Raw genomic sequence first — 60948 nt, forward strand, 5'->3', positions numbered from 1 at the left:
ACCCACAATATGTGAGTGAGGAATGGACAATGCCAATACCCACTGGGGTCAAGGCCATGCCAGAGGAAAGCAGGTGGCATTGTGGGAAACTCGAGGTGAGACACACTGCCCAGTCTCAAGAAGCCTCCTGGATGGAGGAGCTGACATCTGAGACAAGTGTTGACAGACATGGACTGGCAGGATTGGGTGAGGAGAAGTGCAAGAGGCCTCTCCAGCACCATGGAAGACTAAGTTTGAGAAAACATCACCCATTCAACAAAGTGCAGATGATTTAGTACAATAGCCAAGAGGTAAGCAGGTTAAGCAGCTGGTGTTGAGGCTGGAAAATTGAGCTGTGTGCCGTTATAAGCCTCCATCACATCGCACCACCTGGAGAGCTTTTAGAAATATCTTAAATCAAATTAATGAAATCAAAATCTCTGGAGGTAGGGCCTGGGCATTGGCATATTTTTTAATCACTCTAGGTGACTCCAAGGTGTTGTCTGCATGAAAACTGTTGGACTCAATTATGCAAGGGCCTTGTAGACTGTGCTAAGAAGTTTGCATTTACAAAAATTCAGGGAGGTTTAAAGTAGGGAAGTGACTTGATGACATTTGTATTTTAGAACTATCATTCTACTCATATAGTCTGGAAGATGGAATAGAAAAGAAGAAACCTGAAAACAAGATTCAGGCAAAGAGATTACTGCAGTAATCCAGATTAGAGATGAAGATTAGCAATGGTAAACCAAAGCCATATCAGTGAAGATTTAGGAATCAAGACAGATGAATATTAATTGAAAATATTAAGGCAATAAGTTGATTGCATGCAGGGTGTAAGGCAGAAGGAAGAACAATTAGTGACTGGAGGTTTCTGGCTTGACACAATGGGGAGATGTGGTATGGATTCCTCAAGAAATGGAATGCAGAAAGAGCAGTGGGAATGAGTGAGGAAATGATACAAATAAGAGTTGAGTTGGACAGGACACCCATGTGGGCATATCCAGTAGGATGCTGGAATGACAGCTAGAAGCTGAAAAGAGAGGTATGAGCTGGAGATAATTATTAAAGAGTCACTAAGCCCAGGGAGTAGCTGAGATCAATAAGAGAGAAGAAAACAAAGGATGGACCTCTGATAGAGAATCATATTCAAAGGACAGATAAAGAAAGGGAAGCTGCCGTCCAAAGCAGAGAAACAGCAACCTAAGATTTGAGAAGAAAAGCAGAAGGCAGTGGTCTCTAATGGAATAGGGGAGAAACTTTCATTAAAAGGAGGTGATCAGCAGATCCAAAAGCTACAGAAAAGTAAAGAATAATGGAGATTTATGAATAATCCCTTTTTTGAGTAGCAGTTAGGTATCAAGAACTTCAAAACTTTTTCAATGAAGAATTTGTGGGCAATAAATACAAGAAAAATTCTGATATTAATCATAAGAACTTCAATTGTTTCATATATCAAGAAGTCTGTGGAGCAAAGGCTCCCATGGTAGTACACTAGGGTTGATTCGGATTTACTCCTAAGCTGGCCTAGGGTTGCCATCCAGATGGATATCCAGACAACTATAAAAATTTTAAGTTTTTCCTAACCAGTAGAAAGAAGGAAATGGATGTGGGACAGGCAACAAATAGTATCTGCTACAAATGATTTTCTTCAGATATATCCTTGCAACAGTTGTGCAAGGTAGAGATTATTACCTCCTTTTTTACAGATGAGAAAACCAGGGGAAGCATAGGTAAGATCCTGTTCAAGAAGGCACATCTCAGATGTGGAAGAACCATGATTCAACTCAAGTCTGTCTGCTTCCCAAGACTGTGATATTTAAACAGCTTATAATGAAAGTTCCTTCTATAGCTCCCCATAAAAGGTACACAGTTCTTTCTTAATGTATTATTTCACGTATTCATTCACCATTCACATATTTGTGAAGGTGTTCTCTCTAAATAAACTATTGGTACCTTATTTGACTGTGACTTCATCAGTTTATGACTAATTACTTCTCTAACTTGTCAAGATTATTCAGAATTCTAATTTTATTCTGCAAGATTTTAGTCATTTCTTATATGAAGGATTAATCAGAGAGCGACAAGTTTCAAACCATTTGACTGCAGATACCTGTGAGCTGGGTGGTCGGGACTACTCCCTGAGCATGATTCATGATGCATCCACCTCACAATACAATGGCTTCTGGGGCTGTGTTTTCCTAGCTTACTAGCAAGTTTGCTGCAGTACAGCCATATGTCTTAATGATGATAAGATAGGCAATATTTATTACTTATTTTATCTGTAGAGCAGCCATCAATCTGCCACAGAAGAATATTAAATTGGTTTACATGAAATAGTTTTGAAACTGGTTTATCCTAAACATCTGTGATCACCCACATGTTAGTAAATTCATCATTTGACTTTCCCTAGGGTCTTTCCAGAAAACCAGGACACACTGATCAACCACGTCCAAGACATTTTTCTTTACTTTCCCTTGTTTCCCTACATTTTCTTTCTTTCCCTGACATATCTTGCCTTTTGTTTATTCACCTGAATCTTTTTTCCATAAGTAGTTTAGCTAATTTAGCCCTGGAGCCATGCTCAGCAATGAAATAGGTACAGGCTTAGAGAATACTGGATTATTGATTGATTATTAACCTTCCAGCTTCTGCAACCATCGTCATCCATGCGTATGTCTGTTCCACATTCCATAAGGGAATAATGGGCAAACAAAATGAATGGGCATCAAATCTAGCGCAGTTTTAAGGTAGTATAATTTGTTTTAAGTTCCCAAGGCCTACACTGACAGGTGATTTGCTACTTCCTACTCAACTGTCAGTCCCCCAGTCCATGAACGACAACTGTGGTATATACCCAATACAAACATACAACGAGAAGATGTTGATATCAGGAGAGTTAATAATTATAACAGCTACATTGAGCAAGTGCTTCCTATGTGCTGGTCACTGTTCTCAGCACTTTATATCTCTTTTAATCTTTGACTTTGCAAAGTAGCTACTATAAATAGACTCTCCCATAACAGGAAAAACTGAGGCTTTGAGAAGTTAAGCAGCTTGTCCAAGGTTATGCAGTTAGGTAATGACAACCTGATATTCCAGTCCAAGTTTTTGTTTTCCTCTTATTGTTTTAGCTCCAGAGATGGAAATTCTTAACCATTCTGATATGGTTTGCCTGTGTCCCCACCCAGATCTCATCTTGAATTATCACTCCCATAATTCCCACATGTTGTGAGAGAAACCTGGTAGGAGATAAATGAAACATGAGGGTTGGTCTTTCCTGTGCTGTTCTCGTGATAGTGAATACGTCTCACAAGATCTGATGTTTTTATAAAGGGAATTTCCCCTGCACACAGTCTCTTGCCTGCCACCACAGAAGAGTCCCTTTACTCTTCCTTCGTCTTCCGTCATGATTGTGAGGCCTCCCCAGCCATGTGAAATTGAGAGTCAATTAAACCTCTTTCCTTAATAAATTACCCAGTCTCAGGTGTGTCTTTATTAGTAGCATGAGAACAGACTAATACACGGTCTATCTTTCAAATGCTTAGACAAGCAATGGCAGTCTCCTCTTGATTTATCCATTTAACTCACAGGCAAATTTCTAAATCTCGCTGCTTTATACCCAGAACTTGGGTTTAAAAAAGAAATAACATTTCCCTATTCTTCAAAGTAAGTTCTTTCTTAAGCACCACCCCCCCACACACAAGTTTTTTTCCATAGAGAGGTTTTTCTCCACCTTGCTTAACAAAGGTAAGAGGTTTTGAGAAGGCTTTTTGAGGGAGAGGCTGGCTCATTTTTTCAAGTGGGAGCCTCGTCCAACTTGAGTTGGGACAAGAGCCCTGAATCACCTGGGCAGAGCACAGAAGGAATGCGGGCTGCCTAACTTGTATGTAAGAAGGCAGGTTTGTTTTGTTTGTTTGTTGTTTTTGTTTTTATTTTTGAGACAGTTTCATTCTTTTTGCCCAGTGCAATAGTGCAATCTTGGCTCACTGAAACCTCCACCTCCCAAGTTTAATGGATTCTCTGCCTCAGCCTCCCGAGTAGCTGGGATTACAGGTGCTCGCCACCATGCCCAGCTAATTTTTTGTGGTTTTAGTAGAGACAGGGTTTCACCATGTTGATCAGGCTGGTCTCAAACTCCTGACCTCAAGTGATCCACCCCCCTCAGCCTCCCAAAGTGCTGGGATTACAGGCATCAGCTACCGCACCCAGGTTTTTCCTTTTTGAAACAACTCTAAAGGTCAAGTGAACCCCTGGGAGCCACAGACACAAAAAGAATTTTCACCCACTCTGAGGGTTCTTCATTATGCGCATCCATTAGGTGCTTGGATGAAGAACTGGAGGCAGGGCCAGGGACCAGAAAGAACATCCCTTGATGAGCAGGCCAGCTGCAGGTAAGGCCTGAAACATCATCCAGACCTTCTTTCCTAAGGAAAAGAAGTCACTTGTAGAAGCGCAGCTAGCCCTGTCACCCAAGATAAAAAAAAAAAAATGAAGACCCAGGTGGGCTAGGGATAAAACAAAAAATATGCAAGCAAACGAAAACTAACCCTAGAGGAAGGGGAAGGAAATCGCCCTGGAGCAGATTATTAGATGTCTTCCACTGTTGGGAGTGGGGCAGGTTCCAAGAGAAAGGCTCATCCTAACAACAGGATGCATAGGGCATGCCTAAAACCAGCCTAGTGGCACCAGGTAACTAGTAACAGCAATCTAATGAGAGAAACAGGGAACGGGCAAGGAGAGAGCCTTTCAGACGTTCAAGTACACAGGAAGGCAAGAGGCATGGGTGGCATAGGGACATTGAGGAAGACTTTCAGGCAGCAAGCCCTCATCAAAGGTAATGCTAGAGGACTCTGAAGCTGGTGTTGCACTTAAGAATCCTGCCTGGATTTCATTTGGACTTTCTAAAACTGAGGGGTTTGTCAGCCCCCAGTTCTTAAAACTATTGTGACCTTTTCTTCATTTGAATTCTAAACCTCTGATCGTTCTCTGTGCTGCATTCTGGGTAATTTCTTGAAATATGTCTTCCATTTTATGTATCCTTTCAGCTGGGTCTAATCTTCTGCTTAGTCTACTCAATGAGTTTTTAAATTGCAAATATGCTTTTTTAAAAATAGAAGTTCTACTTGATCTTTAAAACTGCCCTGTCATTTTATATCCTCTTCTCTTTGCTCATGCTTTTGGCACCTTTTATACCTTTAAACATATTAAATATACTCACTTTGTATGCTGTGTCTGATAATTCCAGTGTCTGAAATCCTGTGGGTCTGATTCTCCAAGCTGTTTCTTTCTGCTCTCAATCACAATGCTTTGTTTCTTTCATGCTTTTTCAGGGAACTCTTGTTTGATTTAATTTTGTGTGGAATAGGTCCCTAGTGATGGTACATTCTTCTGTAAAGAATTTGTGTTCGTTTTCGCCAGATGATAGGAGGCCAGCAATCTAATGTCACCTAAAAATAAAATTTCAACTTGTCCTTTTTTGAATTAAATTTACAATGTGAATTTTTATGAAAATCAGAAAATCCCCAAAAGGGCTAAATTTTATTGAAAAAAACTCTGGGAATATTATTTTTCTCTATCTATGGCTACATTTAAGTAAACTGTTTTCCTTGTTGACCTTCTTTGTGGTGGTGTTTTTTGTTTTTGTTTTAATGTAATCTTTTATGAAGGATAAACGGTTCTTTAGCATTCTGACTTTGTTTACCCTCCCTAATTTGAATGGGCTCTTATAACAGGGTTAGTCACTAAAGCCACCAGAAATTAACTGATTTCTCCAGGATGGCCGGTGGTTTTGGATTCCTGCTTTTACTTCACTTCGCAAGTTGAAATCACTTATAAAAAATAAAGGAGCAAAATGTCCTGGCAGTGTCTATTAGTCTAGCCCTGGATTTCAATCCCAGTTCTGCTATTTTAATTATTGCGCAGTCTTGGGCAATCTATTTGCTTTTTTGAATTTGTTTGATCACTTGTAAAACATGAATAATAATACTTATCCACAGATCTGGCTCTCAGGAAGACTCTAGATAATGAATATAAATTGCTTAAAACAAAGAAGGAAACTTGCCTGGCACTTATTCACAGGCAGTTTTTGCAAGTTTTGTTGATGGACTCCCTCAGCATAAATGTCCTGAAATCTTTAAAAACACAGTTGGTCATTTTCCATGCAGGCCTTCTGCCCACTCAACCCCGAGTGGTAGTAACAGAGAAGAGACCGGGTTTGGAGGCAGCTAGGCTGTTACTGCGTGAGTGAAGGTAGTGGTCAACGGGATCTGTTTCCCCATCTTCTGTTGTGTTGTTTGTGTCCCAATCAACAATGATCCAGTGTCATAAATGACATATCTCTGATGTTCAGGGGAAAAAATAAACTGGGTGGGGAGAATGTCAACTGAGAGTTGACTTCCATTATTAAGTGCTGTTGTACAGAATCTCAAAGAGTAATGAGGAATATGAGCTCAGTGGTGTTTGGGCAGAATCTCCATCTGCCAGGGTGATGGCCTTAATTATTACATTCATAACATCCAAAGGTTAAACCTAATTCACATGTTCCTGATCCACTTACACTAATGTAATTTAAACTTGACCTGATAGACACCGACTGATAGACAGACTGTCCTCTCTCCTTTTGGTTAATTTGGCCAGATGAAAATTAATGAGAACTTAATGTTCATTTGAAAATAATTAGTTCTGTTGAATTTTACATGTTGCAAACCATCTTTATTTTTAAAGGATTTTAAGAATTTGTTGACTGATGGTTATGTGACTTTGGTCACTTTGGACTTTTTCATTTATTATGCCCTGTATCAATCAGTTAAAAGTCTTCCAAAGAAATAATAAATTATGACAGGATCATTAACTGAAGGCTCTCCTATATCTTATGGAATTTTTGTCTATAAAACTGTGGAAAGAATCCATGGTTTATATTCCTTCTCATTTCTTGAAGGATGTTTATATCAAATTGAATTGATTTTGTTGGCAACTTTATCTCTTCCAATGTTCATCCAACCTTCATCAAATATTATTGAACCCTACAATGAGTGTCTTGGTTGGGTTCCTGGGAGATAGATCGCGAATTACAGACTTGCTTGCAGGTTTATTGAGAAGTGCTGGTGAGTACATCATCTCTGAGTGAGGGAAATTGGACTGGGCAGAAGAAGTTAAACTGTGCTGCAGTTTTGATCAAGGCCTCAGCTGACCCTTCAGGGAGTTCTGGAGCTAGGGGTAGCCTTTCAGAGTTGTCCTGAATTAAGGTAAGGGGCCCAGGCCTTTGTACCAGGGTATTGACCAGTCACTGGGCTACAACTGTAGAGGGAAGAGAACATTGGCAAAGAACATTCTTTCACCAAGGGCAGTTTCTAGGAAGGCAATCAGCTGTGAACCATTGGCAGCTGATGCTCCCAGCAGTTAGGGGCAAGCATGCCTCCATCCTGAAGGCAGGCCCTGAGCAATGCACTGCAGCCTCTCCTAGCCCAGGGATACATTAATGAGCAAAACCTAACACATTTTTCTGCTTCATGGAGTTCACGGTCTAGTGGATAGTCATAGTGAAAAAAAAAAGTTGTAAAATTACATATTGGCTATGGGATTGGGTTGCTGAAATCTGCTCCTGTATACTGTCCCTAGGGAACTCAATGTTTCACAGCTATCAGGTGTATCTTGTAAAGCTTCTGTGAGAATGCATAAGACAGGCAGGAGACACAGATTATTTCCATTCTACAGAGAGGAAAACTAAGGCACTGCATAGGCAGAGACCTCCTAAGCCATATTCCAACAAAAGGGTGGAACTGGTAAAAATGGCTGTAGGTTATCAAGAATCCTCTCACTCTCAGGCCTCTTGAAAACATTACGAGACAATTTTCCTTGTTGACTTTCTTTGTGGAGGTGTTTTTTGGTTTTGTTTCTTTTTTGTTTTTCGTTTTTTCTTTTAATTTAGTTTATTCTTTTTTGGAGAATGAATAGCTCTTTAGGGTTCTGGCTTCATTTACTCTCCTTAATTTGAGTGGGCTTCTATAGGTAATACCTACCTGAAAGGTAAACATGAACAAACTGAGGCCCAGAGAACCTTATTTGCCTGTGGTCACAGTCATTAAGTGTCAGAGTTTGGGATGAGCCTATCTGGTCTTTCCTTACACTTTTATTACCCCATACCCAGGCATTCTGATACATGGCCTGGAAGATCACATGGTAAAGGTGGGGATAAAGTGAATTTTTGTGTTTCTGTGTCTTCTATTGAGCATTCTGTGTCACAGTCAGAAACAGCATTGGCTTTCAAACAATTTGCAAGTAAATTTTCTGGGTTTTAGAGAATAGTGCATGGGACACAGTCAAAGATGAATTTAATCTCAGGTGAAGGCCACTACAAAACCAGATGTCCTAGCTTACCAAATGTAATGAAGTTGCAATAGGAAGTGGACAAGAGAGGGAAGAGTTTGAGTCTTTCTCTGGCTCAGAAGAATGAATGGTGCAAGAATCTAGCCCTCAGTTGGAAAGATGAGCCTCTCATGGGGAGTGGACACCAATATCTCATGTTTGAGCATCCTGCAGAGGGGATCATGAGGGAGGGGCTATAAAATAGTATAGAATAGGGGAAAGCATCAGCTTCACTGCCAGTCAGATTGGGTCTAAAGCTCAGTCTTGACATTCTCTAGGGTTTGCCTTGGGTATGTTACTTCACCTCGCTGAGCCACAGCTTCCCAGTTGGGGAAGCAGGGATATTCTGATCATCTTCACAGCAATATGGTGACAATTAAACAAGAATATATGTTAAAATGCCAATAGCATAGCAGGCCCTGGATAATTAGTAGCCCTACCTCTTAGCAAGGTTTGAGCTCCCACTTTTGGTCTTCTTGCTCCAAAGAGGCTGGAACTCAGAAAGTGTTGAGAAAACCAGTCTGCTTCCCTGAGGGTGACTTATGACCCAGGTCAGCCACAGCTGACATAAACCAGACTTTACTTTTATTGCTCTACAGAAAGGAACAGGGACATGGTTCTGGTTCACTGACTGGGGACAGGCAGTTTCCACCAGGCTAGCTTAGAAGAATGAGGCAGTTAGTACAGGAACTGCTAGAAGCAAGAATACCTCTCCAATGCCATTTCCCTGGGGAGCCCTATGCCTCTCAGAAAGCTATAGCAAGCAGGAAGGTTTTGTAGAGTTCCTTAGGACCTGGGAAGGGGTAGGAGAGAAACAGCCTACTTTTCAAGGTCACTTGCAGGCTGTATGTCACCCACACCTTTGAGCAGAGCGTGAAGGCAGCACCACCCTCTGCCAAATCAACTCCTTGTATTTTGCCTGATGAGCAGCAGGCTCTCGTGGGCAGAGATTTAGAAGAGTGGGAACTTCATATTCCAGAAAAAAAAATGGAGCCTACCTGGCACCAGGACCTCGACATTTATTATTCTTTTGGATCCTTTAGCTTTATTTCAATGTTGAATTAACATGGTGAACTGTTTTTCACTTGTCAGCAACCTTTACTAGGTGCCCTTTCACTGCAAAGCACAGGCTGCACAGCACAGGGCTTGAGAGCCATGACTTCACTCAATGAGGGATAGAAATCTGTTCCACTGCTTACTGAATGTATGACTTTTAACTCCTAGACTTTCAATTGGTAAAATTGGAATAACGTTAATACACACCAGATGCAAATAAGCTAATGCACTGTAAGGTGATACTCTAATGCCTTACACCTGTTAGATGTTCAGTACATGTCACTAGTGTAACACAGTGTTTCTGTTAAGCAGTAAATCCTGTGGTAATAAGAGTTGTATTATCAACATGGCCACAAGGAAAAACAAAGGAAATATAGTAGAACAAAATGCACAGATTCCATGACTTAGAAGAAATACGGGATGCAGAATTTTGAAAAATGACCTTAAAGGCATTTATTCAGGACAGATGGCCATACTGCTTCTGATAAAAGTCAGTCCGCTCTAAGGGGGCCTCAGCTTTAGAACTGCATTTTAATGAGGATTCTTAACTTAGTCATCATATGGCATAGGGGTGTTGGTGATAATTTCATTCATTCCACAAATATTTTTACTGCCTACCATGTGCAAAAGTTTTCAAAATAAAATAACTGACACATTCAGAGTAGTGTGGTACATATAATTTCTTGTCAACTGGATTGGAATTATTCGAAGTGAAAGTGAAGAAGGCCAAGTTTGCCTTTGTATTTTCTGTTCGTTCTTCTAACATTCTGTACCAGGTACCTCCATCCTCCTCCCACCTCCCACCACATCTCATCTCAGCTCATGTCCTTAGCTGTTTCCTAGGCTCTTCCCTCTTCTCAGTGCAATCAAAATCCATCTGTCTTTGCCCATTGTGTCTTTGGTTTCCTCAATGCCCCAGATTCAGGTATCTGTGTGAAATTAAACTGGGAGACCATATTTTACATTACATTAATGAGTTAACATCTCATTCAAGTGTTATACATTCCAGAAATATTTACACTAGAAAGGAAGATAGCTGAGGACTCAACACCTTTGCTCAAGGAACTGAATCTAACAGGATTTCTGGCTCTACAACGGGAAGATGAAAAGCATACAGATCCTTCTGTTTCATACTGTGACATTTTCCAAAAAAATGGGAAGAAGTAAGAGAAGATGGTGCAGTAAGAACAGTGTGCCAAATACTGATCTGGACTTGGGAATTACGTAAATAAAAAGATGATCTAAGTCAGTTTTTAGGTTAAAAAAAAATGTAGGTAATTTGGAGGGTGTTAAGATACCCAGTACTTTTCATCCCAAATGGAGATTTTAGCCATGTTATGATTATGACATGATCTTGACATTTTCTGCATATGTTGAAATTGCCTATGTTTGCTCTCACCTGACTTGTTTCCTGTTTGACCTGTTGCAGCAATTTTTAAAATGCTCCAGTTCAGTAAGCAGATTTTTAAAAGGGAGTCTCTGAGTGTATCAATACGGTGCTTCTGTTAAGTCATCAATCCTTTAGTCTGTTTTCCTAATATTCTGAAACAGTGGTCACATGAAAAGCGGTGGAGGGGGCATTTCTTAAGCTAAAATAGGCCAATGAGGTTTCACAGATAAATATTAGTTCGTACCAAAATGTGATAATTTTGTTTATGTATATTCACAGTTGGAGCCAAATATTTTTCCCTAGGGAAATATCTTTCAAATCACAGTGCAAGTAGAAAGTTTAACTCACTAGGAAAATTCAGTTTATTTTAAAATATACAAAAGAAACCTAAGGCTTATGATTTAAAGTCATTTGATGTATGGATTAAAAGTCAGAAGATATCAGATCTTTCATTTTTAACTTGATATTCTCAGGAATATTAAATTTTAACTTGGTGTATTTGAAGGCAAAAGCAGTGCCTTTGTGCTTTACACCCTCTTGGTATTCATTCTTAGTATTCAAACTATCCAAAACACTATGCAACAATCCTTTAGAACAGGGACCTGCAGTCCATCAATAAATTCAAGGTGTTCATAAAGTTTCTGAAAATAAATGTTAAAAGTCAAATAGACGTACTTTCTTCTGGAAAGGTTTACAGTTTTCATCAGATTCTCCAAGTTATCTATGATCTTCAAAATATTTAAGCCCAGTTGTCTTGGAGATAAGCTAATCAACCATCTCATTGTACCAATTGGGAAACGGCCCACCTGCTCCCAAACTTATATGGTTAAGCAACTTGCCTGATGTCCTCCATGAGTGTAGCAGATCCTAGGCATCAACAGAAATCTGTGGACTTCTAGAACATAAGAATTAGAACCATTTCCACCAATACCAATATCCCCTGGACCTTTTGGGCAAATAATAGTTACTAAATTTAGTCTTTAAAAATATTCTTTTCATCTTAACTTATAAGTGACCCTTTAACATTGAGGAGAAGCTGGGATTGTATAAGTGAGACACTGTATTTCTTAGGTTTGCCATCACCCAATTTGGCACTGATTTAGGACAAGGGCTACATATGTGTTTGAATAAACACTCCCTCCCTCCCTGTCTCCCATACTTCATCCTATACACAAACCTGATGCCCATAGCAAGGGTTTGATCTCCTTTGATGAAGCCCTGGAGTAGGGGGGTGAGGGCTGTTATCTGCTTTTGTATAATGGAAAAGTACTCCCATATCTAGCCCTGATACCTGAATCCTCATACCACAGTTCTATTCCCAGGACTTTCAGGTGTGAAGGGTTTGCACAACAGTGTCTCAGACAATAACAGAGAAGATAGAATTTCACAGATAAGGAGGAAGTGGTGTGAGTGGGAACTTGCTGGGGTTTAATTCCCCTCCCCTTCTCCCACACCTCTTCTTCATCCCTCTGCCAGTCTCTCAGTGGGATGCTTGTCTGCATGTGTAACTACAAATTAGAGAGGGTTCATAAAAATGAATTGTGAGTAATCACCCAGTTAATATTTATTCTATGTACACAGCATGTAAACTCCTTTGTCTTTAGCTGGTGACAGTAAATAATGTTGAATCTGAAAGGTTAAAGTCACTTGTCAGCAGCTGAGTGATCTTGATTCCTTTTTTTGGAAAGCTTAGGAAAAAATTGCCCAATTCATCCATATATCAATACTTTTCAAGCAACTTGTTTAATATTATTAACTCTAGTAATTGATTCACACTTTTCTTTCTGGCATGTAAATATTTTTCTCAATTATTTCAATCTCTTTTTCTCACAACCAATTTCCCGATTATCTATGTTAGAGTGACGGTTAAACATGGTATGCCTCTTGCTGGTTTTATTGTTGTTTAGAGGCTGTGATAACTGTCTTCCTAGTTATCACCTTAGTAGAAAACCTTTCTATTTTAATTTATCACTTTAGTTAAGATCAACAATGTCTTCTGAGCCTTTACTATGTAACCCCACTGATTGTAAGGAACTTATGACTGAAAGTCTTTGTTCTCAAGGAGCACATGAGCTTGAATAGACATTTTATATATACTGCTAATTTTAACACATGGCAATATGACAATTTTCATGTTGAAAATAAATGCACTGTAGACAATGTGTTATGGCAGCACAGAGAGCAATTACAGAAAAATCCTCAGAGAAGAGGATGCTACTGAGTTGAGCTCTTATTGCCTAACAGAGTTAACAGGTGTCCTTTATTGACTGCTTGCTACCAACCATTGTGCTCAGTCTTTCATGCATTTTCTCATGTCATACAAGAATCCTATGAGGGAGACAATGTTATTATTCCTACTTTACAATTGGGTGAACACAGTCTTTGAGTTCAAATAACTTCAACAGCCAAAAGAGTTCTTGCTGACTCCACAGCCCCTCCCCTCGCCACTTCACCACACACATGCTAATTTGAGTAGGTTTTTTAACAGGCAAAAGATGGAAAGCATTCCAGGCTGCACTTCTATGTTTACTGGATAAGGAAGGAATATTCCTTCATATGAAGTCTGGTGTCAGGACTGTGACAGGCTAGAAAAAAATAGAATGATTCTCAACTACCAAGAGGTTACTATTTGCCAGGCAGTGCCCGAGTATTCACAGACACAATTATCATTTAATCATTATAATAATCATGAGAACTGGATATTATAATCTCAATTTTTACAGTTGTAGAGACTTAGAGAGTTTAAGTGTACTTGCTTGAGACATCAAAGAATGTTGAAGAGCAGGGATTTGATCTTTAGTCTGGCTGGGATCTTTAGGACCTCTCTAATCCATTACAGGGAAAGGAGCTTTCACAACCCTGGTCAAAAACTTCCTGGGTCTTTAACCATTACTATACCTTTACTTCCTTTCTTCCTTCAGCCCAGGACCTGAAAGCAAATTAAGTATTAAATGCAATTCCCATCAAAATGTCATCATCCTTCACAGAATAAGAAAAAACAACCCTAAAATTCATATAGAACCAAAAAAGTACCTTCATAGCCAAAGGAAGACTAAGCAAAAAGGCAAATCTGGAGGCATCACATTACCCAATTTCAAACTATATAAGAAGGCTATAGTCACCAAAACAGCAGAGGCACATAGATGAATGGAACAGAATGGAGAACCCAGAAATAAAGTCAAATACTTACAGCCAACTAGTATTTGGCAAAGCAAACAAAAACATAAGATGAGGAAAGGACACTCTGTTCAACAGCTGGTGCTGGGATAATTGGCAGGCCACATGTAGAAGAATGAAACTGGATCCTTATCTCTCACCTTACACAAAAATCAACTCAAGATGGATCAAAGACTTACATCTAAGACCTGAAACCATAAACGTTCTAGAAGATAACATTGGAAAAATCTTCTAGACATTGACTTGGGTAAAACTTCATAACTAAGAACCCAAAAGCAAATGCAATGAAAACAAAAATAAATAAATGGGACCTAGCTAAACTAAAAACCTTATCTGCAGCAAAAGAAATAATCAGCAGAGTAAACAGACAACCCACAGAGTGGGAAAAATTCTGCATATCTGACAGAGGACTAATATCCAGAATCTACAAGGAACTCAAACAAATCAGCAAGAAAAAATAATAATTCCATTAAAAAACGGTTTAAGGACATGAATAGAGAATTCTCAAAAGAAGATATACAAATGGCCAACAAAAACGAAAAAAATGTTCAACATCAGTGATGATCAGGGGAATGCAAGTGAAAACCATGGTGTGATACCACATTATTCCTGCAAGAATGGCCGTAATCAAAAAAATTTTTTAAAAATAGATGTTGGTATGACTGTGGTGGCAAGCAAACACTTTTACACTGCTGGTGGTGGGCATGTAAACTAGTACAACCACTGTGGAAAACAGTGTGGAGATTTCTTAAATAACTAAAAGTAGAACTATCATCCAGCAATCCCACTGCTGGGTATCTACCCAGAGGAAAAGAAGTCATTACATGAAAAAGACAGTTGCACACACATATTTATAGAAGCACAATTTGCAATTGCAAAAAATATGGAACTAGCTCAAATGCCCATCAATCAATGAATGAATAAAGAAAATGTGATGTATATATACTATGAAATACTACTCAGGCATAAAAAGGAATGAAATAATGACATTTGCACCAATCTAGATGGAGCTGGAGACCACTATTCTAAGTGAAGTAACTTGGGAATGGAAAACCCCATCTCTACTAAAAGTACAACAATTAGCCAACTGTGCCTGTAGTCCAAGCTGCTCAGGAGGCTGAGGCAGGAGAATGGGAGGCCAAGATCATGCCACTGCACTCCAACCTGGGCAACAGAGTGAGACTCAGTCTCAAAAAAAAAAGATACAATGGACTTTGGGGAGTCAGGAGAAGACACGTTGAATACAGTGTACACGGCTCTGGTGATGGGTGATGGGTGCACCAAAATCTCAGAAATTGCTACTAAAAAACATATCCATGTAACCAAACACCACCTCTTCTCCAAAAACTATTAAAATAAAAAATAAATAAGTAAAAATCTGTTCACCGACCAAAAGAAAACAAATAATAACCATTAAAAAGTTCTAGGTCCCTGCCATCAAATTGCCTTCCTTTTGTCAGCGGGAATGTTAATAGTTGGATGGTAAACCAGCGATTAGGAAGAAATGGGAGTAGAGAAAATCTCATCATGACCCCTTAAGATGAGTAGTCCTTTCTACATTTCCACTTTTGCAAACAAAGGAACTCACACAAAGAAAGTGAATAACCTTAGCTAAAAATCAGCAATTTAGAGGCAGAAGTGATTAATGTATCATTGGATATTTATGGAGCTTACCAATATATAAGACACACTATATTCACATATTTACTCAAAAAGGTATTTTCCAAAGCAATTTTTCTAGGCTTCCAGTCAAAATTTGTAGAGGAGTCTCCTTATTTAAAGTTTCAATTTGGGGTTTTCTATTCTTTGTGAAGTTTTTGGAGCTTTGTATTGGACTTGCCATAAATGACAACAAATGCTTCTTTACCATTCTTTCATGAAATATCCTTGGAAGTGAAAACCACAATGTGATACCACTTTACTCCTTAGTCCTTCCAGCTGCAATGATAATTAATGCTCCTATAATGTCTTTTATCCAGGGAGGTCTAAGGGATTGACTAGCGTTACAACCCCATCAGAGGCCACTCTCACAGATCTGCATTATCTCCACCAAGAATGTAGAGGAGAGTCCCATGAGTCCAGTGCCCTGGGGAAACTGCAAAATGTACTTCCTTCTCCATCCCAGAAAAGTGAAATGGAGTGTTTCTCGCCTGGCCATAAGGTAAATGCCCAAATATCTGTTGGGTGGTTAACTGCACTGTTAATTGATGGAGCAGCTCTCCATAACGCTCAGAAGCATTCAGAAGAACCAACTGACAGTCGTGCGTGTCAAAGGGCTGCTTGGAGGTGAAGTGCTGTCACTAAACTATGTGGATGTCCTAACGCTGCTCAGGGTTTAAAATTATATAATTGCAACAATGAATATTTATTGAGCATCTGTGGCTAGATACTCTGCTAGAAATGGGATTTAAGAGTGAATAATATAATGTTTCCACCACGAGGGATCTTATAATCTGTTAGGTTGGTGCAAACGTAATTACGGTTTTTGTCATTACTTTTAACGGCAAAAACCACAATTACTTTTTTACCAACCTAATAGAAGACACTTCTAGAAAGTGAACAGGCAAGCACAGTAAAGTTTGGGAAGTGGTATAATAGAAACACTCGAAACAAGAATGCTCCAGAGGGGCACTGTGCAGCTGGGAGGGCCTGGTGAGGCTTCTGGGGACGGGGGGCGGTGCACCTAAGCTGAAGTCTGCAGCGTGAATTGGGGTGAGTCTGGTGAATGGAGAAGAGGACAGAGCATTCCATACCATGTGAAGACCAGACAAAAGCTGGAAGTAAGAGTGATCATGACGTTTTCAGGTACCTAGAAGTAATTCATATGACTGAATCATACGATTCCTGGGAAGAAGCAGGGGCAGACTGTGAGAGGACAGCTCCTCATCTTTCTCAGTAACTGATTCTGTCTCATAACTAATAATTTAATGGTGACGTTGAAGTTTCAGAGACAGAAGCATTGCCAATGCTACAAACTGGTATTTATCTTCACAAGAACATATTTTAAATATAGAATCAGTGAATGTTAGAGTTGGAAAAGGCCTCTAATCTAATCCAATCCATTCGTTTAACAAATGTGGAGACTGAAGCTCAGAGAGATTTGGTGACTTATCCAAGGTCTCCAGCAAGCTTTTAATAAATGCATTTGCTTTAATCAGTGCACAAGTGTATTACATTCCCAGATGGGAAGAGTGTGCATTGTCAAAGAGAGTGCTTTCTTAGATCTAGGTATAGCATTCACGTAACTCTAATTACAGTGGCAAAAGGATTAGTTATAAACAATTCACCTAATCATTCCAGAAATCAGTGACACTTAAGTTTTCAACTTATACAGGGTAACTGTCTATTTCATAGTGAATTCTAAACAGAAAGGTAGAGTGGAAGAGGAATCAGCCATTTCCCCTAATACACAAGGTGCTTTCATAGGTTATAGCTCACTTCTCATGAGTATGAGTATGTTTTAAGAACACACTTTCTGAGGAAATATTCTTGTCCTTAATACCGTTCATCAGTCTAACCGGTGGCCAGTAAGCTAACTAAAGGTAAGCCTGTGACACCACAATGAAAGGAAACTTGCAAAGGCACTGTCAGTTATCCCTGACTCAGCCTTCCCTTCCATCCCGTAAAAGCACTTCATGTGTTTGCTCTTCTTCCTTCCAGCTGCGATGATAATTGATGCTCCTATAATGTCTTTTATCCAGGGAGCTCTAAGGGATTGACTAGCATTATAGTGTTGGTTCCTCTCTGATTAACCATGGGAAAACGTCAGTGCTGGTCGCTCAGGAAAATTACTGCCCTTTCCAATTTAAGGCACCACACACGTTCTAATTCATCATTCCCAGGCCAGCAGAGGGAAGTGCCTGTTTCAGAGGGGAAACTGAAAGCTAAACAGGGGAGAGACTTTGTCAGGGACCTAGCATTCTGTTACTCAGATGGCAGTGTTTCAGGAGGCTCTGACTCTGGGGCAGTTGGTGCTGGGGAAGTGCTGCGTGTTCCAGGAGCCTCACCCCTCAGGCTGCTGTGTCTGGCTTGCTGCAGAGTACTTTAAGTATCATAATTTGAAGGCATGAACAGCCTGTAACCCACTTTTTGATGTTTCATGAGTCTGTTTCAGATGCTAAGGGGCGTGTGTGTGTGTGTGTGTGTGTGTGTGTGTGTGTGTGTGTGTACTCCTAATTAACAGGACAAGTCTGGGGACAAAAATTGTAGAGTCTGGGACACCTCATTCAGTACTACCCAATATCACTTGTAGTGTGTCCAAGTAGTTAGAGACAACGATTGCTTCAATGGGAAAATTAGCATTTTATATTCTACTCCTTTAGGACTCTTGCAGCATTGTAATGAGGGACTAGCTTTAGAGCTAGACTCAGACTGCCTCACACTCTAGGGAAGGACGAGATGGGGAAACTGCAAGTCAGAATTCTTGGGTTCAAAGCCCAGGTGCTCCACTGTTTGGCAGTGTGACCTTGGCAGTTAGTTAACCTTTTCCTATCAAACAGTTTTCTCACTTCTAAATGTGTATAATCCCATCTCAAAAGACTGTTGTGGGATTAAATGTGACAATGAACATATAGAGCTTAGCATGGCGTCCAGCGTATCCCATGCAGATGGTGGCTCTTATGCCACACAGGGCTTGCTGCTGCTGCACTTGCTAATTGAGTTAAGCCAAGCACTTCTTTGCCTTTGTAAAAAAGAATGAAATTTTTTTCCCTGTTTTCTCAGTAATTTTTTTTTTAACTTCTGAACTAAGACCTGGGAAAAAACAATATTTACTCTCTCAGACCTTTTTCCACCTAATAATCCTTCCCCCTACAAGTTGCTTTCGTATTTCTTTTTGTTCTTCTGATCTCATTAAAGTAAGATACTTATAGGATTATCATATTGTTCCTAGAGGATTAGGGTTTGATGAAGAATTCTTACTAACATTTGGTATCAAAACCTAAACCTACATAAGCCAGGTAACAGTACATATCATTTACCACTTACTTGATGGCTGGCATCTTTCAACTGTTTTACATATGTTGATTTATTTAATTTCTCACAGTTGTATGAGGTAGAAACTGCTAATTTTCCCATTTTTCAGAGGGAAAAACAAAAGCACAGAGACATTAATTAATTTGCCGAAGTTATACCACCTTGTCTTCCCGGAGTCTGTGACAAGAACTAAATGTGAAGGCTGTATTTGTGATCTGAAAATCCCAGTGAGGGTGAGGTAAGGAAAGAGGAGACTTGTGAAGTGATATTCAGCAGACGTGGTCACTGGGCACCTGGACTTCTCTAGAATATTTGCAAGGAGAAAGTGTGCCTCAGAGCAGACTGTGGACGGAAGAAAGGAAGAGAGATGTTTTTCCATGCATTTCCCTCCATCTCTCATTCCCCTTGGCTCCAGGTGCCCCCTTTTCTTCCCCGAGAGCTCCCTGCCCCTCACTGCCAGGGTTTGTCGTGCAGTCCCTCAGCTTAGTGGCTGCTCAGGAAGCAAACATTGTGATGTTCCATCCAAGTTAAAATGTGGAGGGACAAACTGGTGCAGGTGGAGTCTGTCAGAGAGAGGAGGAAGGTGGCTTAGAGAAGCTGAGAAGGCCTGCCAGGATTGTGTGATAGTCACTCAGGTGTAACTAGAAGGATGACTGTATCACCCCAATGATGAAACCCCCTTGAGCTCAGATGATTTAATTTCCTAGGGATACCATCACAAATACCACAAACCTGATAGTTTAAAACAAGAGAAGTTTACTCTCACCATTCTGGAGGTTAGAAGTCAAAACTTAAGATGTCATCAAGACCATGCTCTCTCCAAAACCTCTAAGCAAGAACTCTTCCTTGCCTCGTCCTAGCTCCTGACAGCTCCCAGCAATCTGTGGAGCCCCTTGGCTTGTGGATGTACCTCTCTAATCTCTGCCCCCGTCATTCCCTCCTCTGTGTCCCTCTATGTCCTCTCATCTTATAAGGACACCCATCATTGGCCCACAGCCTCCCTCTAAATGCAGGATGATTTCATCTTGAGTTTTTAACTAATTACATCTGCAAAGATCTTTGTTCCAAACCAAGTCACATTCTGAGTTTTGGGGTAGGCAGACATTGTGGGAGGATACTGTGTAACCCACTACACCAGGTCTTAGGAAGCCGTAAGTGCTGTTGGCTGTGGTAAAATAAACAGAGCAAGTACGCCTGAGAGAGAACAACGACCATTTAGTGTCTTTGTAAGGCATCAGGTCAAAATTCTTAAAATCAAAATGTCTCAGGAAGTATTGGTAATTGATAAAGTCACTTGATAGCTACTAAGGATTGTGGGCTGTAATGCATTTTCTTTGGGATGGTCAACTGAGATGAGATGTCTGATCTAGCCATGCATTCACAAAAAAATAGATATATTGGTGCAGAAGCCATTTAAGTAGGAATAGACACATCTGTATATACACATACACACATAGGTAAATAGAGAGAAAAGGAGAGAATAAGTTTTACATGACACGACTTATATCATTATGTTCATATAGCTAAAAAAGACTGAAAGTTCTTTCATTTTTGTGCATTTGGAGACTTTTCTTTTAGTTGAAGCTATGGATTACATTGCTATGCAAAACATGACACTTTTTACACTTTTTCCTCTTCATTTATGAATTATATATTTTTCTCTAAAGCCATCTCATTTTGGATATAGCCGTATGATGTGCTTTTCATTATTATTTTCTCTGCAGTATTACTAGTTAGAAGGCCACATTATTTCAAGTCTTGCTTCAGTGACTCCCGAAAGCATTTTTTAGGGTAAAGGGTACAAATTGAGAAAGGAGGAGTGGAGAGTGCCTTTACTTCATTGGTGTGGGTCTATTTCAACTCATCCATGCAAGAAAACACTGATTCAGTATCCACAATCAATGCACCAGTCCCTGAGTTGGGCTCTGGGGATACAGTGGTGAATGCAAGGGCGTCTTTCCTGCTTTCAGATGGCTTGTCTAGTTTATCAAATAGCAGCTGCTCAGATATACTGGGGTCATCTTTCAATCAATGAGAAGTCAGAAAACTGTACTTTCTTTTTTGTTGTTTTTGTTTTTAGAGACCGGGTCTTGCTCTGTCACCTAGATTGGAACACAGTGGTGCAATGATAGCTTGCTCCAGTCTTGGACTCCTGGGCCAAAAAGATCCCTCCCTCAGCCTCTTAAGTAGCTAAGACAAAAGGCACACACCATGCTCAGTTAATTTTTAATAAAAATTTTTTAGAGATAGGATCTTTCTGTGTTATCCAGTCTCCTCTTGAACTCCTGACCTCAAGAGATACTCCTGCCTCAGTTTCCCAAACTGCTGGGATTACAGACATAAGCCACCATGCCTGACCAAAAACTGTACTTTCTGAGTTACTTTCTGATCTAAATTTCTATCTTTGGAGGCATCAGATAAACAGAATTCACCTCTTGATTCTTAAGGTAAATCCTTATGAGGTCTAAAGACTGCATGTGACCTCACCGATCATTTGGTCCAGTCTCCCGATTTCAGTGAGCAGATATTTGACAAATATTTATTGAATGTCCACAATGCAGCAGACACAGCACTAATACCCTGAAGAAACAACAGTATGTAAAATCAGGCACAGGACTGGCCCTCTTGGAACTTACAGTCTAGTATGGGGAATCAGATTTTATCAAATAATTATACAAATAAATGTAAAATTGTGATTGGAATAAGGGCTCTGAAGGGGATTTATGCAGCCCTGTGAGAGTGCAGGGAATTTTCTGAGTCAGGGAGATCAGGAAGACTTCCCCAGGAACTGAGACTAAAGCTGGGATCTAACTGAGGAGAAAGTTTTCAGCGGCGGAGAGCAGGGAAGAGCCCTCCAGGCAAGTTCACTGTGGACTCCCTTTTTCCAGGTCTTCTCTCCAGACCTGTATCAGTCTGTGAATGGGGGCCAGGAGGCTGTATTTTATTTTTTTGCAAGATCTCTGAGTAACTCTGGTGCAACCCTGACAGACTTCTCATTTTGGGAGCATGAGCTTTGTGTTAAAGCAGACTTGAAAATAGTTCTTCTTCACTGGCTGGGTAACCCTGAACAAGTTTCTCTTGTGCCCGCACTTGTAAAATTGGGAAGATGTGTATTTCAAAGAGTATGGAGACGATATTCATCATAATGGATACCAAAGTATGTACCACAGTTAGACCTGCTGATGTAAGCATGCAGGTTGGCGAGATCTCACTTTCCCTTGCCTAGGAAGATCTCCAGGCCCAGGGATGACATGGCCTAGTGGGAAGCCTGGCACACATGTAAGGACAAATTGGAGGGATTCCCAGTGGATTTTCAGAAGATTTACCTTTGACTTCCTGAAGGGAAAAGGTTACAAAGGGGTTTGGATGGAATGATATGAGAATTAACAGTGGGAAAATAGTGGGTGGAAATGGTGCTGGCTTTGCATTGAAGAAGGAAGCACGTGGATGCTTCCCAACATCACACGGCGGGGGAGGACTTTCTTCTCTTCATGAGCAGCTAAGGACTACGACACTGGAGACAGATGCCCAGGGCGGGAGACAGTCACATGGTTTCAGGATCTTCCTTGGATCAAATCCAGACAGTTGTTCCTTATATCAGTCAGGTCCTGGCAGGAAACAGGTGCATATTCAACAGTGGTGACTGGAGAGAATTCATGAAAGAACTATGTACAGAGATGTGAGCAGGGTTAATTGTGAACACCCCAAGGCTAGCTACAGCTATAAACCACAGTGACACCATCCCTATCGTCCTAAAGTTGCAGGATGAGGGAGTGAGGTTACTAGAACCCAGCAGAAGCATTCACCTTGGAAACAGGGCCAGCCAGCAAAAGCTAAGGCTATGGGGAGAGTCACCCTGGCTACTGCCAACCAGGCCTTGGTGGCAGGGAGCCGGGGGAATTCACATTTTGACCCCTCTCCTCTCATCCTCCCATATTCTGCTGGTGCCTCTCATTGGCCAAGCCCAAGCAGGAACCAAAGGGCAGGAGAGCACATTAAGGCAGCACATAAAGCCTCCCAGAACACAGTGCAGGGAAAGGAAAGATCTGAAAGTAAATAGAGAATATTCAGCACATCTCCTTGCAAAATAATATCTCATTGTTTTTAGTACCAGCCGTAGCAGCATCTGTTCCAAGCATGGTACATTCACATGTATTGTCTCATTTAGTTTTCATGATAAAGTATGTGCATGTCTGTCTGAGTGCATGTGTGTGTGCACATAGTCTGCAGGGCTTTGGCCACACAGCAGAAATGCTGTAGCCCCTGTTAGTGGCTTTTTTGGTGAAGCCAGCCGACTGCTGTAGAGAATTGAATTATTTTGATAGTTGTTAATATTGCAGCATTTTAAAAAGCTGGGGTAGAAAATAGTCCTCATTAGTGTGCAGCGTGCTCAGCTCCAGGCTGTTGACAGGCATGAGAGGAAGGCTGAGCTGCTGCCTTTGCTGCAGTTCTCAGTTCTGCTCTGTCACTGCCGGTGTGGGCGGTGTGTGGCAGGAGGCAGGTGGTGGGCTCCCTGAAAGCAGGATTAGGGTGCAAAGCCCTCAGCAGAGCCCACAGGCCACAGAGCCAGGGGAGTATTTCTACTGTGACCCACAGTGGGGTGGTTGGCAGAGGAGCCCTGCCTGGTTCTGCCTCATACTTGGGGAAGCTTACAAAATCAGAAACATTCTCAAGAAATAAATATGCATCTTAGACTGTGGTTTTAGACTTCGGGATGCATAAAAGTCACGTGGGAAGGTTCGTTAAAAAGACAGATTCTGGCCAGGTGCAGTGGCTCATACCTGTAATTCTAGCACTTTGGGAGGCCAAGGCAGGTGGATCACAAGGTCAAGAGCTTGAGACCATCCTGGCCAATGTGATGAAACCCCATCTCTACTAAAAATACAAAAATTAGCTGGGCGTGGTGGCATGCATCTGTAGTCCCAACTACTCAGGAGGCTGAGACAGGAGAATCACTTGAACCCAGGCGGCGGAAGTTGCAGTGAGCTGCGATCATACCACTTCACTCCAGCCTGGTGACAGAGCGAGACTCCATCTAAAAAAAAAAAAAAAAGGCAAATTCCAGGGTCCCACCCCCATCCAGGATTCCACTGAAGCAAGGCTGCCAAAAATTCAAAAACTCAGTAATCTGTCCTTAGTACACACCTCCATGGTCATAATGCAGGTGGCCTGTGGACCTCGTGTATCTATCTGTACTTTGGGGTGGGTGTGTGTTTTTAGAGCTAGGAGAGACGGTATGCTTCTTAGGTAACCAAGTCCATCATCTGAAATTGATGTACAGTGATTGTACAATGCTGAAAAGAGATGCCAATCTGTAGCTTCAGGAATGTGAGCAAGAATGTGAATCTTAAAGAGTGAGCCAAGCTTGATCAGAGGAAGCAGCACACAGAAGCCACGCTGGAGGACGGCACCAGCAGAGATGTCCTATATGAGAGGATGTCACTTTCAGGGAGGCTGCTCCTCCTGCTAAAGCCCTGCCCCCACCACCTGCCTTTAGGATGGTAGGAGGGAAGGGCTTGGACAAACTGTATGAACTGGCGAAGTGCTCTAGAACTGGCCACCTCACTTCCCTAAAGGATGTGTCGCCAGGTCCCTCAATGCCAAGTGTTCAGAGAACTATCAGGGCTCAAACTGGGGAGCATGGGCTTATGCCCAAGCCTTGTCACCCAATATTTCTGTAACTTTGGACGTCACTTTACCTCTCAAAGTCTCTATTTCCAAACTGATAAAATGGAAATAAGAAAGCCGACTTTACTCCTTCATCAATACAAAGATAAACTGAGATCGGTTAAAGCCCTGCAAATGGAAAAGAATAAATGTTTATTGAGTGCTGGAGTATGTGGTTTATATACCTTATGCAAAATGCTACACAAATGAAAGGGGCTGTTATTTATTTTTTAAACCTTAGGTTTACTCACTTAAGAGGCCAATTTCAAATTAGAAAGTTTGGCTTTTAATGACATCACTTAAGTGCTTTCTGATTAAATTGTTTTCTTTCTTTTCCCTCTTTTATAACCAAATCTCTTCAATGGAACCCCCTGCCCCCGCTTTTTTTTACCATGGTCTCTAGCAGGTCATGAGCATAGAGGTTGTAACAGATATCCTGGTCTCTGTTGCTCTACTTATAGCCATATATTTACTAAAGCAATATTTCCAGGACCGACACATACATCTCTATACTCCTACATTCTCACAGATCCCAGAACACTAATTTGGCATTTGGGCCCTCAAGCTTCCTTCTGTGAGTGTCTCAGAGCTAACTTGGCTTAGCACCATCCCATCCCCATCCCTGCTCTCACCCCAAGGCACAGTCCTGGTTCCCAAGCTCATGAGTTCCCAAGCTTTTTCTCTACCACAATAGCTTCTCCATCTGCCTGCTGTTCCCAAGCCTCCTGAATTCTCCACTCTCACTCTTTGCCTTTAGTGCTCAGCCCTGTTATCCTGACACCTGTCCCTGAAAACTCACTCTCAGGAACCTCTGCCATTGACATCCATCCACATGTTAATGGAACTCCAGAGAGTGGTGAAACCACATTCCCCCAGTTTTGCCCATTCCCAAACCCCTCCAGTCATCATCTGCACAAAAATGCTCTTCTGCCCTGCGTAGGCCTGGGGTTGTTCATTACACTAACATGCATGATGGTCCCCTCAACTCCAGTTTCTAGTGTTACCCTTAGATCAGAATAACAACCTATATTTGTTTTAAGCTTTACAATTGGCAAAGTCTTTGCAAGACCACTATTTGATATGACTGTCATAATAATCTTGTAGTGAGTGGCTGGTGCTGTGATTATCCCCCATTTTACAGATGATAAAACAGAGGTTATGGGTTTTGTCTAATTCAGTGGTTCTCAATCAGAGATGAGTTTTCCCTCCAGGGGACATTTAGCAACATCTGGAACATTTTTTGTTGTCGCAGTGGAGGAAGAGAAGATGCTACTGGCATCTAGTGGATAGAGGCCAGGGATGCTGTCCAACGTCCTGTAATACACAGGGCAGCCAGCCTCCGCAACAAAGAACTATCTGACCCAAATCAGAAGGTCATTTTGATTACTTGCAGAACCAGAATTTAAACTTAGAATATGGATTTTATGAGTGTCTGCTTTTCTTAGAACCATCTGCCACTGCTCTGAGGCCCTGCTGTGACCATTTGGCACTTGGCATAGCGCAGTTACGAACAAATTAAGTCCCCTTTCTGTACTAGCTATGAAAATTGGGGTTAGCTAGTAGTAATCTCTGAACCTAATTTTCCTAGAACTGCTGGAAGATCAATTGGTCTATCATATGTAAAGCACATAGTAGAGTATTTCGTGCATAGTAGGTACACCTTATTCTACTCCCAATCTTATCTTCTCTATTTCCTGAACTTGGATTGTCAGTCTATCTTCTGCTTCTTCCAATATGGACATTTTTAACCTCACTTGTAGCCCTCAGGGCTAACCCCAAATGATATGACAGTGGGTTCCACAAAATATCTTAAAAAGCAATGGGTCAGGCAAGGGCGGCAAGTCTGATGAAGGGGAGGACAGTCTGGATGCGCCGAGGTTATCCAATGCCTTCCTCAGCTAAACTGTGAAACTGGCAAAGACTCTTTTTGGAGGCCACAGATAGCTCAGCATACACTTGCTGGGAAGTTCATAATAGTACTTGGGCCACCTAGAGCTGCAGTCAAGTCCTGATTAGACACAGGAGTTAAAAGGGAAAAAAGACAGCAGGCAAAATGGAATCCTCCAATAACTCACAGTCAATATTTCAAGTTAAGCATCCCTTCTTCTGGGGCTACCAGCTTTGCCCAGGCACTAGGGTGAGCCTTGCCCTCTCCTGTCTGAGCAGCCCTCCTCGGGGCCAGAAGATCACACCCAGAATGCTCCAGTGGATCAGGTCTGCTCCAGGGTGACCTCTGTAAGTCTATATCATTACCTCCCAACGTACAATAGCAGCTACCCCGATCCAGAAAGTTAACTCTTGAGGAATGAGTTCTTTCTACGGCCATTCTGGGGGCTCCCGATCAAGATTGGGCAAAGTATTATATTAAGAATCTCTGAAAAAGGGATTATATGTTTGAGAAAGTTGCCAGCTAGGAGTGGATCCAGGTCCCAGAAAGCCTTACTAGAGTGGTTTCTATACCTATGAGTTTCTATACCTTTCAGAAGAACTTAGACTTAATAAGCATTGGTGAGGATATGGAGAAGAAGTTGGAGCCCTCACACACTGCTGATAAGAGTGTAAAATGGCACGGTTGCTTTGGAAAACAGTTTTGCAGGTCATTAAAAGGTTAAACATAAAATTACCATATGACCCAGCAATTTCACTCCTGAGTATATACCCGAGAGAAATGAAAACAAATGTCCACACATATACTTCTACGTACATATTCATAGCAACTCTATTCATGATAGCCAAAAGGTGGAAACAACCCAAATATTCATCAACTTGTAAATGGATAAATAAAATATGGTAGACTTATTCTGTAGAATATTATCTGGCATTATAAAAAATGAACTAGTGATACTTGCTGCAAAATGGATGAACTTTACAACCCATGAGCATAAAACATTATGCTAAGTGAAAGAGGCCTTTCATGAAAGACCACATATTGAATGATTCTATTCATATGAAATGTCCAGAATAGACAAATCCATAGAGACAAAAAGTAGATTAATTGTTGCCTAGGGCTAACGGATGAAGAGAAATGGAGAGTGACTACTGATGTGTTCAGAGCTTCTTGCTGGGTGGATAAAATATTCTAAAATTGTTTGTGGTGGTGATTGCATCAACTCTGTAAACATACTGATTTAGGGGATATATTGAATTGCATACCTTAAGTGGTGAATTATATGGTACGTTAATTATATCTCAATAAAGCTGAAGGAGGAGGAGGATAAGGCGATAGAAAAGAAGAATAAGAGAAAGAAGAAGAATTATGCAGACTTAAATGCTCTTTGTCAGAATCTCCAAAATATCTTAACTCCATTATCTACTAGGAGGTAAGATAGCCCAGTGGTTAATCGTGTGGGCACCAGAATTGAAATTAGTGAACTGAGTCATACAGGCTTCAGCATCAATCACTATGTAACTTCCTGAGAAGTGACTCCTGGAATTTGGGTAGAGTGTTCTGCATTATCTTACATACAGTGATCCTCGCTTTGGTGAGTATCAGGTTACCTGAAGGGCTTGTTAAAACACACATTGCTGGGCCCTACCCCCAGACTGTCTGATTCAGAGGTCTGAGTGGGGCCGAAGGATTTGTATTTCTGGCAAGTTCCCAGGTGATGCTGATGCTGCTGGTTTTAGAGCAACACCCTGAAAACTACTGAACGAATACTTAGTTCTTTAAAGTCCCCAGGGTCTATTGAGCAGACGTTCCAAATCACAGCAGAAATCCATAGTGAAAATTAGTTTTATGTGTGTGTTAATATATATAACTTTATAAGTGCATTATTTGACAATTTCTAAATACAATAATTAGTACCTGTAACTTTGATAAAATGATGGAAGGAATTGCAGAATGGGAATCAGAAGACATGGAATTATATCCTTCCAGTTCTAGAAATTTGGCCCAAAATGCTGTCTCACCACAGTTTCTTCATCTGTGAGAAACTAACTCCAGTGATGCCTCACTAACATATACAGTTATGAGGAAGATAATATAGTAACCTAGTTGAAAACACATGGTCAACTGTAATTGCATTATTCTTATGTCCTTAATATCTGCGTATGGAAAACATTCTCTGTGCAGCTACCAGAATCCCTCTCAAAAGCCTCAGTGGTTTATGGAATTCCCTGAGACACTGGATGGGTTAGGTTGCTTCACCTTTCCATAACAGAAATCTATATTCAAACTGGACGATAGCATAAGAGGTTTACTTCTGCACTTTACAGGGAACCCAGCTAAGGTAGTTCTAGCTGTAACTGAAAGAGGTCTGCAGAGAATGGAGATCAGGCAGGCCCCGGAATTGCTGGAAAATAAATATATAATAAAGACGAGTGCTTACAATAATTTGCTTTGTCTCTTAGAGCTCTTTACAATTTAAAATAGCTCATGTCATGCCCAGAGTGCAAGATACAACCCATGAGCATCAAGATGATAAAATGATAAAAAGAATCCTCTAGCAAAGAGTTCCTCAACCCTGGCTGCCTGTGAGAAGCCCATTGGGAGGTTTCAAAGAACACTATTGCCGGGGTCCTCCTCAGAAGCTTCTGAGCTGATTGGTCTAGAAATTGCTCAGACACTGGAGGTTTCCAAAAGCTTTACAGATAATCCTTAAATACTGATAAGGTTGAGAATGATTGCTCCAGCATATCATGAATCTGAGAAATCATTCTAAGCTAGGAAAAATTCAATTGCCAGCACTGGGCAGTAACTTAGGGGTGGAAGTGGTGGGAGAAGATGGTGCTAAAAAGAAAACCGGGACTCACACAGCTGTTCAGCTCAGAGCCTCTCCCCCTTGCTTCACTAAGCATCATCATCAGAGAAAACTGCATGCCCAACACACACACACACACATACACACACACACACAGAGAGAGAGAGAGAGAGAGAGAGAGAGAGAGAGAGAGAGAGAGAGACAGAAACGGAGAGAGACAGAGAGAAAGACACAGAGAGTTACTTGTTGCTTTATTCTCATGTATGACTTTCTTTCCCTTTCAAGGCTATCTTGATGTTTGATCTAGACTGACAATCATCTGGTAAATGTACTATAGATTAGGCAGAGGGTGGGATTCATAGTGTGATTTTTCTCTGTTACCATATTCATTTAGGAAAGTAACTCTTAACCATTGATGTGAATAAGAATCACCTGGAAAGCTTTTTTTAAAATGTAGATTCCTGAGCACCCCTTGTGAGGTTATGATTTAGCAGGTCTGGAGATAAGCTGGAGTCTACATTTTAACAAGCTTCACAGAGGCTTTAGATAGAATTGGTCTGCGATCACAATTTTAAGAAACTTTAAGAACAGCACTGATGAGAAATGGGAAATACTATGTGCTTAAGAGATGCCCAAAGGTTTCAAAAGGTTTAAGAAGCCAAATCTTCAAAGAATGCATAGAATGGGTAAAGAACACATGAAAAGATGCCATAATCATGGGTGATTAGGGAAATGAAAATCAAAACCACACTGAAATATCACTACAAACCTATATGAATAGCTAAATTTTTTAAAGGCGATTTTCTGGTAGGGGTGGACAATGGTATCACCACTTTTGAAATCAGTTAAAGAGTTTCTTTTAAAGTTAAACATACATTACCTTCTGATCCAGCAATCCCACTCCTAGGTATTGACCCAGATGGAGTTAAAATTTGTTCACATGAAAACCTATTCATAGATGTTTATATCAACTTTATTTATAATTACTTTTATATAATTCATTATATATAATGCATTTTCAAAAACTGGAAACAACCCAAATGTCTTTCAACTGGTAAATGTATAAAGAATCTGTGGTACATCCATGCTATGGAATATTACTCTACAATAACAAGAAACAAAATACTAACACATGCAACAAGATATTGAATTTTAAAATGGCTGAATCTTAAAAGCATTATGCTAAGTGAAAGACGGACATGGAAGGCTGCATGTGGTATGATTCAATTTATTTGACATTCTGGAAGAGGCAAAACTATAGAGACAGAAAGTAAATTGTGGTTACCAGGGTCTGGGTGTTTGGGAAGATATGACTACAAAGATTACAATGGGGTGTTTTAGATTGATGGAACTGTTCTATGTCTTGATTAAGGTGCTGTATTACTGCACACTAAGTATTTTAAAAGGTGAATTAATTTATATGTAAATTACAACTCAGTGAAAAGAAAATTCAGTGTGAGGGCAATAATACCAAAGGATGAAAAGTAGGTTTATTTAGATTAAACCCATTATATTTTGAGAGCAGGGCACAGCTTCTAGACTTGACTGGGTCAAATTTCACCAGCATAGTAGAATGTTTAAGTTTAGAAATCACATCCAACTTATCTCCCCATGGGCCTATAGTACTTCCTTATGCAATATATGAATTTTCAGAGTAGCCTTGCAAACTGGTACACCCATGCTTATACTCAAGGGTTAAAAGATATTGGACTGAGAACTTAACTACGCATTCAGGCTTACAGAAATCTAGGTGGCTCTGTGCCTTCAGTCTCTGATTTCGGTGTTTTAAAATCACTCTCTGGGTATTTGTGTGGTCCCGGAAGGCTAGTTTGGAGAACAAATAGAGGTGTTTGCTAGTGGCAGGGAGGGTAGGACAGAAAAGGGTGAGGTGCTGAAAGGTGAGGGACAAATATGCTGCTAATCCGTGTTTTTCAAGCGAATATATCTACAGAGGGTTGCAGCAGTTGGCTTTTGTAATATACCTACAAAGTTATTCTTTCTCCAGGGAGTTTCTTAGACTTACATGCTGCTGGCATATTCCTAGAATTCCACCTTAAAACAAACTGAATGTGCTTATGGCTAACATCTCAGCATGGAAAAGTTTTGCTTAAGCAATGACACACTGTATTTGGATCCTTCTCATCCACATCTGGAAGCCACATGTCAGCGGCAGCTATATAAAACAGTCAGACCAGCAATCTTAGAGTGACATTGTTTGCCAAAATCCCAGGAAGCATGGACCTCAGTCTTCTCTGGGTGCTTCTGCCACTGGTCACCATAGCCTGGGGCCAGTATGGTGATTATGGGTACCCATACCAGCAGTATCATGACTACAGCGATGATGGGTGGGTGAATCTGAATCGGCAGGGCTTCAGCTACCAGTGTCCCCAGGGGCAGGTGATAGTGGCCGTGAGGAGCATCTTCAGCAAGAAGGAAGGTTCTGACAGACAATGGAACTACGCCTGCATGCCCACGCCACAGAGCCTTGGGGAACCCACGGAGTGCTGGTGGGAGGAGATCAACAGGGCTGGCATGGAATGGTAAGGGCCAGTCGCTGCACTGCACTTGGGCTGGGAACATTTCTGCATATCCCTCCTCCTGGGGGCTGCTAGACTCTCAAGGAATACCAGTACCCAAAGCCTGGGCAAATCTCATCCCAAACCTCACCATTGCATGCTCTGGGTAGAGCAGGGCTGCTGCTGAGCAGACTACATTATAGGACAAAAACCGGGGATGGGGAGTGTCTGTGGGAGATAGATTCCTCTGTGGTTCTGTTCCTTCCAGGAGCAGCTCTACCTACTCTTGGTTTGGGCCAGGGGCTGGGGTGGGTCTGCAAGAAGCTTTCTTAGCAGACTACCAAAAGATATGTATAGAAACTGAAAGTAAGAAACTTTACGGCAATTTAAACTGGCTGTGCCATTGGAATGGCATTTTTCTTTTGTAGCAATTTATTTTTACCATTTTACAAAAGTATTAGCCCACAGTAGTTTGGGAACAATAAAAATACACAATTGATCTCTCAGCGCAGAGAGCTGAGAAATATCGATTTAGAGCAAGCGAATGGAAAAGAGGGGGCAAGGAAATGTAGGCAAAGGGGAGTGACATTAAACAGCTGTCTGCTGCCCACGTTAAATGTGCTTTCTCAATTTTGAGTACTGAGGTCCTTCTCTCTGTCTGAATTTAAAGTGGGTTTTATGGCTGGAAAATAGTTTACTGAAGGCTTTTAGAGAGAGGTGCTGTCTCCCTCTTGACTGCATTCTGCCCTAGGCAGCGTCATGGAACATGTACTTTTTTGTGAGATGTGATTGTCTCAGCTGGGTCTCAGCCCAGGGGCTTGGTCAGAAGCTCATCCTAGTTTGACTGCTAAGCTGATTATTTACAACAGCCTAGATGGAGCCAGGAAGGTTGGAGGAGAGAATGGGGGAGGTGGTCCAGAAAGGAGGAAGCCCACCTGCATGTGCTATCTGTAGAGCAAGCCAGATGCATGCCAACAAGTACTTAGTGTAGTGGGGATGGGAGGGATCAAGCATTAAACCTGGCCGGGTATGAGGGCTCACCCCTGTAATCCCAAACCCTTTGGGAGGCTGGGGAGGGAGGATCACTTGAGATCAGGAGTTTGAGACCAGCCTAGTCAACATAGCTGGACGCTGTCTCTACAGAAAAAAAAAAAAAAAAAAAAAAAAAAAGTTAGCCGGGTGTACTTGCACATAGCCTGTGGTCCCAGCTACTCAGGAGGCTAAGGCAGAAGGATCACTTGAGCCCAGGGAGTTGAGGCTGTAGAGAGCCATGCTCACCCAACTGTGGCAAAGCAAGACTCTGTCTCAAAAAAAAAAAGAAAGAAAGAAAGAAAAAGCACAGAACGCTGGGGGACACAACCAGTAGAGAGGTGAAGATGGGAAATCCAAGAGGAAGAAACACTGATGGGTGAAGGAGCCAGGCAAGAGTGCGGGCCTCTACAGCTGCCATTCATTGGGTGCTTACCCTGAGCAGGCTCCACGCTATGTGGTTCATCTCATGTAATACTCAAAACAAATGTATATGCCATTTATAGGTAGACAAATTGCAGTCTAGAGATCAGGTATTTCCTCTGCTAGAAAGCTGGGTTTTAGACCAGAGAGTCTTTGCTCCAAAGAGTTTGTGCTTTGCCACACTGATTGGTTCCTGAGAGGCTGCTGCCTCCACCCAGCATGGGCTCCCACCTGACAGCTGACTCTGTAAGCAGAGCTAGGGCCACCAGACTCAGGGCAGTTCTTCATCCTGGAGAGAGTGGGGACCTGCAAGACCACAGCAGAAGCCCAGCCCCGGAGGGATAAGCCCTGCTTGGTTACCAGGACAGTGGAGGGGCTCAGCTGGCCCGCAGACGGGTGGGGTGTGGGCTCACACAGGCAGCAGCAGGTTGGGGCAATGGGGCTGTGGAGGCTGCTTGGGCAGCCTTTATGGGCTGTCCTCATCTGCCCCATGGCCTCTGGTGAGCAGATTTAGTTATTCCAAACCCCTTCTGGCAGATGCTGATTCGGAGACCAGGCTCGCCTTGAGGGTAGTCTCCATGACTCCTCACAGCCGGGCCCACTGCCTAATGTGGAGCATGGCAATGACCTAGCTGCAACTGTCCCTCCAGTCCTCACCTCTCAGGGGCACTGTCACATGGGCAGGACTGCTTTCTAACAGCCCTTTTCAGAGCCACAGTTAAGCAGCACTGAGCCACACTTCCCCAAGCCCTAGAGGAAGAGCCCTGGTGCTGAGTCAGGAGGCCTGGGTCTGGATCTTGGTCCTAATGATTTGTGGTGTGACCTGGGCTCAGGCGCTCAGCCCTCTAGGCTCCTGCCTCATTTGGAAAATGAGCAGTCAGACTGCATGATCTCTGATGGATCCACAGAGCTGTGGCTCACCCCTGAAAATGCTCTTGGCTTTTTCTTGCATTCTGTTGATCTTTGTGTTCCTCCCTGCTAGAGAGAGAAGCCAAATGATGTTTAGTTTTAAACTTGCCAACTGTGATTGGTTTTTCATGAACTCCCAAACTATTTGAAGAAGAGCAAAAGAGGAGGAAGGTGAAATATTATGATTTTATTTGGCCCATGGTGTCAAGTGAAAAGCTGACAGATGAGAAATCTCTTGTACCTCATCTTGCTCCGCATTTTTGGGTGTGCGGGGTCTAGTGATTTTGGTTTCCTTTCCTCCTCCCACCCTCTGTTGCCTCCTTCTTCCCCTCTACTAATCACAGGGTTGAAAACTCACAAACATGTAAAACAACTTCTTTACAGTAAGATCCAGCTTTTCTAGGACTAAAACCAATTCCTCTGGAGGCACTTTTAAAGATGATTATGCCTTTGAGTTCAGGCTCCGGTCTCAGGGAAAAAACTGGAAGGAAAGAAATTGCTTATGGGCTGGGGAGCAATTACATCTTCATGTTGGCTACAGGCTCAGTCTGTTCTCAGGGAATAGTTACGGATGGTTTTGTGCAGTTTGGATGCCTTGTATAACCAAATTAGCTTTCAGGTTTATTTTAAAAGAAGGAAGGAGTCTTGAACACAGACTTGACAATAGTACATAGGATCTGCTAAAAAGAAAACCTTTCTAATCAAAGCGCCATCTTTAAAAGGTGCTGCCATCATGACTGAGTGGTCTGTGGTGCTGCCGTTGACCAGTTTCTCTGTTGAAAACCCAGCTCTTCAAGGTGTCAGCTTCTGAAGTGTGAATGCTGGTCTCTGGCACTAACAACTGCCCAGAGGCTCGCCCTGTGAGTGCTATTTTGCCATCCCAGGGCATGCCTAGGTTGTTCTCAGGGAATCTGTTCTAACTTGGGTCAGCACAAGCTATAGGGCACTGGGTCCTGTGTGGAAGAAGATAAAGCTGAAATTTTCTAATGAGATAATGTGGTGGAAGGCGCTTTGGGCTTAGATGCAGGAAACCTGTATTCACAGCTCCTGCTCATATCTGTGGCATTCAGTTCCTCATTCTGGCTAAAAGAAAGAGAAGAAGGGAAAAGAGGAAAGAAAAGAAAAGAAAAAGAGAAGAAAGAAAAGAAAGAGGCAGGAAGGTAGGAAGAAGGAAGAAAGGAAGGTGTGAGTCCCACCTCACAAGCTGTTACTTGTGTTACTGTGACACTTGTAGCAGAAAGTATGAGAAAACTCTAAAGCAGATTAAAGTCAAAAACAAATCCCTGGCACATCATGGCCAAGTAGTAAAAGTTTAGTGAACCTGGAATTGATGTGGCTCGTACTGGGCAAGCCAGCTTTCCATGGAGTCTGAGTTCAGAGGAAGAGTGTTCTGTTTATTGGCATCTACTGTTTACCCTGGGCTTCGAAGAATCCCAAGGAGATGTTTTGGAGTGGCAGTTTGTGTTAGAGCTGAGTTTAGGAATTCACCAGTGGTGAGCCACAGACTGGAGAAGAACACAAAGGAATCTATGCCACAGGGCTATAGCAGCACCAAGGTGCATTTGAAGATGGGTAGGTTGGGTGGGAACTGTTTTCCACAGACGGACTATTTCCCTAATCTAAGCAAGATCAAGGCTCAGTGTAGCGCAGGGCAGTCGTCCTGAGTGATGGTTCTGAGTATGGGGTGCTCACAGCCCCCACTTCCTTAGGGATGCATTCCAAGACCACCTCCTCTCCCGCCTCGTCTCACCATCTCCACTCCCTCGGCCTGCCTTGTTTCCTGCAACGGCCTCATCACTGCCTGACCTGTGTTTGTTTCTTCTTTTGTCTCCTTCACCAAGATACAGGCTTCGTGAACACAGGGACTTTGTCTCAGTCACCACTGTATCCCCAGTGCCTAGAAGAGTGCTGGTCCATAACAGGCCCTCAATAGATATGCAGTGAAAGACTAAATCAGCAGTCCAAACCTCAGCCAGTGTCCCCACGGGCCTCAGCAGAGAGGCCTGCAGATTTTCCACAGGGGGGAACCATTTTGCTTACATCTTTGATTCTCAATATTACAGTGTCTATAATAGGGGTTTCAATTATACGCTTCACATCTCATTCTGATTTGTTGCATTTACTAACGTCTATAATAGGGGTTTCAATTATATTGTTCACATCTCATTCTGATTTGTTGCATTTACTAACGTGCAGGATGGTCCTTCAAGATTTCCTAAGGATCACTAAAACATGCACAGAGGGTGGCTGATACACTTTGCCACCGCAGAATGACGTTTTCATCAGGTTTCCATTCTCTCGATAGTCTTAAGGTCTCGATCAGTTTCAAAAATTGAATAATAAACTCTTTATTTCAAAAGCCGTAAGGACTAAATGCATCACAGTAACCTACCCTGGTTTGACATTTGTGGAAGAGCTGATGGAATCCAGAGTCTGGAGTTTGGTGTTATATCAGGGTTAATTACTTAACATTTCTTAGCATTCCTAGACACTCCAGAGTTATGAAAAATAACATTCGAGGAAGCTGGTTTAGAGTATACATGAATTTTATGTATTAGCTTTACAACTATTCTGTAAATCTAAAATTACTTCAAAATAAAAAGGTTGAAAAAAACAAATATAGGGATGTGGCACAAACATAACAGAATCCGAGAATCCCAGCATTGGAGGGATTGGGTCTCAGGAACAATCTAGAGCAACCTCCTTACCTCAGAGAATAGGAATAAAGGCCGTGAGACTAAAGTGATTAGAAAATGAATAAAAACATTACTGTCAGGTTTAGGAACTGTCATCCTCATTTTATAGAAGTAGATGTAAGTATTAGCAGAAGGGAAGAGATGGGTCATGGAGCAATTCTGCTTGGAATGAGGAGAGAAATCCATAACTTTATGTAAGTATACTTTCCCAGGCCCCAGGAAGATGGAGATGAATAACACACAGTCTATGCCCTCATGTTACTCAAAATCTAATATTGTTTGATCTTCACAACCATATTGGTAGCCAGGTGTTTTGCACATGAGGAGGTTGCCCTTGCCTGGCATGGCTAGCGGAGGGCAGAGGGAGGACCTCAGCCAGCCAGCCAGCCTGATTCCACAGTGATGTGGGTGATACGAAATGCTGATGTTATTTTTGTTCCTGGATAAAGCCATAGAGAGTGCTGACCTAAAAAAGATATCAAATCTATGTAGGGATGACTTCTGAGGGCAAGAAGGCTGAGTGTGGGAGAATAGGGTTATGGCAGATCTAGGATTCTTGCCAACTTTCCATCTAGGTCACTCTCCTAAGTGCTAGGAATCAATTGTCTAGGGGAACTTGAGCTCTATAAAAATGGCTGTTTACTGTTCTTGTAAGGATGACAAAAGCTCCCTCCTCCTCCAAGGGGATTTGCTTCTGTCTGGGAACTGGCAGGACACAATCTTCCCCAATCTTTCCAATCAATAAGAGAGTTCTGCATAGTTAAGATACTGTGTGTGTGTGTGTGTGTGTGTGTGTGCACGCGCATGCACACACACACGCATGTGTGTTTCTTTGAGGTATCTTGAAGTTTTGGAAAGTTTATGAAGCTTAGAGTCAGACAGAACAATTCTCAAAATGCAACCCCACTACTACCTTTACTCAAGTCATCTCAACTCTTGAATCCTCAGCTTCCACATTTAAACACACCTCCCTAGAACTGTTGTGAGAATTAAATAATATATGTACATTATTGTGTATCCTTTGGGGAATTACTTATCTTTTCTAAACCTGAGTTTCCTTATACATAACACGGTGATTGTGGTGGGAAGCTCACTATTTGAGCCCATTTCATAGGATTGTTCTGATGATTACAATAATTAATGCATGTATAGTGCTAAGCATAATGCCTGGCACATAGTAAGCCCAGGATAAAGGTTATTTATTATTACTTTATCATGACTATTCTGTGGAAACTGAGATTCATGGAGACAAATATCATACAGTTGGTAAATTACAAAGCTTAAGTTGAAAACCAAATTGCTAGATTACAGAGCCTCTGATATATATCATTTTGCTTTTGAAACATATAATTTAATCACAGTCTGTAACTATTATGTGTACATTATGAGTGTCTTGAATATTTATTACATTTTAATAGACACTGAGATAGCATTGGATCTCCTGGTTAAAAAGTATTATAATCGATATTTATAAACCCCCATCAAATTTACTGTGATGCTAACATAGCTCATGCAATCCCTGAATTACCTAGAATTGCTCTCAGGACATAAATGTATCTCACAAGATAATCTAGATCTTCTCAGAGGCCTTTGGGCTTGCCTCTCCTGTATTTTTCCAAAAAAGACTGAGGAATTTGTATCTTTGGAGGTGTTCTTCCTCTTTCCTGTGCTAGGGCTTTCTATCCAGAGATGCTGTTTTGCAAATCATTTCTGCTTCAGTGTTAAAACCTTGTAGACAGACTAGCAGACTGAAAACCTGGACATCGAAAAGACAGCAGAACTCTTACCCAGATGCAGACAGGAAGAGAGCAGAATGTGTGCGACTTAACACTGTTCAAAGAGACTGTTCATATCCCCCACCATGATGGCAGGAAGATGAGCAGTAAATGGTACAGTGTTTGCCCTCAAAAACTTGGCTCTGTAGCCCCATGAGGCTACTCAGTGATAGCACGTGTTAGGTGAAATGTGCGATGGTGATATCAACATGTCATAAGGAAGGAAAGTTAGTATGATTTGGAAAGAAGGGAGGCTTGGTATTGTCTTTTGTGCTCTGATGTGTGCTTTCTGAGGCTCATCTTAGTGCCCAGTTGGAGTTCAATACTGACAATTTCTAAGGTAGGCTCCAATATTTACTGAAAGTGATTTTTGGAGACTAGGATGTAGCCTGTCATTCTATTAAATTACAGATGTTTTTATCATCATAGTAATAATCACTACAACTTCCCCTTCCTTTTAATTATGTATGTTGTGCCAGGTTCTGTGCTACACACTTGACATACAACATCTCTTTACTTTTTACATAATACTGTCAGGTTAAGAACTGTCAACCTCATTTTACAGAAGTAGGTATAAATATTAGCAGAAGGGAAGAGATGGATCATGGAACAGTTCTGTTTGGAATTAGCAGAGAGATCCAGAACGTTAAAGGCTTCTTTTACTGGGCAAACTTGCCTCCACCTGAGTTCGTCTCCGCCCCTTGCTGCTTCACTGCTCCACCACCCTCACCCACTCTCCTATTCCTCTGATCCTCTGTCTTTGGTACCAGTCTACTTATTTTCAGTATCTGTATTATAATAGTGTCTACTTATCAGTACCAGTTCTGAAGGCAATCCAAGTTTCACTGAATTTAGGTGAGTCTTGATAAATAGGGAGCTTTGTTAAAAAGTGAGAGGAATGCTCAAAGCTGTATTTATTTTGCCCCCTCATCCTGGAGCTGCAGGAAGAAGATGAAAGCAAGAAAAGGGATCACTCACCCAAGATCCATGGAAACTACTTGGAGGGAGTTTCAGGGCCCTTCATGGAGTTGAGTGATGAGCTCTTAAAAAATCAATTCTGCCTCTGATAGCGGGAGATAGCCGGGTCACTCATTTGGTACCTTGTTTTTCCATTAAACGTTTGCTAGACAACAATGTCAGACACTGCATGGAATACCACTTCCTGGGGATGGCCAGGCATACTAAAATACCTGTGCTCCAAAGTGCGTGGCTAAGAAATCCAACCTCACTGAGCTTTGTTTTAGGGAAATGGCAGCTCAGGGAGGGCCTATGAATCCATCAGTGTTTCACTGATTGGAGGCCCCGATCCAAGGGTCAACTTTTACAAAGTAGACTCATAATTACTGTGTAGACTGAATGAAAGTATAATGCCATAATAAGCCACTTATTACGCATTAAAAGACTTTCCCAGGAATTTTACATGCATTGTCTTATTTGGTCTTCACAATAACTTTAATACATATGTGCTATTATTATATCCATTTTACAGACAAGGAAACTGAGGCTATTAGAGGGCATAAAGCCCACCCAGATGATACAGGTAAAAACAGTGAAGTCATCTGGCAGTACAGCCAATGCTGTTAGCCACTCTGTCATCTGCTCCCCACAGTGTGAAAAGGTACCCCTACAGAGATCCAGCTCTAGAAGGAAAGTTTTCACATACCAAACTCCCAAGCAGGCTCACTCTACCAAAATGTGAAGGCAATGAAACCAAAGCTAGAGGAGGGGGTTATGTTTGATTATCTAATTTTCACCATATATTCTTAGGCTCTGAGCCTTTACGGTCCAAATAATCTTCACAGGGCAGAGTTATCTAAGGTGGTGTGTGAGAAAGTGACACACACTTCCCATACAGGCACTGGGGCCAGCAGCCTGGCCAACAGCCAGTAGGGAATTCGTGAAACTTGGATTGCCTTCAGAACTGGTACTCCTTGAAACAGTTCAGCTTATCGTCCTACAGTTATTTTTACTTAGGGGAACTTACCACAATGAGAGCTCTGTCCCTTGTAGGGGTCTGAGTACACAAGACAAGCCAAAACAATGAAACAACAGCTCCATGGAAACCACAGCCTGGCTCAGTTCTGAAAGGGCTTCATTTGAGAGGAAAGCAGCATTTTAGTGATGGTAAGAGAATAGGTCACAGAGAGCACTAGCTTGCAGCAACCGTCTCTCTTTGGACACATATGAGCTTTGCTTATGATTAATAGTGCTTCATATTGAAATTACCTCTCACCCACATTACTAGGAATGAGGATAAAATAGACCATCCTAGTAGATCAGCCCACAAAACCACCTTTCCACCATATCATGAGCCTAGTCCCTTTTACTCATATAACTTGCTGAAATATGCCAGGCATTTACAAAGTGGTTAATATACGCCTAGTGAGATGTGAGCAATGGTAGAACAAAGGAGGCTAGATCAGCCAGATGCAGAAAACTGAAACTGGACCCCTTCCTTATACCTTACACAAAAATTAACTCAAGACGGATTAAAGACTTAAGCTTAAAACCTAAAACCATAAAAACCCCAGAAGAAAACCTAGGCAATACCATTCAGGACACAGGCATGGGCAAAGACTTCATAATAAAAACTCCAAAAGCAATTGCAACAAAAGCTAAAATTGACAAATGGGATCTAATTAAACTAAAGAGCATCTGCATAGCAAAAGAAACTATCATCAGAGTGAACAGGCAACCTGAAGGACGGGGGAAAATTTTTGCAAACTACCCACCTGACAAAGGTGCAACATCCAGAATCTACAAGGAACTTAAACAAATTTACAAGAAAAAAACAATCCCATCGAAAAGTGGGCCAAATGTATGACCAGACACTTCTCAAAAGAAGACATTCCTGCTGCTAACAAACATGAAAAAAAAAAGCTCATCACCACTGATCATTAGAGAAATGCAAATCAAAATCACAATGAGTTGGTCAGAATGGCAGTTATTAAAAAGTCAGGAACCAATAGATGCTGGCTAGGCTGTGAAGAAATAGCAATGCTTTTACACTGTTAGTGGGAATGTAAATTAGTTCAACCATTGTGGAAGACAGTGTGGTGATGCCTCAAGGATCATGAAACCTTTCTAACTAAGACAATGGTTAATTAGAAAGGTTCTCACTGTGAAGACCGGCAGCACAGGGAGAATGAAAGAGAAAAAATTCTTTCTGGTCTGTGGATTGGAGCCAAGGGGTTACTATATTTGAAGTATTAGGACTAAGCTAGGACAGGAAAGGGATCTTTAGAGGGAGCTCAAGGCATTCAACTGGCCTGTTGCAACTCTGTAAAGACTGCCTCCACAGCCAGAATTCCTGGTGGCTACTGGGAACAGAATTCTGAGCAAAACATGCCCTGGCTGTGTAGAGCTTATTGTCTTGTGGGTGGTCGAAAGATTCCTGGATAAGTAGCAAGAACCCGGGGTGCAATCCCAGCTTTCCCACTGGGCTTCCCCGGGGCAAATCACTGTCCCCATCTGGGCTTTGCATGCTGCGTAGGGGCAGAATGAATGATCATCCTTGTGTTCAATTTCCAGGACTCTACTCTTAAGCAGAAGAAATGTTTATTTGAAATTCAATACATTGTGCTTCTCTTTGTCTTCTTTTCAGTTTAAATTCCAGCAAAATTAATTATAATATCTTTTATTTTCGATGACATGAATAATACGATCTTGAATTGTAAAATTCTAGATCTACCCATTTATACATGCTTCCATCTAAATATATATTCAAAGAGTTATAAAGGGACAGTGTTCCCTAACTTTCCTTCAGTTGGAAGATTCTGAGTCACTTAAATTTTAATAGAGAGGCTGTATTCTACAAATATAACAAAGACTGTTATTTGCGTAAAAGTGGAATAAATTGTTAGAAACCTAGGTCAGAGAAAGAGTGTGTAACTGTGGCAGTGGGATCTTGGGAAGGGGTCTGTGTATGTGTCACTATCCTTAGGTTCCTGGGGTTGTTGTGTTCTCTTCAGGTACCAGACGTGCTCCAACAATGGGCTGGTAGCAGGATTCCAGAGCCGCTACTTCGAGTCAGTGCTGGATCGGGAGTGGCAGTTTTACTGTTGTCGCTACAGCAAGAGATGCCCATATTCCTGCTGGTGAGTCTGGCAGCCGACGAAACCCTCATGACTGCTGGGGTGGGAGAGGCACCTAGGAAGTGCTCTGGCCCATGTTTCCAGCTTCAGATAAGCTTGAGAGACACACAAACCTGGAAGGCAGCGCTGGCATGTGGACGAGAATGAATGAATGACTTAGGAGGGTGTTTGTGCCAAGAGGGAGCTTTCAGGTCATCCAACCCCCCACATCCTTCTTTTGGCAGAAAAGGAAACAGAATCATAGAGCTGGCAGTGACTGGCCCAAAGTCACCTACCTGCTCTGTGGGGGTGCCAAGTCTTAAGCTTAGGCCTACTGACTCCCATCACAGTGCTGTTCTCCTTTTCCCTAACTTCTCATCACATCCAAGCCTGCAGGTTTGGGAACATAGTCTCCTGCAGTCCCTCTTTGGGAGAAACCAATCCTGTCTTGGGTCAGGGTCTAGTACACAGTTATAGACAGAAAAAAAAAAAAAAAAGATGCTACTGTTTTCTGGGTATATTTGGAATTCCAGCCTCTGATATTTTGCTCCTTTCCCTCTCCCTGGGCTGATGCCAAATATCTCCTGACCTAGCCTTCCAATTAACTAGGAGAATGTGTATATTGTCATTTGCCCTGATGACTTATACTGGGTGTTGGTAACACAACTGGCCCCGGTTTTTTGGTCTGAAAACAAGACAGGCATTTCTGCCTTGGGCAAAGGGATCCAGAAGTATCAACACGTGAAGGTTGGCTCACTCAAGTTATTGATCTCTCTATAGTTCAATGCTTTCAAGAACAGCTTCACAGTTCATGCATATTCTTTGCAATCAGACAGCTTACTTCATAAATACCCAGTGGCACACAGTATCTCTAAGGATACAAAGCCCCAAAAGCTTAACGTTTTTCTTTTTAAAGTAAAGACCAATAGTAAATTCAGAGCTCTAAGTCACCTGTTGCTGTATGATGAAGCAGAAACCTCCTCCAGTTCTTTAAAACTGCTTCCACAAATCAGTTTTTACTCCACCTCAGCAGGTGAGCAGGCCTGGCAGAGATTTGTGACGCAACTAGGATAGGTACTGAACCAAAGACCTAAAAATCTCTTGAAGTAGAAGAGGTGGAAGGAACACTAGTGTGGGCAAAAAGAAACTTGAGTTCTAGTCTCTGTGCTGGCCTCTCCTCACTTGCCTCCTCTCCTTCCCTTTCCCTCTTCTCCTCTCCCTCTGTAACTCCTCTGTAGGCTCAAGCACGTCACCTAAAATGATCACCACCTTTTTTTCAGTCTCCAAGATCGTTAAGACTGATGAAAACTATAGACCTTGTCTTCAGGGGGCAAATGCACTGGAGCATGTTCATTAAAAAATTAGCAGAGAGTCCTCAAGCTTCCTGAAGGCCATTCATGGACACACTGCCAAGAACCCTGGGATCATATGTTGAAATTCCAAGGACTACAAGATCCTTGAGGTTGTTTTGAACACTAAAAATGTCTTAACTCCAAAGGCAGTTTTCCAAAAAATGATCCAGATGCCAGAACTGTTTTGAGAGGATGGAGGAAGTTCCAAAGACTAGTGCGCCCCAGTGAAAGCGAAAAGTAGTAGGAGCTTGACTGGGAGGATTTTGGCCTCCACAAGTCTCTCCTTCCTGGTCTATTAACAGAATGGCACTTCTCAGAAGGAAACCAGCCTCCCTTTGTTGCAAGGCATTAAAAGCCAGTTAAAATGTATATAGTGTACCTGAAAGAGCAAGCAAAAACTAGTACTCAGTCAGCGAATCCATTTGCTACATTAGCATAACTTTCCCTAAGTCAGACTCCAAAGGAACACATCAGGGCTGGGGTATGCTGGGTGGTCAAGAGGAATGAGTTCAGGAACAGGAGAAGGAGTGAGCCGGTGCGGGGGCAGCCCTGATTGGGCCACACTGAGGAGGAAGGGGAAGATGGGCAGCCTAGAGGCAGCTGGAGGCCTGAGTGTGGGTGGCCCTGTCTCTGCCTGTCATAGACGCCTCTGCCACAGCACTTTTTCCATTTTACCACCTGCGTACAGTTGCTCCTCTCCACCTGGACTGCCAGTGTCGAGGATACGGGGCCACCTATTGATCTTGGTATTTTCAATGCCCAGCTTAGTGCTTGGAACATAGTGTCTTCTTAACAACTGTTGAACAAATGTCCACATTAATACCACTGGAAGGTGTATATAATAAGGTGAAGTGGCCCAGAAAATATAATTTTCTTACATAAAATTTTTTGTAATCTCCTCCGTCCCTCCACTTCTGCCTAGAATATAAGCTCTACACAAGCAGAGATCTTTGTACTGACATATGCCGAGCCCTATAAACAATGCCAGGCACACAGAATTTGTTTGGATGAAGGAATGACTTCAGCCTACTTTTTGTCAGGAGCATCAGATAAAATAATATATTTCTGGCCTTGCCACTGTCTGTGATCACACAGAGCTGACCTGTCTTGAATCAGAGTCCCCTTCACCCTCCCAGATGCAGGAGAGACCAGCTTCCTCACCAACTAACAGGACATTCAAAGGCAAAGTCTGCCCAGGAACAACCTGGCAGGTGTCAGGTCATTGCAGGAAGTAGAACTTGAGAGAGGGATGGTTGTGCAGAAGAACAAGAGACTTGACCAGTTGGACAGTCTGTTATTGGGGGTACTAACTCATTCTTCCCCAGGCAGAGAGGAGTAAGCTGAGGCAGCAACATTCCTTATCACAGCAAGGCCTCAGGTCTCTGCAGAGATGAGTGGGAAAGCCTGCTGTGTCTGTGGCCATGCCATCATGGCTGGCTGGCTCCTGCCCAAACAGAACAACAGGGAGTGAACTTGGGCCTCAAGGCTTTGGGTGATCAGGTAGGTAAGCAAAGTTGTCAAACAGCAGAGATAGGGGTGGATGAAGGTAAGTGTGAGAGAAAGAGGTAAACATCAAAATCTTCCCAGAATTCCATATTCCATGGATCTCTGTGATCTGTGTTAACTCACTGAGCATGGCTTCTTGAAGTTTATCCTGTTTATTTGAATGCTGAGACCTGAAAAATACAAGTCTTTGTTTTCCAACAAAAAAATCTGTTGTTTTAATGATGCCCCAGATTTCCAGTGGTCACCTGGAGACTGGTTCCAGGATACTTCTGCTTCAAAAATGTTAAGTATCAGGGTCGGGCGCGGTGGCTCAAGCCTGTAATCCCAGCACTTTGGGAGGCTGAGGCGGGTGGATCACGAGGTCAAGAGATCAAGACCATCCTGGTCAACATGGTGAAACCCCGTCTCTACTAAAAATACAAAAAATTAGCTAGGCATGGTGGCGTGTGCCTGTAATCCCAGCTACTCAGGAGGCTGAGGCAGGAGAATTGCCTGAACCCAGGAGGCGGAGGTTGCAGTGAGCCGAGATCGCGCCATTGCACTCCAGCCTGGGTAACAAAAGCGAAACTCCATTTCAAAAAAAAAAAAAAAAATGTTAAGTATCAATTCCTCTCACATACTTTAGAAATGACTTCTCAAGCTCCCTTAGATGCAGTTCACCACCTAAGATGCTAAAAATGTAATGATCATATGGACATATATGTAGGAACAAAGTTTCAGCGTGAAAGATGGACAGATAAAGATGAGCAATTTTGAGTTGCTGGAGATATTCATGTCTCTGCTGGCAAAGTTTACCCAAAGCCTTGATCTGCAGTGACTTTCCCACCCCACCCCCACCCCTACCTGCACACCCTTCACCCTTCTTTACCTCATCCTACCATCCAGACATGTTTCTGTTGGTCTGTAGAGCCAAAGTGGGGGAAAGCAGAGAGAATTACTCAGAAAGACATGATAAGTCAACTTTGAAACAAGTCCCACTAAGGCATGGTTCCACCTGGCTAGTTCTATTTCTGATGGCATGGTGTTGGAGCTGAGAGCTATCATGGTCACCAAATAAAATGTTTTTTTTTTTTTTTTTTTTTTTTGTTTTTTTTTTTTTCAAAGAAAGCACTGGAGAAGCAGCAGAACGAGATTCAAGTATGCACCATGGTACACAGTGTATGACTCACCATCCCACTGGTGTGTCTAGACATTTTAGTGGCATCTTCAAATTGCCTGAGTCATGATGTTATATTATATGTCTTTCTAAATGCCTCCAGGGCATAAATTAGGTCTTATTTCTTCAACATTTTCAGCACATTGCCTAGCACAAAATAGATTCTTAATAAGAGTAACAATGTTGCAAGCCCCTAGAAACAGTAGCAGTGGTGAAACCGACATTGATGTGACAATGTTTTGTAGTTGACAAAGACTTCTTTCATGTACGTTATTTTATTTGATCCTCTTAACAGTTCTACAGAGTGAAGTGAGAACTGTTTTCCCTGCACCTTCCCACAGTGAAATGCTGATAACCCTCTTATCTGAAACCTTCCCTTACATGACTTTAATTAGCTTGAATTACCTCGCAGGGAACTAGACCCATGTGGGTGGGAACATTTTTTCCCTTCCCTCTTTGAAAGCCATTCTGCAGCACGGAGCCTGACACTGTATGAACTAGCTAAGTGAACATCTAGTGCCTGTGTTTGTGAGCATTTAAGGATTCAAAAATATCATTACTTTGGGCTGGAAAAAACAAATCATCCAACCAACTCCCAAATGAGTGTGGGATTTATTTGTTTGGTGGGAACCAAGGTGCTGCTTTCATTTCAGCTTGTGCAGTTTCTGATGGATACTGTAGCCTCACTGGACTCTGGCAAGAAAGCAAATTCCTGATAGATGTGGACATGCCATTATGAAATGGTCTCCACCGGATGGGATGAATTTGTGAATTTTACAGATATTTATTTAGATATGAGAATTCTAATTCTTAGTCCAGTGGTCTGCAAACCACAAACACATGTCACAGAAGTTGCCACCACCTTTTAGAAATTGTTTGTTATAACCTCCCTTCTCCAAACAGCTCAGCAGCTGCAGGCTGCACACCAGACTGTTAGTGTCCAGGCGGAGACTCTGTGTCCCAGGAAATGATGGTTGTGAATTATTTTCTTTTCTAAATGGTTCTTCTCCAGACTCATGGCCTTTCATTAGGTTCATTGGATAATATCTTTTGACCACAAAATAATGCATCCATTCAGAGGATCTTTTTTCTTCAACCCTGATATTCTGTCTCTCAGACTTTGCATTCTCCGCTGCCTATTTCCCCTCTCTGTGTGTGCAAGTCATAAGCCAGAGAGTGCTTTTTCCTAATTCCTGCATAGCTCTCATTAACAACAAAATCAGTTGATTAGAACATTCTTATCTCTTCCACCCCAAAGCACCCAGTCAAGTTTAATTCCTAGCCTTATTGTTCAGATGTTAATACAAGATAGGGAGGGCTTGCATGCCCACTCCCATAATGCTGTTTCAGGGACAGGAACAATTTCACAGGCCCCTGCATTACTGTGCCTGTCATATGCCACCTGTGCCCAAACAGCCTCCTGCAATTCAGCTCCCAGAGGCCTGGTAAGAAGAGTAACTTCCATGCATGTCCTCTGTGCAAGCTGGAAGCTGTTATTATAAAGACGGATACAATTATGTTTTGAGAAAATTGGACTAGATGTCACAATTTAAAGGAACTTGTATTGGGTTTAGATGCTTTGTGCCCTACTAAAACCATTGCCTTGCATTGCATGATATACATAGCACTCATTCTGGCAGACAGCAGCCTCTCTGAACTTGAGCAAAATAAATCATCCCTTTCATCAGCTGGAGTGGTTTTCATAATTACTGTGCCATATTTAAAACGTAGACATGTACAGTTGGCACTCCACGTTTGGAGCTTCCCTACCCAAGGATTCAGCCAACTTTGAATCAAAAATATTCAGAAAAATAAAAACAAAAATACAACAATAAATATGATACAAATAAAAAAACACAGTATAATAACTATTCACATAGCATTTACGTTATTTTAGGTATTATAAGTAACTTAGAGGTGATTTAAAGTAAACAGGAGGATATTCATAGGTTATATGCAAATGATACACCATTTATATCAGGGACTTGAGTTTCTGCAGATTTTGATATCCATGAGGGTCCTGGAATCAATCCCCTGCAGATGCTAATGATGACTGTTGTATTAGTCCATTCTCACACTGCTAATAAAGACATACCCAAGACTGGATAATTTATAAAGGAAAGAGATTTCATTGATTCACAGTTCCACAGGGTTGGGGAGGCCTCAGGAAACTTATAATCATGGCAGAAGGGTAAACAAACATGTCCTTCACATAATGGCAGGAAAAGGTGCTAAGCAAAAGGGGGAAAAGTCCCTTATGAAACCATCAGATCTTGTGAGAACTCACTCATAAGCATGAGAACAGCATGAGGGTAACTACCCCTGTGATTAAATTATTTCCCACTGGTTCCCTCCCATGACAGGTGGGGATTATGGAAACCACAATTCAAGGTGAGATTTGGGTGGGACACAGAGCAAAACCATATCGACTGTATTTGCTACCTGCATATAGGTGTTACCTCCCTCCCTATGTTCAAACTCCAAAAGCAGAAATATCATAGATGTGTCTGGCTAAGTTCTGGTTAATCCAAGGCTAGCTACTTAGAACAAAGTAAACCTCTCAGTTACAAACCAAATCTGAGGCTTTATTCTCTCTAGTCTGCTTCCCTCTACTATAATAGAGTCTAGAGTTAATCATTCTTAATTCTGTTAATTTATTCACTTAATCAGTCAATGAATGTGAATGGATATGAAATAATAAAAAGTCATTGGCTTTGGTTGAAATCCTAATAATGATAATGATGATAATAATATTTATTGACACTTACCGTGTGTTCATGTGTTAGTGCATTTAATCCTCATACACAAAAATTGTGATACTAACATACAGATGAGAGAACTGAGCCACAGAAGTTGTGGCTTCCTTTATAGTTTCCAACTTGACTCAAACAGGTCTATCTGCCTCTAAATCCCATGCTCCTTGCATAGTACTGAGCTGTCTCTAGATGAGGAATAAGACTTCTAAAGGTGAAGCATTACATAATAGCACAGTAGGCATCTGGTAGAAAACAGAGAATAAAGCTAGTCTAATTGGAGGGGAGCTGTTGAAGGTGGAATAGCCTCTACAGATGTGCAGACCCAGGGTGAACCACCACGTAATGTGGCTAATGAAAATCAACATGAGTCAAAGCGAATGTGCTTGCTAACTAGCCCTGGGCTTGGACAGTGAGTTAGAAACTCAGTTCCAAGAGAGCAATTTGGAAAGTGTTCAGGGACTTTCCTTTACTAATTTAAGCCACAGATATCCCTAGAACTGTTGTCCCCTGTTGTGATACATGTCTGAGTGTTTGAAATATAAAGTCCCAAAATGCCACAAGAGGATACACATGGACATTTGTTTTTATTTCTCACACCCCAGTACCCCAGGGTTCAGGTTTTCCATGCAGAGAAGGGCACTTGGGTGACTACAGAGATCCCATTTGGCCAACCTCCAGGTCTTGTGAAAAGAAGCCAGAGGATTGTTTTTTTGTGGGTGTTTTCCTTTATACATAACTCCATTTGGGGTTTATTTTTTCTGTCTTTGCAAAACTAATTCAAAGAGTGTCTGATGTAGCTCCTAATAAAAACAAACTAAACTAATCTGAAATATGTTAATTACTTATACCTTGCTGGAAAAGCATTATACAAAAGGATTGATCATGAGCAGACTGGCTTTATTTAACAAACTTCTCAATGAGTTGCCTGTTGGAAAGGAACATCTTTTTAGCTGAATATAGAACGTAAGCCAACCTTAACACATCAAATCCACAAATGTTGAGTTTCTTTTCCAAACCCACCTGTGAACCAGATCATAAAAGTATATTTGATGCCATGTACCAATGATCCCTCAAAGAGCTCCCTATATTGGCCATCATGGTATTATACAGCATTCTATCATTTTAATAAAATGCTAAATATATAGTGCTGATATATTAGTCCATTTTCATGCTGCTGATGAAGACATACCTGAGACTGGGCAATTTACGAAAGAAAGTGGTTTAATTGATAACTTACAGTTCCACGTGGCTGGGGAAGCCTCACAATCATGGTGGAAGGTAAAGCAGAGCAAGTCACATCTTATGTGGATGGCAGCAGGCAAAAAGAGAGCTTGTTTATAGAAACTTCCATTTTTAAAATCATCAGCTTTTATGAGACTTACTCACTTTTATGAGAACAACACAGGAAAGACCTGCCCCATGATTTAATTACCTCCCAGTGGGTACCTCTCCCACCATGTGGGAATTCACAATGAGATTTGGGTGAGGACACAGCCAAACCATATCAGCTGACATGTCACCAGACATTAGAATAGGATATTTAAAGTTAGTTGCTAATCGAGTGATGGAGAAATAGGAGAAAAACAAAATTCAATATTGAATGAACAGTAGAAGCTTCTTTAAAATGTTGTCTGAGCATGAGCTGAGCTATAAAAGATCATTTGGAAGACATCCTAATTTTATTCTTATTTTTTAAAAAGCTGAAGTATGGCTTCCTCATTTTGAGCTGTTCATCTGTAAATGCCGGGGTTTTCTTCCAGTTTTTATGGTAGGGAGTCTGTGGCATGTGCTTTTCTGGTGTCCCCATAAAGTGGGCCAAGGTTGGAATCTGATAGTTGCTAATCAGAGCCATGAGATGTAGCTGCATCTGTGTTCATGTGCACATCAATAGGAGGGAAAGTCCTGAAAAAGGAGCTTCCTGGTAACATCAAGTAATTCAGTTGTCCTAATTCCCCCTAATAAAATGGTTGTAACAAACACATCTCAGTGCTATGAAGTTTGACTTTCACAGAAGAAAAGTGTCTAGTTCTGAATAAGGTCTCGTAGGGGTGGTTTTTCACAAAACCTTATGCTGCACCACTTTATATCAGGGAATAGATTGAAAATCTTTATTAAAAACCTAATCAGTTCTCAACCAAACCTCTGACAATGAATAAAATTGACCATTGTCTATAACTAGATTGTATCTCTATTTCCCTTTCTAAAATGGATGTGTGAGCATATATCTGGGCTCAGCTATGTGACATGTCTATTCTTGTGGCAAAGGAGCCAAGACATCTATCAACAGTGGCTCAGTCTATGATATTGTATTGACCAGCAAACTTTCATTGAGTCTAGTTGAATCTGTTGATAATTTTAGTGCTTCAAGAATCTTAGATGAGAAAAATCCTTTTCAAACTTAAAATTTTCTTCCGTTTGGACTGATTCCTTCAGCTTGTAACTAAGATATTATTTAATTTTTTCCCATCAGCCTCAGCTGACACAAGAATTGTACAAGTGGCTTCATGTTACCAAGTTTTTACTTAGCTTTGGAACAACTCTCTGTCTGTCATCTTAACAGGAGAAAAAGTGTTGCAAAGTGAGAAATTGTACCACAAGAGTTATTCATCCAAAAGTGACAGAAGAAATACACACACACACACACACACACACACACACACACACACACACACACCCCACATACCCACCAGTAGTTTTTATTAAAAATTGAATAATCTAAAATTGAATAAATCTATTCAAACTCTACTTTAGGGAAAAGGAGAAAATAAGCCTTCCCATAGAAATGTTTGAAAAATAGACTCATTTCAATAAAGGCATCTTCCTGACCTGTGCTCTTCTTCATCTTGCCAAGCTGAAGGTTTGTTTGGTTGTTTTAATTGGTCTAGAAATGTATGTCCATGCTCAGTATGAAGTGTATTTTGCCCAAAAGCTACTTAAAATGACCTAGTAGTTCACAAGGAAGCTGAAACCACACTGAACTCTTCCACCACCCGCACTGGCAAAGCTCAATGTCACAGCTTAGGAAACCCTGATCATTCTGCTTTCTTGTAGCCTCTTTTAATTTCCTGACAAGTCCCTTTCCCCTGTCTCAGTGTATAGTTCTGAAAATTTAAATTATTTTTTTCTCTCTAAGAAACTATTACTGAGGCTTTATTAGGACACTGTGTGTGTGTGTCCGCATGCACACATGATGTCATCAAGAATTGAATGCATCCACATATATCTGTTTTGAAAATACAGACTGCAGAATCCTGGGTCACATTGACATAAAGTTCTTCCTATGGATGGTGTTTGGGAGGTTCACTTTGTACCAGTGATTTGGGTCATTTCTCCCTTGGTATTTTTTATTTCATAAAATAGGAGAGATTTCCATCAATATCCACCCTCCTTCCCTGTCCTCCTTAAACAAGGTTTCTCTAAGACAGTCTAAACTCAATCCCATAGTATTATAACAAAAACAAGACAAAATACCAACAACTGAAAGTCCATCAAAACAAAATCTATCTGGGACCAAGGTGAAAATGTGCCAATGATCATGCACCTCACCTTCTTTAGCAGATTCTAGAAATTCACTGGACAGCAGTCCCCCACGAAGAGGCTTCTCAGACAAACTGTCTAGTTAGAGAGGGGTCTTATGTCTGGTCATTACCAAAAATGAAGCAATAGAAAATTTTAGTTAAAGAAAGTATTAAATAACATTTTCCTTCTTTGAAGCTTAAAGCTTCTGAATTTTTTTTTTAAAGGTAAGCTTTTCTTTTTCACTTTATTCCATGGTATTTATCCAAGTATTCTGAAGACAGATCAGAGTGGTCAGTAAAAAATTAAAAAATAAAAATTTAGCCTCATAATTTCCAAATACTTCTGGCAATTGGATTTAGCCTAATGCAGTGTTGCCGTATGTAGATTATGCCTTAGCAAAAAAAAAAAAAAAAAAAGGGAATTAACTTTTACACATTTATCCAAGATATTTTTTGTTCCCTGAAGTAAACACACGCACACACACACACACACACACACACACACACACACAACCTCTTATAATTCTAATTTGCATTATTCACATTCTCACCAAACTTCCTTTTCTTTGAGTAAACTAGTACAGTCCTTGTTAGAATTCTTGTGGATAATAAATCAGTGAGATCCAACTAAGGCCCTATTACCTATTAGTTCTACTTATAAGACATTTACCATGCTGGATGTGGAGGCTCATGCATGTAATCAATCACAGCACTTTGGGAGTCTGAGGTGACCAGATCACTTGAGGTCAGGAGTACCAGACCAGCCTGGCCAACATGGTGAAACTCCATCTCTACTAAAAATACAAAAATTAATTTCCTTTCCTTTGGGTTTAGGCCTAGCAGAGAGATCACTGGATTGTATGGTAGCTCTATTTTTAGTTTTTTGAGACAACCTCTGATTGTGTAGGTTGTCTTTTCACTTTGTTGATTGTTTCTTTTGCTGTGCAGAAACTTTTTCACTTGATGTGATCCCATTTGTCCATTTTGGCTTTGGTTACCTGTGCTTATGGGGTATTAAGAAATCTTTGCCCAGTCCAATGCCCTGGAGAGTGTCCCCAATGTTTTCTTTTAGTTCGTTTCATAGTTTGAAGTCTTAAAGTCTTTAATACATTTTTATTTGATTTTTGTATATGATGAGAGATAGGGGTTTGGTTTCATTCTTTTGCATATGGATATCTAGTTTTCTCAGCACAATTTGTTGAAGAGATTGTCTTTTCCCAATGTATGTTCTTGGCACCTTTGTCAAAAATGAGTTTACTATAAATAGAAAAAAATACAAAAATTAGCTGGGCATGGTGGCACACACCTGTAATCCCAGCTACACAGAGGCAGGAGAATTGCTTCAACCCAGGAGGCAGAAGTTGCAGTGAGCCGAGATTGCACCATTGCACAACAGCCTGGGTGACAGAGTGAGACTTGATCTCAAAAAAATACATACATAAATAAAGACGTTTACCTGACTTTTTTTATTAGAAAGATACAGTCCTGCTTCTGGATCTCTTTAGAAGCACAAAATAAGACCCTGGATTAGCAGGGTCTTATTTCCCTTCATGAACACATTAAGTGAAAACACATGTAACCCACTTTGGGTTGGGCTCGGCATCCTGATAGAACATAATTATGTCTTAGAAAAGTCAAATCAGAGAACAAGGATTAGGGAATAATGGGTAAAAGGAACGATTATGAACCAGGAGAGTGGGCTAACCGTTGATCTTGCTCCATCTCTACACTGAGATCTTTCTAGCAGCCCTTACAGTTTATAAATCAATCTTTTCATGATTTCATGACAATCTCAGAGAAAGATCACCATCAGTCTTCAGAGGGGAAGATCTTCCTAGCATTAGTAAACAGTGATCTGGTAAAGCCAAATCAGATTAAATTATTAACATTCAAAAACTAGTTGTTTTCCAGGCTGCCCTGGGGTGTGGATAAAAACTTTGGAGTAACTATTTCATGGTAAAAGGATTGTTTTGGTCCTGAAGGTCTCAGTGGCAAAGCCCTTATGAGAACTGGGGAATTCTAGACTTATTCCAGAGTGGACTACAATGGACCTACTCATATGGAGGCCAAGGATTTACTCAACATTGGGAGAGAAAGAAAGGAAAGAAGGAAGAGGAAGAAGAAACACAATAGTGCTTAGTGATTCAACACCTACCATGTACTAGTATAGCACACTAATCACTCTTTTATTAGTACCAAAAACCTATAAGGTAGACTTTATTCTTCTACATGTCAGGAAACTGAGATTAATTGACTCTCCCCAGCCCATATATTTATTCAGCTAATATTTATTATGTACTTATTTTAGGTGCTGGATGAACAATGGTGGACAAGGCAAAAACTCTACCTTCAGGGAGCTTACATTTTAATTAAATAATTTTTTTTAACACTTTGTCAATTATAACTCACAATAAGTAACATATGTTAAACTATCACAATATGTACATCTTATAAATACACACACATATATATTTGAAACAAAATGTTTACATACATAAACTTATCCTTATTACATGTGATGCATGCTTTGATATTTTCTTTTCTATTTTATAGTTTTAAAGCTAGTCATAGCCAATTAAACTGATTTTGTTATCAACTAATGAGTCATAATCTAAAACTTGAAAACATTGTCTTAGTTGATTTGAATAGGAATAATATTGATATTAGTCAATATCAAGAACTCCAAAGTTATTCTGATCATTCCAAAGCCTGAGGAAGTATCTACATCTTTTTCAGTGTACAGTTTAATGGCCAAGAAAAGGAAGATGAGAAGTGGAAGGAGAGCTATCTGTTTCTTCACAGCCTGGAGTGGTTTAGCGGAGGCCATCCAACTTCAGTCTGGATTTGCCAAGATGCTCAAACTTCATCTCTTCTTCATAGTATGTCTTCTGTTTGCTCCCAGCAATAATAATGTGTTTTATTTTTCTCTAACCTTTTGTTCTCCCTGCATAGGCTGACAACAGAATATCCAGGTCACTATGGTGAGGAAATGGACATGGTTTCCTACAATTATGATTACTATATCCGAGGAGCAACCACCACTTTCTCTGCAGTGGAAAGGTAAGAAGGATAGCCCCTTCCCCATAGGCTAGGGAATATAAATCTATATTCCATGTATATACATGGAATACAAGTACAGATTTCGTACATGCACATGTATTTCTGCAAGAACTTTGACCTGAGGTTTTCCTTATTTTAGTTTCCTAACTGGTCAAGGATTAACTGTAGGTTTGGCTGGACAATGGGAGGCAGTGGGAAGTGAATTGTTCTCATAAGCTCACCTCATGGAGCTACTCACCTTGGAGATGAGGGTAGATTCCAGCCCGATCAAGAGCAGAGAGTCCTAAACTTGGTATCCCTTGATGGTTGAAGCTTTTCCCCTCACTCATTTTAAAGAGCACTTTTCCTTGTGAAACATCAGGAGGATAAAGCAAATATGGTTGAGGAGTGCCTATTGTCAAAATAGACCCCCTTCAACCCTGTGCCTCTATATGATCCACACTTTGGGTTTTAGGAAAAAAGAGAGAAGAGAAGGAAAAGGGATTGGAGAATGCAGTTTGTTCATCTGTGCACTCTTGACATCTGGGGCCAGATATTTCGTTGTTTCAGGGTCTGTCCTTTGCATTCTAGTTGTTTAGCCTACGCACTAGATGCCACTAGCACCCCACCCTGAATTGTGACAACCAAAAGTATTTGCAGACATTGCCAAGTATTCCCTTGGGGAGCAAATTTGCCCCCGCCATCCTGGAGTAAAACCAGCCACTGAACCTGGTGGAATCATTTGGTCTTCATAGGACCAAGTCTAAGTTTTGCTCAGCATCAATTAATAGCCTTTTAAAAGAGTAGTTTGAATGCCTGATCATAAGATCTTGTTATCTGTGTTTGTTGGTACACAGATAAATAAGACCTGGCTACAGTCATTTGGTAAACCCACATGCCACCAATTTTCTAATTTCCTTCTAAAACAAGCTATGACCTCTTTTAACAATTGCAGAAATCAAAATATAACCCAGGCCCTGGTATCACCCAGAGCCTCAAGTTGATCACCCAGATTTGTGTCGAGGGACTCTAAACCCAGTTGTTCTAAACAAATGACCTGGAGCAACAGACTTAGAACGAGAAAGCCTGCCTTAGGCTGTTTGAGTAGAGTGAACCCTACTTCCTAGCACTGACAGCAATCAACCCCATTTTCCAGTGTAGAAGCTGGATGGAGGCCTTGTTAGTCATAGTATTTAGGATAAACTTTTGAAAGAGGCCTTGCAGATTGAAAAGGAAGATAGATAACTCTAAGTTTGTAAAGGACCCCACGGAGCTTTGAAATGATTTGCATAATTAAATATGCAAAAAGTCTTTATTTTTTCCCTTTATCAGGACTTCGCAAAGAGCTTGACAGTCGTGTGTTCTGCTGGGCTTAAGATTACCTAGCTAGGAAGACAGTGTGGTTTAAGAGAAAGACTAAGATTTGAGTCCAATAAACTTGGAATGTGAAATCGTCAGCTATTACTAGTTCTACCATAAAGCAAGCTAATTATTTCTCTGAGCCTGCTTCTTCACCTAAACAATGAATTGTTGTGAGAAAACAATGAGAAAACACGTGAAACCTCTGGTGCAATGCCAGATACATTGGAGACTACAATTATCATGATCACAGTTCAACGATATTAGACCACAGGAGTGTCATGCAATGTAGACACTCAATACATTTCTCTCAAATGGATGAATAAAGAACATAAGTTTGCCCTGAGCAAAGAACATTCCTTGAAATGTATCCATACCACATTTTTCAAAATTTAGTAATGCTGTGTACATTCTTCCCATCCCCAACCACTTAAACACGTAGGTCATTCATAACAATTCTTGTGTTGCCAGAATGGTAACCATTTTCTTTTTTAATTTTGGAGATTCTTTCATTCCTCTGTAGCAGTGTTTTCTGAAGGGAGGCACATGCATAGCACAGAGCCCAGTGTGTGCTGAGCACTCAGCGTTCAGTAAGTGCTCAGAAGGAGTCAGTGGGAAAATGTATGGACTTTTTAAAACAAGATTCCTTTTTTTTTTTTTTTTTTCTTTTTGAGATGAAGTCTCATTCTGTTGCCCAGGCTGGAGTACAATGGCAAGATCTCAGCTCACTACAACCTCCGGCTCCTGGGCTCAAGCGATTCTCCTGCCTCAGCTTTCTGAGTAGCTGGGACTACAGGCACATGCCACCATGCCCGGCTAATTTTTTTGTATTTTTTAATGGAGATAGGGTTTTACCATGTTAGCTAGTATGGTCTTGATCTTCTGACCCTGTGGTCCACCTGCCTTGGCTTCCCAAAGTGCTGGGATTACAGATGTGAGCCACCATGCCCAGCCTTATTCTTTCTTTCTCTCTTTCTTTCTTTCTTTTTTCTTTTTTTTTTTTTTTGACAGGATCTCACTCTGTTGCCCAGGCTGGAGTGCAGTGGCACCATCTCGGTTCACTGTAGCCTTCACCTCCTGGGCTCCAGCAATCCTTCCCCCTCAGCCTCCAAAATAGCTGGGACTACAGGCATACACCACCACACCCAGCTGATTTTTTCTATTTGTTTGTGGAGTTGGGATTTCCCATGTTGGCCAGATTGGTCTCAATTGAAATCCTACCCTCAAGCGATCTGCCCATCTCAGCCTCTCAAAGTGCTGGGATTATAGGCATGAGCCACCACACCTGGCCTAAAACAAGATTCTTTACAATGAAATGAAGATTATATTAAATACATGCATTTATTCCAAGCTGTTAACCCATGGGTCCTTGAGGTACTTTTAGGAGGCAGCAGGGGTGAGCTGACCACCAGTGATGAACAGAGGCCTCCACACAGCCAGTGACCTAGTTAGTCACCTTCAAGGGTGACTGAACTCACAGATTTGTCGGTTCTTGAGCAGCTGCATAAAGATGTCTTCTAAGAGGAAAATGAAGTTAAGTGTCTCTTCAGTTCCCAGATCCTCCAAATGTTCTCTGCTGCTGTTTCCCCAGCAGTAACTTTTCCTGCCGTGTCCCTTCTCGCTGATGTTCATTTTCTGACTCTCCCTCCCACAGGGATCGCCAGTGGAAGTTCATAATGTGCCGGATGACTGATTACGACTGTGAATTTGCAAATGTTTAGATTTGCCGCATACCAAGTCTGGGTGAAAGGAAAGGGGCCAGGAGACCGGAGGGTGTCCACATACGTTAACATCAGTTGGATCTCCTATAGCTGTTTCTGCTGCTCTCTTTCCTTCTCCTTGAACTGGTAGCTGCCAGCTTCCTGGGCCTTTCTGACTAGTATCACACTTATAATAAAATCCACAATTAAATCATGTTTCTCACTCTTCACACATTCCATAGCAACTGCTTTATATGACTGACGATGGCTTCCTTGCATACCACATATACAGTATGCATGCTTACAGCCAGGCTTCTGGAGAACCCACTATAGCCAGGCTACCACTTTTACTGCAGAATGAGCTGCAGATTCAGCATAGTGGAGGGCAGAGGCAGAGCTGGACGAGAGGTGCAGTGAAGGTTCTCTACTGCTATGCCTGTTTGAATGATACATAGGGTCCTCACCAAAAGCAGGCTTTCTGTCCTGAGGGACATCTTCCCACACCCCTGCTCCATATGAGCCATGCATGCTTGGAAGTCCAAGTGCAGAGCTCTTTGCTCCAGGAGTGAGGAGACTGGAAAGTGAAATGGGAAGGTGGAAGGGTTTGGCGGCAGAGCTGAAAACAGGGTTGGAAGGATTTCCTGAATTAGAAGACAAACGTTAGTATACCCACTAATGAAAATTAGTGCAAGGGCCAGGGCAACCTGTGAGGATCAATCTCAACTAAGACAAAAACAAGAAAGCAGAGAAAGGTCAGAGAATGGGACTCAAATGGGAAACTTGTGAGGATGAGAGTGGCCAGGTTGAACTGGGAAGTGGAAAAAGGAGTTTGAGTCACTGGCATCTAGAGGCATGCCCAGGGTTCCTAGGAAGGCTGGCAGACACCCTGGAACCCTGGGGAGCTACTGGCAAACTCTCCTGGATTGGGCCTGATGTTCTTGGTAGGAAAGGCTGCCCTGGGGATCCACTTTCCTTCTGCGCTGGCTCAGGGGTTCTTCTGTAGAGATGGCGCATCTTTCCTCCTCCTGTGATGTCTCTGCTCCCAACCCTTTGTACTCTTTATTACAAAAGAAATAAAAATATTAACGTTCACTATGCTGAAAATATTCAGGGTCGGTTTTTGCTCTCTACTCCTTTCCTTTCTGATTATTTATCCATTCATTCTGAAAATACTGGTTAGCATTGCGGTTTGTGCCAAGAACCATGCAAGGCCCCAGGAATACAATGATGACAATGACTAGTGTGGTTGGAGAATCAGATAATTAAAACAAAGTGCTAAATGCTTTATCTAAGATTAAACAAAGGAAGGAATCACATTTCTTGGCCTTTGAGTTCAACCTGATATTTTCTCAGCATCCTTCAACCTTCCTCATCCCAAGAAGTCACATGAGTTTTTAACCTCTTTTCTTTATCCACGTAGCAGTTTGCCTTATTTATTTATTTATTTATTTTTTCCTGATCCACGCTGCTCTTCCCTTATCCTCTCTCCCAGTGGACCCAGAAGAAAAACCAGCCAGACAAAACCACAGGGGTCCCCTACCTACCGTACACCTTCTCTAGGTGGTCAAGATGGTGACTCTCAGGCAATGGTAATAGTGTTTCCCACTGCAGGATCCCAGCATTGTGATGGGGAAGGTAGGGCTAAGGATATCTTTTCCTGCCTTAACTCTAGAACACTCTTTCATATTAGAGTTTGCTTTATTTCCTCCATGTCATTGTTTCTGCCTCTCTGGCAATTTTAATTTATAATAAGAAGCTCCAGTGTTATTTTTCACAAAGGGAGCCATTAATATTTTAGCAATTGCAGCCTGGTTCAGGATGGCAACCAGGA

General features: G+C 41.4%; 1 protein-coding gene across 1 annotated transcript; it reads left to right on the plus strand.

Annotated features, from left to right (window-relative positions):
- The first annotated feature begins 31504 nt into the window (after positions 1-31504).
- On the plus strand, positions 31505-60221 carry DPT (dermatopontin). Its single transcript, XM_003928102.4, has 4 exons — positions 31505-31850; positions 42630-42755; positions 55972-56079; positions 59072-60221. Exons 1-4 carry the CDS (start codon positions 31546-31548, stop codon positions 59136-59138), a joined length of 606 nt encoding a protein of 201 aa, XP_003928151.1. The 5' UTR covers positions 31505-31545; the 3' UTR covers positions 59139-60221.
- The last annotated feature ends 727 nt before the right edge of the window (positions 60222-60948 follow it).

The sequence above is a fragment of the Saimiri boliviensis genome, chromosome 19 (assembly GCF_048565385.1).
Source record: "Saimiri boliviensis isolate mSaiBol1 chromosome 19, mSaiBol1.pri, whole genome shotgun sequence".
Lineage (NCBI taxonomy): Eukaryota > Metazoa > Chordata > Mammalia > Primates > Cebidae > Saimiri > Saimiri boliviensis.

Coding starts and splice junctions, on each gene's coding strand:
- DPT (XM_003928102.4), top strand. CDS start 31,546: ATGGACCTCAGTCTTCTCTGGGTGCTTCTGCCACTGGTCACCATAGCC. Junction 42,756..55,971: donor AGATGCCCATATTCCTGCTG/GTGAGTCTGGCA, acceptor CTCCCTGCATAG/GCTGACAACAGAATATCCAG. Junction 56,080..59,071: donor ACTTTCTCTGCAGTGGAAAG/GTAAGAAGGATA, acceptor TCCCTCCCACAG/GGATCGCCAGTGGAAGTTCA.